Source organism: Leucoraja erinacea, chromosome 27, assembly GCF_028641065.1.
Source record: "Leucoraja erinacea ecotype New England chromosome 27, Leri_hhj_1, whole genome shotgun sequence".
Taxonomy (NCBI): Eukaryota; Metazoa; Chordata; class Chondrichthyes; order Rajiformes; family Rajidae; genus Leucoraja; species Leucoraja erinaceus.
Genome location: NC_073403.1, coordinates 28,311,971 through 28,384,059, shown reverse-complemented (window position 1 = coordinate 28,384,059; position 72,089 = coordinate 28,311,971). Strand labels below are relative to the sequence as shown.

General features: G+C 44.1%; 1 protein-coding gene across 1 annotated transcript; it reads left to right on the top strand.

Annotated features, from left to right (window-relative positions):
* The first annotated feature begins 34,732 nt into the window (after positions 1-34,732).
* Positions 34,733-40,136, top strand: fzd2 (frizzled class receptor 2). The gene has a single exon (XM_055657350.1). The coding sequence runs from the start codon at positions 35,135-35,137 to the stop codon at positions 36,797-36,799; it is 1,665 nt and encodes a 554-aa protein (XP_055513325.1). The 5' UTR covers positions 34,733-35,134; the 3' UTR covers positions 36,800-40,136.
* Positions 40,137-72,089: the final 31,953 nt, after the last annotated feature.

Sequence of the window (72,089 nt, the reverse complement as noted above, 5' to 3'; positions counted from 1 at the left end):
TCTCCAAAGGCCTTATGGTAGCTTGTGGCCTCTAGCTCAATTTTAAAAATGTTGCTTTAACCAAACACAAGACGACTCAAAAATAGACAGGTAATTGAGTTAGTTGTCTTCCTATGTCATGTACAATACCAAGGCAAGGGGATCATTGTTACCCATTGATCTATTAGACAACAACACAACTGTTCTCTTGCAAGTTGTTTCCCCACCCCCGTTACTGTAGGGATCTTTGCTGGCATTTTGTAGATTCAGTTGATGTTGTAGTCAGGTTACATGGTTTGTTATCCTATAACACAGTGTTAGCAGAGAAGCCTTTTAAGTGACAAATTTAATTGACCACAGATGATGAGATGCTGCAAAAACATCCTAAGTTACAGCTGTGCTTCATTATGCTTGTAAATCAAAGCTCTCTTCGCAAGACAGACCATAATAAACAAATATTGAATAGAAGAACTAACCAGAACACAATCCCCCGAAAATTAACCAACGTAGACCCTAGTCTGAAGAAGGGTCTCGACCCGAAACGTCACCCATTCCTTCGCTCCAGAGATGCTGCCTGTCCCACTGAGTTACTCCAGCCTTTTGTGTCTATCTTCAACATAGGACCAAGGAGGATGATGATACATGATGATGAAACATTATTGTCACATGTACCTATGTTTTGTACACAACCCGGTAAAATCCAATTACCGATCTCACCTAAGCAGTTCACAAGAGTCACCATGTTTTGTTACAAAAGTCGACAAAGTTACAAAAGTTCACTGAAAAGTTTAGTTTAGTTAAGAGATACAGCGCGGAAACAGGCCCTTCAGCCCATCGAGTTGTCACCGACCAACAATCCCTGCACATCAACACTATCCTGCACGCTAGGGACAATTTACATTCATACCAAGCCAATTAACCTACAAACCTATATGTGTGTATATATACAGTATTTATTTATTTATGTGTTAATATATATATATTCTATGGTATAAGGACATAGAAACATAGAAACATAGAAATTAGGTGCAGGAGTAGGCCATTCGGCCCTTCGAGCCTGCACCGCCATTCAATATGATCATGGCTGATCATCCAACTCAGTATCCCGTACCTGCCTTCTCTCCATATCCCCTGATCCCCTTAGCCACAAGGGCCACATCTAACTCCCTCTTAAATATAGCTAGACACACTGTTCTGTTCTGTATTTATTCATGCCTACAATATTCTGTTGTGCTGAAGCAAAGCAAGAATTTCATTGTTCTATCTGGGACACATAACGATAAACTCTTTCGAACTCTTGATATGTCTTTGTTGTGTGGGAGGGAATCGGAGATCCCGGAGAAAACCCACACAGGTCATGGGGAGAACGTACAAACTCCGTGCAGACATCACCCGTAGTCAGGATCGAACCTGCGTCTCTGGCACCACCGTGCTATCCTATTCCTATCTACTGTTATAATTCTTTATGTAATCATAGTCAAATAATAAAAATGACCAATCTGACTGTACATGCTACTTGCTTTAGTTAGCAGTTGAAGTAATCCAAACATAAAACGATTCCAATCTACATCAGAGCTGCTCAGTCCAGTTTCTCAGAGCCTTCTGTCCTGGTCACTCACTGTAATCAGCAGAATTGGTGCCATATAAATTAGTTACTGCATTGATTAACATGGGCTGACAGCTTAATTATAGCCTTAAAGGATAACATTCATCCTTAAAGGACACCCATGAGAAAGAGCCGTCGTCTACGAGATTAACCAATAAATTTGATTAATTAGAAAGAAATTAGAAGGTGTTTTATGTTCTTTAGTTTAGTTTGGATTAGTTTAGAGATACAGCACGGAAACAGGCCTATCGGCCCACCGAGTCTGTGCCGACCAGTAATCCCCGCTCACTAACACTATCCAACACATACTGGGGCAAAATGTACAATTTTACCGAAGCCAATTATCCTACAAATACTTGCATCTTTAGAGTGTGGAAGAAAACTGGAGCACCCGGAGAAAACCCACGTAGTTCACAGTGAGAGCGTACAATCTCTGAACAGACAGCGCCCACGGTCAGGATCGATCCTGAGACTCTGGCACTGTAAGGCAACAACTCTACTGCTTTGCCACCGTGCCGCCCCTGTTTAGATTTACGAAGGATATGTTGTTTTACTTGTGCTTATAGCTCACTTCAAACATTCTGTGTTCACACATGTGTGTCATCTTAGCAAAGCGACATCTTCCATATGTTCTATACAATTAACCATATAACCATATAACAATTACAGCACGGAAACAGGCCATCTCGGCCCTACAAGTCCATGCCGAACAAATTTTGTTCCCCATTAGTCCCACCTGCCTGCACTCGTACCATAACCCTCCATTCCCTTCTCATCCATATGCCTATCCAATTTATTTTTAAATTATACCAATGAACCTGCCTCCACCACTTCATCTCCCTCATATTACCCCTAAACTTCTGTCCCTTAATTCTGAAGTCATGTCCTCTTGTTTGAATCTTCCCTATTCTCAAAGGGAAAAGCTTGTCCACATCTATCTCAGTCTAAATGTGATAATTCACATTTTCAATGCTGCTTTCTTTGTCACATATACAACTGCACAGTGGAATTCCTTTTGCATATATTATACATGCTGGTGCTGCCATTTTTGGTGCCGTTATTCAAAGTCCAAAGTCTGGTCGGCTCGCTGTATGCGCTCGATGTACTGGAGCAGTTCCCGCGAACCAACATCCCTCTCCTCTCCTCTCCTCTCATCGCCCGGCCATCATTGTGGCCCGGGGGTGCCTCCTGCATCCGACCTTGAAGGCGCTGGAGGCATTTCCCCACTGTTTTCCACAATTCAACTGTATGATCTGTCACCTCATGCTTTCTGCTCTTGGCATGGTAATTTGTTTGTCACAGGTACTGAGGTACAGTGAAACTCATCATTGTACACAGTTCAGTACAAGTAACACTGTACATAGGCACTTACATACATCTTAGATAAGCATCAGAGATACAGTGCAGATGGACAGCAACAATACACTGAGACAGTATACAGAGTCATAGAAACATAGAAAATAGGTGCAGGAGTAGGCCATTCGGCCCTTCGAGCCATGTCATAGCTGATCAACTAAAATCAGTACCCAGTTCCTGCTTTCTCCCCATATCCCTTGATTCCATTAGCCCTAAGAACAATATCTAACTCTCTCTTGAACACATCCAGTGAATTGTCCTCCACTGCCTTCTGTGGCAGAGAATTCCACAGATTCACAACTCTCTGGGTGTAAAGGTTTTTCCTCATCTCAGTCCTAAATGGCCTACCAGTCACCAGATTGGCGCCATTTTCAAGCCCCAGTTGTTGTAAGTGAAGGGTTCTTGACTTGACCACGAAGGCCTGTTGTCCTGGCGGCATTGGAGGGTCGGCCTGGCCAAGCGCAGCTGTTGGTGTCCTCCACCGCTGCTCCACCATTGTAGGTCTCGTCCGGTCCTCCAACAACAGTTTCAAAGTATTCAAAGTATTCAAAGGTTTTTATTAGTCACATTCACATACACCCAGGTGTAGTGAAGTGAAATGCGTTTTGCCATTTTGCAGCACACAAAAAAAAATACAGACATAACACCAATGAGAGTCTTAAACACATAGAACATCCCCCCACAATGGCTCCCACCATGAGGGAAGGCACAAAGTCCAGTCCCCAACCCCAGTTCACCCATAGTCGGGCCTATTGAGACCTCCACAGTTGCCTCTACGGAGGCCCGATGTTCCTGGCCGTTCTCGCCGGGTGATGTTGCTCCGGCGTCGGGAGAGTCCTCACAGCGGCCTGGGAACCCTGGAACGGCTGCCTCCGTACTGGAGGCCGCGGCTTCCGAAGCCAACAAGACCATGCCGGATGGAGCTCCACAACTGGCGATCTCATCGAGAGATCCCAGGCTCCCAGTGTAAAGTTTGGCGCCGCCGCCCGCAGCTGGCCGCTCCTCAGACCCGCTGCTCCGCGATGTTGTTCCCGGCGGTCTCAGCTCACCGGAGCTCCAGCGCGGCGACGCAGGCAAGGCATCGCCCGTTCCACGAAAGCGCTCCAGCGCTGTGCCGCCGCCGAAGCCGAGGTTCTGGGCGGTGCCCGACAGGAAACGCCGCTCCAGGCCCGCTGGTAGGCCGCGAGGACGGGTCGAAGCTGCAGCCCGGAGAAAAGCTGCCTCTCCGACCAGGTAGGGACCTAGAAAGGTAGTTTCCCCCTTCCCCCCCCACACAAAAAAGTCTAGACCTCCAAACAAAACACTTTAACTAACTAAAAATAAAAATAAGACGCTATTGCCTGTAATGTAATTTTTTAAGGGCTGTGGTGAGGCACAATTCTAACATGAAGTTGAATAAAGAGGCCCAGTGAAAACGTTCCTATCTCGCATGCATGGGGAATAAGGGTGGAGGTTAATTAAATGTGCCAGCTTGTCAGGAGATAACTATGTTATCACATAATCAATACTACTAAAGGAACAAGGGAAATTAAATATAGTACTCTATAGCCCTCTCTAACGAGCTGACATTCTCGTATAGTCAAGGGAGAGGAATTCAGCAAATTGTAGCGGGAGAGAAAGCCTGGGATTCTCTTGGTGTTTGTTGCTCCAGTATTGATCCAGGAGAGCCCTCAGTGACACCCAGTTTTGGTCTGGGAGCTCACACAGCTAGAAACATAGAAACGTAGAAAATAGGTGCTGGAGTAGGCCATTTGGAACCGAGCCAGCACCGCCATTCAATATGATCAAGGCGGATAATCCAAAATCAGTACCCCGTTCCTGCTTTCTCCCCATATCCCTTGATTCCGTTAACCCCAAGAGCTATATCTAACTCTCTACATACAGTGATTTGGCCTCCACTGCATTCTGCTGTCCCAAGTTGGGCTTGAACCACCTTCATGCTGGTCTCCCTCAATGTTGTCCATGTTGGGCCAGAAGCTCTCTCAGCGACACCCCAGGTTGAACTGGGACTTCCCTCACAGTCTCCTCATATTGTGCTGAGCTCCCTCAGGGTCTGGTACTGGAAAGCTGTTGGCCACAAAATGCCAGATAACTGAGTTTTTACTTGACTTGGGTACTCGTTCCAAGAAATATGTTTCAAGGAGTAATGGGGCTGTCCCACTTTGGCGATTTTTTAGGCAACTACAGGTGACTAAATTGTCGCCACATGTTCGCCGGTGTTCGGCGGGAGTAGTCTCCACAGTCGCACAAAAGGTTGTAGCGTCTTTCTGGTCTCCACTAAATTTTCAGCATGTTGAAAAAAATGTTGGTGACAGTGGGTTTGACTTCTCCTGGCGAAGGTACTGTCGTAGATTGTCGCCAGGTTGACATAGGTTCTCGCCGGTTCTTTGGCGACCTGCTACGACTATGACAGTCGCCGGCAGCTGCCTAAAAAAATCGCCAAGTGAGACAGGCCCATCAGAGTGGTAGGAACACAGAGCGTTTTGGGAGGATTTTTGGAGTGTGAGCTTTAGACACACCCACTGTTGGATTTCTCTTTACAATCCGCCTGTTTAATTGAAAACTAGGCAGGTCATCAGTTGTGGAGCAGTATCCGACTCTAGGGCTGATGTCATACCTCACGGTTCACAAATACCATGCATTTCCAGGAACAGTGTCTTTGGTCATTACCAGCATTTCATTAAAAATCTTCATTCCCAAGATGTTTTACCTTACTCTCCTGTAGACTTTCGTCTTTAGAGATAGAGCGCGTAAACACCGAGTCAGCCTGACCAGTGTTCACCCCGTACACTAGCACTATCCTATACACTAGGGACAATTTAAATTTATTACCAAAGCCAATTAACCTACAAACATGCACGTCTTTGGACTGTGGGAGGAAACCGGAGCACCCGGAGAAAACCCACACAGATCACGGGGAGAATGAACAAACTCCATACAGACAGCACATGTAGTCGGGATTGAACTCGGGTCTCTGGCGTTGTGCGGCAGCAACTGTACCGCTGCGCCACTGTGCCGCCCCTAAATATACAGCTGGCAGTAGCGAAGTGATGAGTGCAATACAAAAACTGAAATAAGAGTAGGCCGATCAGTCTGCTGGGTCTGCATCATTCTATAAAATCCTGGCTGATCTTTCACCTGCATCAATCCCATACGTTAATTTTATTAATATCTAAAAATGTGCACGAGAACAGGTTTGGCGAGCACAATCTTCGAAGGGGTTGTCATCTGGAAGTTGGCTCCAGTGTGAGAAAGGCGTTTGACCGAGAAGCAAACTGAAGATAGAAACATAGAAACATAGAAAATAGGTGCAGGAAGAGGCCATTCGGCCCTTCGAGTCAGCACCGCCATTCATTGTGATCATGGCTGATCGTCCCCAATCAATAACCCGTGCCTGCCTTCTCCCCATATCCCTTGATTCCACTAGCCCCTAGAGCTCTATCTAACTCTCTCTTAAATCCATCCCAGTGATTTGGCCTCCACTGCCCTCTGCGGCAGGGAATTCCACAAATTCACAACTCTCGGGTGAAAACTCTCTGGGTGAAATGGCCTCCCCTTTATTCTAAGACCGTGGCTCCTGATTCTGGACTATCCCAACTTTGGGAACATTTTTCCTGCATCTAACATAGAGATGGGAATTTTAAAAGCGAGACTGTAGCATGCCGGACCATCTGAAGCTGATGCTGGTGATTAGGAAGCAGGCATGAGATTTGTAGATGGGCTAGCCTTGGCCTTATCATGGTCACCCCTGACCTTATCCATACCCAACATCAAAGTTAAGCCTAACCACATCCCTACTTATCTGCAGAGCCAGGCCCCACCTCATCCTTATCAACATCTACATTTCTGCATGTCCCATCATAAATCACTGCCCGCTGGTCAGGAACAGGAATTCTGCAGGATGTTATTTCACTGACCCAGCCAACAGCCTCAAACCAATTATCCTTTTCCTTTTTAATCAGTCTGCAGAAACCCAGAGGAAAACCAGGTTCTGTTGCTGTTCATGGAATCGTAGAATTGTAGAAATGTTTAGTACAGTTTAGAGATAGGTGGAAACAGGCCCTTCGGCCCACCGGGTCCATGCCGACCAACAATCACCCGTACACCAGTTCTATCCTCCACACTAGGGATGATTTACAGAAGCCAATTAATCTACAAACCTGCACGTCTTTATAATGTGAGAGGGAACCGGAGCACATGGAGAAACCCCACGCGGTCACTGGGAGAACGTACAAACTCTGTACATGGACTGCACCTGTAGACAGGATTGAACCTGGATCTCTAGCACTTTAAGGCAGCAGCTCGACTGCTGGGTCACCGTGCCGCCCTAATGTATGAAATAGAAGGAGGGTATTTGGCCCATCAGTCCATTTAGGGGGGGTGGGGGGGTGGTGGTGGGGGGGGGGTGGTGGGGGGGGTGGTGTGGGGGGGCGTGCGATGGTGTGGGGAGGTGGGGGGGTGGTGTGGTGGGGGGGGTGGGTGGGGTGGAATGGTGTTGGGTGGTGTGTGGTGGTGTGGGGGGGAGATGGGGAGGAACGGGGAGAGGGTAAAAGGGCGGGGTGTGTGTGGGGAGATGGGGGGGGGGGGGGGAAGGGCGGGGTGTGGGGGGGTTGGGACTCCACTTAGCGGCCACTGGCCACGGCAGCACACCTCCCGCACACAGTGACTTTCCCGACTCCACACAGTGACTTTCCCGACTCCACACAGCGACTTTCCCGACTGCACACAGCGACTTTCCCGACCCCCCTCTAGCGGACTCTATCAGCACTTGTGGACTCAGCCCTGCCTCCGGCATTTTTTATTCTCCAGTGGGTGCTAGAAAGGGCGTGGATAGGCCTACTACAATTGGTGGCATGGGAGGGCGTGGATAGGCCTACTTCAAATATACACTCAATGGGCCGAATGGCCTAAGTCTACTCCTATAACTTGTGAACATTTGGACAGGTGCATGGATAGCAAAGGTTTAGAGGGATAAGGGCCAAATATGGGCAGGTGGGACTAGTGTAGATAGAGCATCTTGGTCAGCATGGGCACGTTGGGCGGAAGGGAATCTTTCCGTATTGTATGATGATGGATCTATGAAGATACAATTTGGGCTTCTCTGGCCTTGGAGGCTATTACTATGTACAGAGTTTGTAAATTCTTCCCATGACCAGCAGGGATTTCTCTGGGAGCTCCGGTTTCCTCCCACACTCCAAAGACATGCAGGTTTGTAGGTTAATTGGCTGGTAAAGACAATTGTAAAAATTGTCCCATGTGTGTGTAGGATGGTGTTAGTGTTTGCTGGTTGACGCGGACTCATTGGAGGGCCTGTATCTGTGCAGTAGCTCTAAATTAAACCCTAATTCCCAACTACCGCAAATAATCATGCACCTGGTTGATCAAGAATCTATCTAACATGGCCTTAAAAATATCCCAAAAATCTGCTTCCAACATGCCTAGCTCTATCTTTGAGGAAGAGAATTCCCAAAGGTCATAGCCCTTTGACATTTCTGCCTTTAATGGATGACCTCTCATTTTAAAACCGTGACCCCTGGTTCTAGATTCTCCCACAAGGGAACATATCCTTTTAAAATCTTTTGTGTTGAGACCCTTCATGATATTACATGCTTCAATCAAGACCCCTCTCACTCAGGCTCTCGTAAAAGTGACAGGGATGGAAATAGATGAAGCATCTTTCATCAACTTCTGATCACAGGCCCCTTGATTCTCTTGATTCTCTTGACATGATGCCGGAGAACGAGACTACAAGAGAATGAGAGACTGAAATGCTGTATCAGGCCACATGAGTGGCAAGGGTGTGGGGTAAAATTGTGTAATTTGTGTAAACAGTATAGCCTCCGTTAATGCCGGACACATTTTTTTTGCATGGTTCCTGTATGGTACATTTTTTTCTTCAATAAAGTTTATTTTGATTAATTAAAAAAAGTTATAATGTTGTACAAAGGTTTACAAGGGAGAAAGGAACAGATAATATAACTAGTCAATGCCAAGCAACAGTGATGGGAAAATAGTGAGTAAAAACTCTTGAGGAAGAGAATCCTGATTTAGAAGTTTGTTGTTTAATTAAGGGTAGTTAGTGTGGCTTTGTTAAATGAATCACCGTCTCTGTCTCTCATCTATATCACTGTCTCTGTTCCTCGTTTCCCTTTCCTCTGACTCTCTGAAGTAGGGTCTCCACCCAAAACGTCACGTACTACCTTTCTCCAGAGATGCTGTCTGACCCACTGAGTTACTCCAGCTTTTTGTGTCTACCTTTTGTTAAAGGAATGTTGTGCCTGATTACTTGAGTGAAACATTTATTTTCTTAATTTTACCACAATCCTCCCATCAGTTATTTTAGTTTGGTTTAGAGATACAGTGCTGAAACAGGCCCTTCGGCCCATCAAATCTGAACCAAGCAGTGATCCCCGTACACTAGTACTATCCTACTCATGAGGGACAATTTACAGAAGCCAATTAACCTACAAGCCTGCACGTCTGGAGTGGGGGAGAAAACTGGAGCACCCGGAGGAAACACACGCGGTCATGTGGAGAACGTACAAACTCCGTACAGACAGCACCCGTAGTCAGGATTGAACCCCGGTCTTTGGCGCTGTAAGGCGCAAGTAATCAACAAGAAAGTTAGTGTCTGGATGGATCCAAAACAACCTCAGTGCAAGAAAGAAAAACTGATTATGAGTGAGAGGAAGTTTGTGCCCATTGTGGTGGCTCAGGGTTAAGTCACTTACCTTTTGTGGTATGTGTTAATGATTTGGTCTTGAAGTTAAGAGCCTGAATTAAAAAGTCTTTGGGAACGCAAAATTTGTCTCTGTGGTTGATAATGTTTCTGTGGGTTATTGATTGGGAACGAACAGCCATGATCGCAATGAATGGCGGTGCTGGCTCGAAGGGCCGAATGGCCTCCTCCTGCACCTATTTTCTATGTCTCTATGAGGAAGAAAATAGCGGATACAGTGAAAGTAATCATCTTCGGATTAGGTGGGCATGGAATTTGACGTGGAGTAGTGCGAGTGTGAAGTAATGGAATGTGAAATTAAAGCAAGACATTTTATGTACCATGTTATGTTAGATAGATTCTTGATCAACCAGGTGCATGATTATTTGCGGTTGTTGGGAATTAGGGTTTAATTTAGAGCTACTGCACAGATACAGGCCCTCCAACGAGTCTGCGTCAACCAGCAAACACTAACACCATCCTACACACACATGGGACAATTTTTACAATTGTCTTTACCGGCCAATTAACCTACAAACCTGCATGTCTTTGGAGTGTGGGAGGAAACCGGAGCTCCCAGAGAAATCCCTGCAGGTCATGGGAAGAATGTACAAAATCTGTACATAGTAATAGCCTCCAAGGCCAGAGAAGCCCAAATTGTATCTTCATAGACTCATCATCATACAATACGGAAAGATTCCCTTCCGCCCAACGTGCCCATGCTGACCAAGATGCTCTATCTACACTAGTCCCACCTGCCCATATTTGGCCCTTATCCCTCTGCTATCCATGCACCTGTCCAAATGTTCACAAGTTATAGGAGTAGACTTAGGCCATTCGGCCCATTGAGTCTACTGCACCATGCAATCATGGGTAATCTCTGCCTCCTAATACCATTTTCCTGCCTTCTCCCCATAACCCTTGACACCCGTTTTAATCATGATCTTGTCTATCTCTGCCTTAAAAATATCCACTGACTTGGCATCCACAACCCTCAGTGGCAAAGAGTTCCACAGATTAACTACCCTCTGACTAAAGAACCTTAGTACATGCCTCAGCTTGTTCCATATATCCACCATTTTCTGTCCACCCTTAATTTGTATGTGTATATTTGAAGTAGGCCTATCCAGCTACAAAGAAGATAGAACCTTCATATTTATCTGTCCTTGATGTTTTTTTCATACCCAGTATTTCATACGCTGCTCCATAACCTCAGTTTCTGCATTATCCCCACCTTCATAAGTGGATGAGAAAGTTGTGTAACATAGCCCTAGAGTGAACAGGTGATCAATGCATTGCTCTCGGTGGGCTGAAGGGTCTGTTTCCATTCTGTATCTTTTTATCAGTCATTCGATATGCAATATCAAGGAAAATGTTGTGTGCAAATGGTAAAGGGGTAAGTCCTAAAGGAGAGTGAACATGAAACCTGATTATTAAGGTAGAAGGTATGGGACATTGTTTATTTTTGCCTGCCTTCATAAAGTCCCATACCTTCCACATTAATAGTCAGGTGTGATGTTCACTCTCCATTAGGACTTACCCCTTTTCCTTATGCACACAACATTTTCCTTGATACAGCATGGAAACAGACCCTTCAGCCCACAGAGTGCACTGCAGCCATCAATCACTTATCTATGTTATACAACTTTGTCCACTCCCTACATACTCCTTACAAAGACTAATCAACCTACAAGCCCACAAGCCTTTGGGTTGTGGGAGGAAACCAGAGCATCTGAAGGAAAGCCACATGGTTACAGGGAGAACATGCAAACTCCACACATACAGCACCCAAGGTCGGGATAGAACCCATGTCTCTGGTGCCGTGAGGAAGTATCTCTTCCGGCTGTGCCACCATTAATTTCATGCATCCGTTTGTCTTAATTTCCTTATTTACCATAAATCACATTTCTCTCATAAGGCCACCAAATTCAATTTCATACCATTTCAAGCAGGGTGCAAGGCCACTAAAGACAGAGAGTCGTGACCTCTCCCTCCCTCTTCTTGCAGAGACTGAGCCACGCCCACACTTCCAGGTTTATAGCCCCTCCCACAAGAAGGGGCGTGGCCTTCATGGCATGATTGACAGGAGAGAGAATCTCAACATATTTTAAACACTAATAACTCTTTTATTTTTCATCGATGGGAAGAATCCTCGGCACCTGATAAGCGGAGGGGGACTCCGAGTAAGATGGCCAAAATTCACAGCTGTACGTGGTAGCGTTTTTTCCTAAAATCAATATACAGCGTAAACAGGAAGTGGTCAAGATTAGACTCCTAATAATATAGATGGCAAGGCAACTTTAGCATTCTCAAACCAACTTTTCAATTAGGCAAGGCAACTTTAGCATTCTCAAACCAACTTTTCAATTAGGCAAGGCAACTTTAATTAGGCAAGGCAACACAGCTTTAGCATTTCCAAACGAAAGGCAACACAGCTCTAGCATTTCCAAACCAAAGGCAACACAGCTTTAGCATTTCCAAACCAAAGGCAACACAGCTTTAACATTTCCAAACTACATTTTCAAATCACATTAAGGACACTGATAGGTCAGTAAAACCACTTACAGTTTAGTAGACATGTGTTCAGTGTTATTCACAGCTCAGACTGAGAGATGTGACCATCTCACTCCCCCATCTTGCAGAGACTGACTGAGGCACTCAACACTTCCAGGTTTTATAGTCCCTCCGGAAGGCGGCGTGTCCTTCAGGAGAGAGAATCTCAACATTTTTTAAACACTAATAACTCTTTTATTTTTGATCGATGGGAAAAATCCTCTCGTCCTGTGCAGCGGAGGGGGACTGAGTAAGATGGTAAAAAATCACAGCCTTAAGTAGCAGCGTTTTTTTCTAAAATCAATATACAGTACAACAGGAAGTGGTCAAGATCAGACTTTTAGTAATATAGATATATATCAGTCAGTACTACACCATGTGACTTTACACACCCAAGTCAAAATTAATGTCTAGTGTAAAAAACGAGAAAGAAATCAACATAATATCAGCCAACCCAGTTTATTATCCTTAAAGAAATATAAAAATAATACAATCCAGGAAGTAATGCCAATCCTATATTAAACAATGTTTTTGCCCCAACGGGAGCACTGTGTTTAGCTCAGGCCACGTTCATTTAGCTCTTCTTCATGGACATGTAGGGCATGTGCAAGGATGAACGATTTATATGCAGCTAAATGGCACCAATGCCATAACATACAAGCACAGTGTGAGTATGGCAGCTGCAATGTGAGCAGTTTATTTTGCATTAACCACCTGCTTCGTTACATGTGCCTTGTTTATACAATACAGAGATTGAGAGTTATACATAGCATACACATTTAACAAAATATTTATTTCATATTCAGCTGCTTTCAACTGGGCCTTTGTCCATGTAATTAGAGCCTTGGAGTGCTACACGATGTCTCCTCTTGTGCAATGGCCCAGTACATTCTCCATGGGTTGTGTTATTTTTATGCTTGAACTCCAAGGAATTACATTGTTCAGGCACCATCACCAAATTCAGCATGGAACAGTACCAACCTCTTCAACTTCTGTGGTTTATTACTTGCTTAAAGTTGGCAACAGCTACGACAAACTGACTTGACTGAAGCCTTTATTTAATGTAAAGATTTGAGGTTCTCTGTATTACTTGGGGCGGTACAGTGGCGCAGCAGTAGAGTTGCTGCCTTATAGCTGCCTTATAGACACGGGTTCGATCCTGTCTACCGACGCTTGTTTGTACAGAGTTTGTACATTCTACCCATGACTGTGTACGTTTTCTACAGGAGCTCTGGTCTCCTCCCACACTCTAAAGATGTACCGGTGTGTAGGTAATTGTAGGGCAGTGTTAGTGTGTGAGAATCGCTGGTCAACATAGACCTGTTGGGCCGAAGGGCCTGTTTCCACACAAACTTACACTGAGCAAAGCTTGAAAAAGTGTTGTACACCTTTTATTTGTGCCCTTCTCTTCCCTGTGCCCTACCTAGATGCTCACCAATTTCTCCCACTATTCCTCCCCAACCTCTCCCCACATTATTTTACCTATAACCCTTTCACTGGCTTCGAATTTTATGCCTCTTCTCTCCTTATCTCATGGCCTTCTGTCTTTCCATCTTGGGCCATTGTCCACCCTATCCGCCAATTAAACTGTCCCTCACTCGTATCCACCTAACACTTGTCTGGCATTGTCCCGCCCCCACCTGTCTTCCAGCTTTCTCCCTCCCACAACAAAACCTGAAAACCCGACCCGAAACGTCACCTATCCATGTTATCCAGAGATGCTGCCTGATACGCTAAGTTCCTCCAGCACTCTGTCTATTTTTATCACACACCCTTTAGTTTGTGGTGATGTTCAGGAATGTTTCCTGGCACTGTACACAGTCTCCACCACAAACTCTGTGGAAAACATGTAAAGGTGAAAAGGGTGAGGATTAAGTTGGTCTGTGACAGCCCATGATCCAAGGCATAGATAGGGTAGACAGCCAGAACCCTTTTTTCCCCCCAAAACTAGAGGGCATAGCAAGAAGCTTCGAGGGGGGAATGTTTAATGGATATGTGCAAGCAAGTTTTTTTAGGCATGACTAAACTAGATTAGTCTAAACTTGGCATCATGTTCGGCACAAACATTGTGAGCTGAAGGGCCCATTCCTGTGCTGTACTGTTCTGTGTTCTATTCCAGCTTTTCCCTCGTGCCAAATATAGATGAACTGGTTACTGTAAACTATCCTTTAGAATAGGTTGGTGACAGGAGAGTTGGATGGAGTTGATGGCTACAATGCTGAGAACTATATTCTGCAATCTTTATCTTTCCCTTTACTCTACCCATCGTACGAGTTTGGCTTGATTGTATTTATGTATAGTTTTGTCTGATCTGATTGGATAGCGTGCAAAATATAGCTTCTATCTGTACCCCAGTTCACATGACAATAATAAACCTAACCTGTCTGAGTGGAATTTGCACGTTCTCCCTGTAATTACGTGGGTTTGTTTCCTCTCGGTGCTCCCACATTCCAAAGACATGTGGGTTTGTTGGTTCATTGAGACTGCCAGAAGAAGGGTTTCAGCCCGAAACGTTGCCTATTTCCTTCACTCCATAGATGCTGCTGCACCCGCTGAGTTTCTCCAGCCTTTTTGTGTACCTTCAAAATGAAGTGAGTTTGACTTTGCATCAACAGTAAACTATGTGGCGTGCCTCAGGCACAGAATTACCCACTTTAAATCTAGATAACCAGTTAAAGACAACCTCGTCGATATGTTTGGTGGTGAATCTGTGGAATTCATTGCCACAGATGGCAGTGGAGGCCAAGTCATTGGCTATTTTTAAAGCGGAGATTTATAGGTTCTTGATTAGTAAGGGCGTCAAAGGTTACAGGAAGAAGGCAGGAGAATGGGGTCGAGAGGGAAAAATAGATCAGCCATGATCAAATGGCTGATGGCCTAATTGAGTCTGAAGAAGGGCTCTGACCCAAAACTTCACCTATTCCTTTTCTCCAGAGATGCTGTCTGACCCGCTGAGTTACTCCAGCTTTTTGTGTCTATCTTCAGTATAATTCTATTCCTATATCTTCTGATCTATGGGTCATGTTTCACATTCTTCATCTTTGCACTGACGGCACCATTAAAACTTGAAAATACACTTCTTAAAATGTTTTAAAATCTTAACAATATTAGCAATTTGAGTGCTAGAAAGTTGATTTCACCCTCAGTTGCTGTGCACACTCTCAGACTACAGTTAACACAACAGCAGTGCTGGCAACTTTAAATTGAAAGGCAATGACTAGCTGTGGCTGGAAAAACAAAATGTTGGAGGAATGCGTGGGTTTCCCCAAGGTGTTCCAGTTTCCTCCCACACTCCAAAGCCGTACAGGTTTGCTGGTTGATTGGCTATGGTAAAGTTGTAAATTGTCCCTAGCGTGTAGGATAGTGCTAGTGTGCGGGGTGATCGCTGGTCGGCCTGGACCTGGTGGGCAAAAGGCCCCGTTTCCACACTGCATCTCTAAAGTCTAAAATAACTCATCAGGAACTCATGTCTGTGGAGGGAATGGACAGGCGATATTTCCGTATGGGATCCTTCTTCAAACTCCATTTGTCCATTTCCCTCCACAGATGCCGCCTGACACCCTGAGTTCTTCCAGCATTTTGTTGTATTTTTAATTCAAGATTCCAGCATCTGCAGTTTCTTGTGTCTCTGGGCACTGAAATGCTTCTGGCCTGGTGGCATTAACATTGTCTACAAGTTGGAAAATTGTGGGTATCAACCCCTACGCAGGTATCATGCACTAGTGTGATAAGAATGGAAATTCACATTGTCATCGTTGCCACCTTTCAGAAGGGAAGTTAAATTAGATTTAAGGGGTCAATTCTATCCTCCCAGGAGAATTAGTTTTATTTCGTTTCGAGATACAGCTCGGAAACAGGGCTTTCGGTCCACCGAGTCTGCACCAACCAGCAATTCCCATACACTAGCACTATCCTACGCACACTAGGCACAATTTACAATTATACCAAGCCAATTAACCTACAAACCTGCATGCTTTTGGAGTGTGGGATGAAACCGAAGATCTCGGAGAAAATCCATGCAGATCACGGGGAGAATGTACAAACTCCATACAGACAGCAAACGTAGTCAGGATCGAACCAGGGTCTATGGCGCTGTAAGGCAGCATCTCCAGCGCTGTGCCACCGTGCCACCCAAATAATGTACAAGATCACATTGTATTTTTGGTCTAAATATTTAGCCAGCAACCAGTGGATCATCCTTTAATTCAACCAGCTGTGATTTATTAAACCCACCAGTTCACACCAATTGAACTGATTTCATAGTTCATTGCTTTAAGGTGAGAAGGGCAAAGTTTGAAGATGAGCGGATCAGGTTTATTTATTACGGAGAGAATGATCTGTGCCTGGAACGTGCTGTCAGGGGATGGTGGAGGAGGCAGATATGATACTGGCGTTTAAGAGGTTCTTGAGTAGGTACATATATGTGGAGGAATATGGATAACATGCAGGTAGACGAGATTAGTTTAACTTGGCATTGTGGAGATATGGGGATCTGCAGATACACACAAAAAGCTGGAATAACTCAGCAGGTCGGGCAGCATCTCTGGAGAAAAGGAATAGGTGATGTTTCAGATCGAGACCCTTCTTTAAATGTTGGTTTGAAAATATATACACAGCGTTTATAGGAATTGAGTATAGGAGCAAAGAGGTCCCCCTGCAGTTGTACAGGGCCCTAGTGAGACCACACCTGGAGTATTGTGTGCAGTTTTGGTCTCCAAATTTGAGGAAGGACATTCTTGTTATTGAGGGTGCGCAACGTAGGTTCACCAGGTTAATTCCCGGGATGGCGGGACTATCATATGCTGATAGATTGGAGCGAATGGGCTTGTATACACTGGGATTTAAAAGGATGTGAGTGTATCTTATTGAAACATATAAGATTATTAAGGGATTGGACATGCTAGAGGCAGGAAACATGTTCCCGATGTTGGGGGAGTTCAGAACCAGGTGCCACAGTTTAAGAATAAGGGGTAGGCCATTTAGAACGGAGATGAGGAAAATCCTTTTCACCCAGAGAGTTGTGAACAGATTTAAAATAGATCTAGTATCTTTGTTTGTGAATCTGTGGAATTCTCTGCCTCATAAGGCAGTGGAGGCCAATTCTCTGGATGCTTTCAAGAGAGAGTTAGATAGAGCTCTTAAAGTTAGCGGAGTCAAGGGATATGGGGAGAAGGAAGGAACAGGGTACTGATTGTGGATGATCAGCCATGATCACAGTGAATGGCAGTGCTGGCTCGAAGGGCCAAATGGCCTATTCCTGCACCTATTGTCTATTGTGCCTTGAATTAGCATCATGTTCAACACAGACATTGTGGGCCGAAGGGCCTGAACAGTGCTTTACTGCTCCACCTTCACTATGTTTATAGGCTTTTAAGCAATTTAATGTACCCCAAAGATGGGGAAGGTGCTATTTAAATATCCAACCTACCCTCCCCCTCAAATACACTAACAACATCCTGTACCAACTGACTTTGTAGAGAAAGTATATTAACAAGGTTGGCAAGCGACAGACTAAACATGGCTATTTCGTTTGGAGAAACACTGGTCAGGATTTTGCTTTTAAAAATCGGTAAAACGACACGGCTTTCTTGACCCTTTAAAATTAAAACGTTTTTTTTTCTCTGATGTCGTATCAGAAGTGCATCGTCCGGAAATGAGAGGGGACAGGACCTTTGTATCACTGGCAAAGATCACGGGGGAGGGAAGGAGGAGGAAAGAAAAAAACCTTCATATATTTCTTGCAAGAGATTCCGACTGACGGATCGAGTTTCCCCCACGTTTATTTCCTCTGCACTCCTTGAGTTTTGTGCAGAGAGAGGGAGAGGAGGCTCGATGGTTTCAATTACCTTTAACAAAGAAGCGTCCGGACCTGCGCTCGCAACTCCTAGCAGTCTTGGAGGGAAGAAATTAGCCCAGCAAATAGCCTAGAGTGCAGAAATGTCTGCTCTTTACTTTATTAATCTGTTTCAAACCACAAAGTAGCGAATAAAAATCAGCGTGCGCCCAGTAGGACCGTGCGTCAAGTGTTAAACTCTCATCCACTTAGGAGGCAAGAGTGCACTTTGAATGGCTTTAAAAAAAAGATAAAATATCTTATTCAGTTCAAGTAAAACAAGTATGTGAATTTCACGTCGATTATTAAACCACTTCCCACCAACTCTCAGAAATAAAACTTTTTACGCCAGAAATTGTCTGACAACAATTTTGCAATTTGTTGCGTCAATTTCTTGCATGAAATGTTTTTTTCCCTGAGACTCGATGGTTAATAATTGACGTGAAATTAACATACTTGTGAATTCCAGAAGTAATTAATTCCAATCAAAGATTTTGCACGGGTAATGTGTATAAAGCATTGGATTAAATTGCAGGAGTGATTGCAGTTTGCTTTCGCGGTTTTCATCGCACCGAAGTCTGTGCAGTTTCTCGGGGTCGGGTTTGAAATATATTTCATGCATGATTTTTTTAAAATATATATTTAACCACCATGTTCGTTCGAGTTACTCACACACCAGACGTCCTTTACCTTTTGAAATAAAACTATAAACTTCCAATAACAACGACCTGTGAAAGTATTATAACACGTTTAAGGTGTGAACAAAGGGGGGGAGGGAAATAACTCATAATGGATCTCCTTGTTCCTGTAAGTGCAATTAAGAGGCGCCAACTGACGTTTCCTTGTGAAAAAGATCGACTTAATTGTCTTCATTATTCGGGCCGCCGGCCGGTTAGTTAAAAGTAACGCGAGGTACATTGATTATAATTAAGGTCGATTATTACCAATAAAGTCATTGCTCAGACCTCCCACATATTTACCGAGAAATGTTATGTTTAAATTGGCGAGGGAAAAAAACTTTGATTGTAGACCAATCCCATTACAAACCAATCAAGGGATCTATATTGGACAGATTTAGGAATGTCTTGCCCCAACGAACTGGGAAATAGCTGACTTAATGCAGATAAACCCAGTTAACGTCCAGGAGCAGTATTAGGGCACTGCACTACAAATATCACCCACTCCCCCCATAGTCTACAGAAGCACATGAGCTTACTGTGCAGGAGTTCCCTGTCATAAGCGGATGAAGTGTGGCTTCATACGCTGTTTTGTAACACCCGGGGTTATTATCAATAAATTGTTGCAGGAAGCTAGTGTGCCATTTACAGGAAGTCTATGGTATACGCAATATATTACCGCCTTAGGTTATTGTCGTGACATGCGAAGTCAAATCTGTGGGTATCAGGCAGTGTGCGAAGACTGCACAGAAGTCATTCATTCCTCGCTTTCAAACCATTCATTAAACCATTGTTAAATGTCCATATCAGCGTCTCCCACTTTATTTACCGTCCCTACAGCGGGCTCCTGTAGGATAACGTGTGTCTGTGTATTTTACAGGGCGTATTTTGTTTTGCAGAGAACTGAAATTGAACTGAGTAGGAAGGAACTGCAGATGTTGGTTTGAACCAAAGATAGACACAAAGTGCTGGAGTAACTCAGCTGGACCGGCAGCATCTCTGGAGAGACGTTTCGGGTGGAGATCTCTCTTCAAACTCAACTTGAACTGGTGGACTACTGATTTTGACATGTTTTCTTACACTAATGCAGTGTTGTATTTGTAGCATACTTTAAGCTCAGCAAAGCACTTTGCTTTAAGAAAACAACTTTTAAAATATTGTTAAAATACAAAGTGTTGGAGTAACTCAGCGGGTCAGGCAGCATCTTTAGAGAACAAGGATAGGTGAAAATAGACAATAGGTGCAGGAGTAGGCCATTCGGCCCTTCGAGCGTGACGTTTTGGGTGGAGGCCCTTATTCAGTCTAATTGAAGTAGAGGGGAATAAGCCTGGTGAGTGATGGGTGGATTCGGGTGAGTGATGGTGGAGGTTGATTTGCAGATGGGTGAGCAGAGGCTACAGATGAAAAGGCGAGAAAGGGGTGTTGTATAAAGAGAGGAGGTGGAAAGCCAGAGGGATGGATATATGTGGACGTAAAGGGAGAGAGGAATGGAGGGAAGGGGAGAAGAAGGGAGAGGGCAGGATGGTGGGAGAAATGGGTTGAACAGGGGTGCGGGAGGAGCACAGGAAACAGAGAGCAAAAAAGAGGGGGCTGTTACCGACAATTGGAGCATTTAATGTCCATATGTTGGGTTGTAAGCCAAACAAGCTGAAAATGCGATGGTGCCAACTACATCCACTTCCGGCCAATTGCCCTAACAGAAGGCTGTAGGCTAGTCAGGGACTTGACTTGGGAACTCAGTTGGCTGAGGTAAATGGTGAGAACTCAGATTAGATAAATATGGTCGGCAATGGATAAGTTTCATAAATTCATAAGTGATAGGAGCAGCATCGGACCATTTGGTCCATCAAGTCTACTCTGGCATTCAACCATGGCTGATCTATCTCTCTCTCCTAGCCCCATTCTCCTGCCTTCTCCCCATAGTCCCTGATACCCCTACTAATCAAGAATCTATCTCTCTATCTATCTATCTCTGCCTTAAATATATCAGTTGGCCTCCACAGCCTTCTGTAGGAATAAATTCCGCAGATTTACCACCATCTGACCACATTTTTATTCTTCTTATTTCCTTACTAAAGGAATGTCCTTTAATTCTGAGGCTATGACCTCTGGTCCTAGACTCACCCACTAATAGAAACATCACCTCCACATCCACTCTAACCAGGCCTTTCACTATTTGGTAAGTTTCAATGAAGGCCCCCCTCATCCTTCTTTCATTTTGATGTTGAGAATTGAAGAATTCAATGTTTCCCATTCCACATTCCAGTTTGAACGTCACTGTCATCTATTGCACATTATCGATTTAGTTGCAATTCATTAAAGAAAACACTAAAAAATGTTCAGTTTTTCTATTTTCTTAATATATGAAAATACTTGATTTTGCTAAAAACCACTAATTGAAATAAAACTAAATTAAATCAAAAATAAAAATGAAAAAAGTAAATCAATATAATTAACCTTCTTATAAATAATGATTGCAAATGCTGTCAGAGATTGAGAGGACATTTTTGAAACATAATTACATGTATTATGAGGATATGGTGGATTATAAAAAGTAATTCGTATGTAAAGTTTTGATTAAAGGCACAAAGAAGGCACAAGAAACTGCAGATGCTGGAACCTCTAGTAAACAGCAAACTGCTTGAGGAACTCAACAGGTCAGGCAGCATCTGTGGAGAGAGAATTGGGTCAGGTAGAAAGGGGTTAGTCCCTACCCAAAACATCGTTTGCCCACTTAAGTCTGAAGAAGAGTCCCAACCTGAAAAATCATCCATCATCCACCTTTGCCTCCACAGATGCTGTCTGATCCATTGACTTTATCCAGCAGTTTGTTTTTTAGAAGGGAAACAGCCAGATTTTTTCTCCTGCCCGACTTGCAGAATTTTCCAGCTTTTATTTCAGATTTTCACCCTCTCTTGAAACAACGCCGGGATTTTCACTGGGTAACAAGGAGAAATGTACTATACATAAAAATAAACAGTATTGTATATTGGACATAATGGGAAAATGGCTTTATAACAAAGCAGAGTTTATATCGGGGTCTGAAGAAGGGTTCTGACCCGAAACATCACCTATTCCTTTTCTCCAGATATGCTGCTTTATATGAGTCACTCCAGCATTTTGTGTCGATCTACATTTTTTACTATTTGCTTTTAATGTATCAAAAGCAGTGATTTAAAATGTATAACGCATATGCCAATGACTCATGACCAAACTGCAAAGCAGAAACTTGCTGTGGGACGTTATACTCACGTGGCCTTGCATTCCAATGCTGGCAGTGGATGTGTAAGTGCCTCTATATATACAGCTGCTGACAAAAATAACTAAGCTATGGACAAAAAGGCTATCATTAGCCAGGATCTTATTAGAGCCTGACTAAATGCATTAAGAAGCCATCTATCAGTGACAACAGGGCATGCCGCCCTTCACCGTCCCACAGTACAACTGTGGCTGTGCTTCAAAAATCCTTCATTGGCTCCATGGACTTTAAACTGTCTTAGAATTCAAAGCAACAATATACGAATGCATTTTGTTTGTTTTAATTTCCTGCGAATAATAAATTCATACATCTGCATAATCTTCAAATCATGTTCAGCTGTCCCCTTACTTTGCTAAATACAGAGAAGAGACTCAAATTACTGCAATAATTTCATTGCAGGAATGTTGTGAGCAACGCACGATCGTTTTGCATCTCGCTACAGAACCCGTTAAGTTCATCAGAAAATTAAAAGAATGTTACAAGACTTTTGTTCCTAACTTAATGTCACCAAACTTGGCATTCTCAGTGCAGCAGCATGGGGCTAAGGATACACAATAACCAGACTGTGAATCATTGTGCCTTGGTCACTCATTGACCGAGGTTACACCACACCACCAGCCTGAAACCGCAAGCTAAATGCTGTGGGATACAGCTGGGAAGATTCGAGCTAGTTATATTCTTCCTGTCCGTAAATATCCTATACTTGTGCGTCATCTGCTCCTTTAGCTATTTTGGTTGAGAACAAAATTTCACTAATGCTGGAAACACAAAATTCAAAACAGAAAATGCAGAGAGAAAAAGAAATGACTGCCTTAACTCAAATCTTTCCATTTAATTGGTTGGTCAGGAAAAGTTATTTGATTACAACTGTAAAGACAAACAAACAACTCCAGGACTGGTCGAGCTTTATGTCCAAATTCAGGTAAATCTTACTGTATAACTTGAATAACATACAGTCATAACATGCTAACCCCACTCAAGAGGCTTGTGTTTTACTAGATAGGCGACTCAACACTAATCCTTATCAACGCATTATTGTGATCTTCCTCACTAATGTATTAGTTATTGCACCAAATGTAAATTAATGAAACCAGCTGAATCTCCAGGACGTTTGGATTTGGACAGATTAGGGGTGGCACGGGTTCGATCTGAATTATGTGAGATGTCCGTGTAGCATTTGTATGTTCTCTCCTATGACTGCGTGGGTTTACTCCGGGTGCTCCAGTTTCCTCCCACACTCCAAAGACATACAGATTTGTAGGCTTCGGTAAAAATTGTAAATTGTCACTCGTGTGTAGGATAGTGCGAGTGTATAGGATCGCTGGTCAGCGCAGACTCAAGGCTGAAGGGCTTGTTTAGTTTCTGCGCTGTATCACTAAACTAAACTAAACTAAACTAAAATTATTTGCTTACTTTTAACCCTGTAATGATAATAATTCTAATTTGCACACAATTTGCATTAGTTTACCAATCAGTATATTGGTTTGGAAGATTAATATATTAGCAATGACCTGCTGCATTAAACTCAATCATGTTGTCAGGGTGTCGTCATGTGGACAGCCCCAATAACCCCATCCAACTTCTCCGTTCACTTCATTTGAACCCCCAGTCAATATCCATCCATTCTTTCACCAAACTTTAGTTAGTTCTGCTAATCTCATTAATCTGTCTTCCTATAGTGGCTGTCCCACTTGGGCGACCTAATCCGCGAGTTCTGGCGAGTTTTCCCTCGACTCATACTCGCAGCATGGTGGACACGAGGTCCTAAGAGGTCTTTGTAACTCTCCTTCGTGCTCGAGAGTAGTCCCCGTGTACTCGAGGCCTCAGCTAGGTCGCAGAGTATTTTTCAACGTTGAAAGATGCCCGCGAGTAAAAAAAGTTTGCCATGGAAAAATTTGATACTTTTTTTACTCGTAGGTTTAGTCGTAGTAGGTCGGCATGTTAGTCATAGGTAATCGAGGGTAGTCGAAGGTAGTTGTAGATAGTCTTCAACATAGTCGAAGGGAGGTTGAAGGAGATTGAAGGAGGTCGTCTTCACTCTCCACTATTCAGTGTCCAATTTTCCCGAAGTTAGTCATAGCTAGTCGAAGCTAGTCTTCAACATAGTTGAAGGAGGTCGAAGGAGGTCTTCTACATAGTCGAAGGAGGTCTTCAACATGACATTTTTCCAAACTCTCCTAAACTCTTCTAAACTCGACAATTAGGTTGCCGCAGTGGGACAGCCCCTTATGATTGTGTGAGCGCACCTGAGACATGTGATGTTGATATAATGGTTACAGTTGAACATGCTCAACCCTTCCAATAAAACAATCCATGAAATGCATTTTTAAGAATGAAAATGAATGTACATTACTAAAGCAATTTTCATAACATCTAAGATAGACACAAAAAGCTGGAGTAACTCAGCGGGACAGGCAGCATCTCTGGAGAAAAGGAACGGGTGATGTTTCGGGTCGAGATCCTTCTTCCCAACATCTAACTGTGTTATTCATAGAGCATGGAATGCAGCACAAGAACAGAACAGGCCCAATATCAGTGCTGAACATAATGCAGAGACCACCTCTTATCTGTCTGCACATAATCCATACCTTTAATGCACATCCATGTACCTATCCAAAAGTCTCTTCAATGCCACTGTTATATCTGCCTCCGCCACACTAGTTATATATAGTTAATTGAGGGGTCAAGGCCCCGACCACGGGTGAACAAAGGAGGAAGATGACTGAATTTTATTGCCTTCCATCTCAGTGAGGAAAGTGGATGTTTATGTTAAATTTTATTTTATGTCGCTGAGTGTATTGTTGTTTTTTTACTTAGTATGGCGGTATGCTAACTCAAATTTCAGTGTACCTTAATTGGTACATGTGACAATTAAATTGAATCTTGAATCTTTGTGCTTTGCAAATAATGAGACAATGAACCTGCATTTATTTTGCACATTTTGCAAAATCAAGAATATGCAATGACTACCCAATCTAAAGAGTACTTTTGAGGTACGATGAACATGTGACAAAGGTAAATAAGGTGACCAAATTGCAAATGACTGCATAGATGACAGGAAATTCATTGACTGAGGGTGAAATATTGGCCTGGACAATGGGGGAATCTTGCTCTTCTTGAAAATAGTTTAATTTAGTTTAGTTTATTGTCACGTGTACTGAGGTACAGTGAAGAGAATTAGTTGCGTGCTAATCAGTCAGCGGAAAGATAATACATAATTACAATCGAGCCACCCACAGTGTATAGATTCAGGATAAAAGGAATAATGTGAATAACATTTAGTGCAAAGTAAAGTCCGATCAAAGATAGTCCAAGGCTATCCAATGATGTAGGTATTAGCTCAGCACAGCTCTCTAGATGTTTGAAAGATGGTTCAGTTGCCTGCTAACCGCTGGGAAGAAACTGTCCCTTAATCTGGAGGGGGACAGTCCATGTCATTATTTATTTCCATCCAAGAGGATAAATTTGATACCAAAGACACAGCACATACAAAAAGCAGCACTTCCCACAGTTTACCCTTGTTACACTGAAAGTGGACACACAAGGAACTGCTGATGTCAGTATCACAAAATGCTGGAGTAATTCAGTGGGTCAAGCAATATCACTGGAGGGAATGGACAGACAACGTTTCTGATTGGGACTCTTCTTTGGATAAACAGTCTGTATGTGTGGCTGAAGAAGGGTCCCAACCTGAAAAGTCGCTTGTCCACTGTCTCCAGAGATGCTGCCTGACCCGCTGAGTTCCTCCAGTGCTTTGTGCTTCACACATTTCACCGAAGGTGCCAGTTAAGATTTTGTCCATGTGCAACAGTGGAGCTCAAATCCATCAGCTTGAGAATGACTCAATAAATGAAAGTGCTGTCTTTCAAAACCCTAATTTCCTCAAGTATTCCTCACAGGGCCTACAAATGTGTTTATATTTTTCCATTCCCTTGAAGATGCCATCTCATGTCGGGGTGCCATTCACATTACTCAATGCTCATATCCAAATGCGGATGTATCACTGGTTTTAGTTTTCACTTGATACCCCAAATGCATTGAAATTTGGACCAGCTAAAAACCAACCAACAAATCACAGATTCTTTAACTGAAACATGACTGTGTCAATGCCAAATGGCCCAATGTGTTCCATAATTGATCCTGAGGCAGGGTTGAATTACTGATGTTTTTACATTGTGTTTTAGATTCATTTAGTCTGTGGAAACAGGCCCTTCGGCCCAACTTGTCCACACCGGCCAACATGTCCCAGCTCCACTAGTCCCACCTGCCTGCGCTTGGTCCATATCCCTCCAAACCTGTCCGATCCATGTACCTGTCTAATTGTTTCTTAAATTTTGAATATAAGTCCAAGCCTCAACTACCTCCTCTGGCAGCTTGTTCCATACACCCACCACCCTTTGTGTGAAAAAGTTGCCCCTCGGATTCCTATTAAATCTTTTCCCCTTCACCTGGAACTTATGCCCTCTGGTCCTGGATTCCCCTACTCTGGGCAAGAGATTCTGTGCATCTACCCGATCTATTCCTCTCATGATTATATACACCTCTACTGTATAAGATCACTTTATAGTTTATTGTTTTTGCAACCATAAAGGCAAACAGGCAAGTCTTGGATCCATGTAAATTTATGTTCAAATTCAGATAAATCTCAGTGTTTAATTTGAAAGTACAGGCAGTCATAACACTCCACCCAATCAAGAGGTTTGTGTTTAACTGGAGTGGTCACAATGTGCTTCATTAAAACATTTTGTTAACATGAGGTTGTTATTTTCCTCATTAAGATTTTGGTTATTACACTGAAATGTAGGTCAGTAAAACCATCACACCAGCTGAATCTCTAAAACTTTGTTCACACTAACATTTTGGCTTCAGACTGATTGTTTGCTTAGATTTTAGTCCTGTGATGATATTGATACCTATTTCAACGTACTGCAAATTTAAGATTGTTTTGAACTTTTAAGTATAGACACAGCAAACTGATTCAGTGTTAAATGGTGTTGACTTGTCTTTTATTTTATAAACTTCAATCTATTCCCATTGGCCTTGTCCAGCCTTTGAAAGCAAGATACTCAGGCAAGTAAAAACACCTGATGCAAATCTCCTGGAGGCTTAAATTAAAAACCAGAGACTGACTTGGACAGATACTTTAATACCCTGTGAGAATGAACCTACTCCAGGGAAACTCCCTGTTAAAACACTGGGGCACTGCATTCTGTCCAGTTCACTCTGACCTGAGTTGAATCCAATCTCAGATGGGTATCACAATGCTACATGAAACAAAGCCCACCAGATGTAGCTTTCATACTGTTATGGCTTGGCTGTCAACGCAGTGTAAGACGACGGTTATGCTATATTTTGTGACTGGTGCTGCACTGACATCTGCTGAAATCCAATCCCAAAAGTATAATGTTACTACAATGAACTGGACAGCAGGAGCAACCCATGAAGCCATTCATCTGGGGTAATTTTCTGAACATATTGTCAGACTCTGGATTCTGTTCCCCACAAGATGTGAAGCAAAGGTCTGTGATGTATTTTCATTTAGTTTGGTTTAGAGATACAGTGCGGAAACTGGCCCTTCTGCTCATCGAGTCCGCGCCGACCACAGATCCCCCCACATTAACACTATCCTGGACACACTACGGATAATTTACATTTATACCAAGCTATTAGCCTACAAAGTTGTATGTCTTTGGGATGTGAGAGAAAGCCAGAACTCCTGGGAAAAACCCACGCAGGTCATGGGAAGAATGTATAAACTCCTTACAGACAAGAACCAGGAGTCAGGATCAAATAAAGGAGTAGAGTATTTTCTAAATGGGGTGCAAATCCAGAAATCAGAGGTGCAAAGGGACTTGGTAGTGCTGGTGCGGGATTCCCAAAACGTTAATCTGCAAGTCGAATCGGTAGTAAAGAAAGCAAACTCAATGCAAGCATTTATTTCAAGAGGGCTTGTACGCGTGCAATTTTGGGCACCGTGTCTGAGGAAGGATGTGCTGGCTCTGGAGATGGTTCAGCGGAGGTTTATATGAATGATCCCAGGAATGAGTAGGTTAACCTATGATGAGAATTTGCTGGCACTGGGCCTGTACTCGCTGGAGTTTAAAAGAATGAGCGGGGACCTCATCGGAACATACAAAATAGCGAAAGGCTTGGATAGAGTGGATGTGGAGAGAATGTTTCCATTAGTGGAAGAGTCTACAACTAGAGGTCATTGCCTCAGAATTAAAGGACGTTCTTTTAGGAAGGAGGCGAGGTGAAATTTCTTTGGTCAGAGGGTGGTGAATCTGTGGAATTCTTTGCCACAGAAGGCTCTAGAGGCAGTGGATCTTTTTAAGGCAGAGATAGATAGATTCTTGATTAATTCAGGTGTCAGAGGTTATGGGGCGAAGGCAGGAGAATGGGGTTAGGAGGGAGAGATAGATCAGCCATGATTGAATGGCTGAGGAGACTTGATGGGCCGAATGACCTAATTCTACTCCCATTCTTCATGACATGAACTTATGAACCCGGGTCTCTGGCACTGTAAGGCAGCAACTCTATCATGCTGTCATCTTGTGGTTGGGGGGTGATCCATACATATATCTAACTCTCAGACAAATATTCACAGTTATTTTAATGGAGCCTTCTTAGGATATTTTTTGGAGTCTTCTTAAGATGTCCATTTTATAGATGTGGTAGCAATTACAAACAAAGAAAGGGACTTGTTAGCAGTTTGAATTTCATCACTTATTAAAGAAAAGTTGCTTGATGTTTTAGCATCAACAAGTTTAGTTTAGTTTATTATTGTCAGGGATACTGAGGTACAGTGAAGAGCTTTTGTTTGTGTGCTATCCAGTCAAAGAAAACACTACACATAGTCAGAGTCAGAGTCAGAGTCAATTTAATTGTCATAGTTTATGACATAGTTAGAGTATAAATGTATAAAGTATATACATATAATGTATAAAGTATATATACATATAAAGTATAAAGCACGTATAAAGGTGCAACATTTAGTGCAGGATAAAGTCCGTTAATTTATGATTAAAAATAGTTCAATGGTCTCCAATGAGTTAGATAGGAGGTTAGGACCACACAAAGTCAACAAATCTGTGCCACATCAATGTACACCAGGTAGGGGAAAAAATGACCTTCCAATTTAAGGAGACACTTGAACTTGCATTATGTATATTTTTGAGTTTCCGTCCATAGTGTGTGCTAACTTTATTGAGCCAAGTTTCTAGTTGTGCTTAGAGCAGTAGCGGAAATGGATTGGGAAGCAGAAGCCCTGAACCAGATTCCTAACCAATATAACACTTGACCGTGGGCTCTCAGCAATTAAATGGTCCCAGAGCATTCAATGGCAAGACCATGCAATAGATGTGTAAGAAAGAAGTTGATCCTGGTTTACATTGAAAATGCTGGAGTAACTCAGCAGGTCAGGCAGCATCTCTGGAGAAAAGGAATAGGGGTCTCGACCTGAAACGTCACCTAAACCTATTCTCCATAGATGCTGCCTGATCTGCTTTTACTCCAGCATTTTGTGTCTATCTTCCATGTAGTTAGGCAAGATGTTAAATGATCTGTGAGGTTCATCCCACCCAGCAGGCAGTTTATACTTGGAGGAAATAAGAAGGAGAATGGGCCAAATGTTTGCTATTCCAAAAACATTCCAACCATTGACAGGGCAATCCAAAAAACCAGGAGGTGGTTTGCAAGTTTACCCATTGCCACAATGCCATGTGTATAACTGAAGTATTTAGTTGGGGGGGGAGATTGCAACCTTCACGTGGTCCGCCCTGTTTCGACAAATGCAATCAACCTGGCGTGCACAATCAAGTAAGATCAAATAGAACAAGTTGTCCTACAACTTTAGGCTGTGCACGACATACGCAAGAAGAAGCAGAAGTATTTAGTTGTGATCAAAGTATTGTGCGAACTCTGCCCTTGTGTCCTGTTTACGATGAATACAAGTGATGATCCTCAGCCAACAATATTGTCCATTTCACATGCCTGAGCAAACCCAGTGTTTATAGAGGACCACACAAGGAACCACCAGTGTTCTTTAGGTTCTGCATAAACTGAATTGGATTACAAGTACTACATACAAATTGTGGTGTTGCCATACATTGCCACGCTGGCAAACACATGCACCTATCCTCCTATGGTATCAGCAAATGCTTTAAGAGCTATGTTCAACAGTTTATTTGCCACGTCAAGGAAGTTGTTCAGGAGATTAATGCTGCTGAAGATCCTTGCCTTGCACTGCCTGCCTTGTACCCAGCTCCTGCCAGGATGATGAGACTGGCAATGATCTGTGACTGCTAGGCGACTAGGACTAGTAAATGTTTCACAGACATTCATCTTGCCAGCAGCTTGGAAATCAAACTTGGCCCTGGAAGTAAAAGATCGATGCCAGGAAAGCTAATACCAAGGAGCAGCAAACCAGCTGGGTACAGGGAGGTGATAGAGTGGGAGAGCTGGCATGGTGGCACAGCAGTAGAATTGCTGCCTTACAGCACCAGAGAGCTGGTTTGATCCTGATCTCGGGTGCAGTCTGTACAGAGTTTGAACATTCTCCCTGTGAACGCATGGGTGCTTCGGTTTCCTCCCACACTCCGAAGACGTACAAGTTTTTAGGTTAATTGGCTTCTGTGAATTGTCCCTGGTGTGTACGATGGAATTAGTGCACAGGTCAGCATGGACTTGGTGGGCCAAGGGGCCTGTTTTCACGCTGTCACTCTATACTAAGCAGGCATGGTGGCACAGGATGCCTCACAGGGACCTGGGTTTAATTCTGACTTGCAATCGCTGAATATATAAAATGTATCCATTCTCTCTATGACTGTGTGGATTTCCTCAGATGCTCCAATGTCCTCTCACACCCTAAAGATGTGTGAGTTGGTGGGTTCATTAACCACTGTAAATTGCCCTGATTTTGGATAGGAAATGTTCAGAGGGAATGTGGAGGAGTGAACTGCAGATGCTGGTTTACCCCAAAGATAGACACAAAATGCTGGAGTAACTCAGAGGGACAGGTAGCATCTTGGGAGAAAAATAATATGCAACGTTTTGGGTTGGAACCCTTTCTCAGGGGGATATGGGAAAAACACAGGCAGGTGGGACTAGAGTAGATGGGATATTGGCAAGTCAGCCAGCATCGGCAAGTTGGACTGAGGGCCTGTTTCCATGCTGTGTGACTATGATTGTGTAAGTAATTTAGTAGAATGTGGATGGGGGTTTAGGGTTCATGAAATGTGGGGGTTAATGCAATCCAATTCATGTAGAATTATTATACATAGATGCTTAATTGGTGGTGAAGACTTGATGGGCAGAATGGCCTGTCAGAAGAGCCATACTGTATGAATCTATATCCCTATCAGTGACTGTAAAGTGGTATCCCTCTGTGAAAGGGCTGGTGAGATTACAAGGACGGTTCCTTTTGAAGTGGGTTTTTGTAAGTTGGATTTGTAAGGAAGTAAGTTTGAAGTTTCCTTCAATTGACAGAACTGGGAATCCTGCAGTGACATTGGTGGGAGTTTTGGGCACATTTCTTGGGATCTGTGGTCAGTGCAGGGAGGAAAATGTTGCTGTGAAAGGAAGACTGAATTCAAAAGGGAAAAAAGAAAGGGCAGTCTATTTTTGTAGGGGGTGTCATTAATGGTCACAGAACCAAGATGGGTATTTGAAGTTAATTTGCAGAACAGTCATGATTTAATTGAAAGCTGAATGGCTCATTTCTGCATCTTTACTCCAGGGCTGGGGGTGGAGAGGGAAAGAGTGCCTCTGTGAAAGGATTTGAATAACTGTTCAGGCATTGAGCCTTGGAGAGAGGGATGATTTAGTTGGCTTGTTGAATATGGATTAACTCCAAATGTAATTCTTTTTCAAAACATGTTTTATTAATCTGTCAATTGCAAAGCTAAAAAAAAAAATCAACCAGAGAGGATCACTTCAAATATAAACATCCAACATTTGAGAAGTCCATGGACCTGTAACTGAGAAAATGATTGTCCCACGAGGGGAGATGGCCTCAGGGCTCGAAACAACTGCCTGGAATTCTAAACTCTCTCACCCTCCCTCTCCCGGAGAAGTGGATGTAAAATAGCTCTCTCATTCTCCTAGTTTGGCATAAACTATGTGCTCGGCTTCCAGAAGGATCTAGAATCAATCATTCTGAATAACTGTGCCGAGGAAGAAAAGCACGAAACCCTGACTGCTGAAGTTCTGAAATAAAAACAGAAGATGATGGACGAGGGCGGCATACCAGGGTCTGACAGCAAACAGATGATCAGTTTCTCAGTCGGGATTCATCTGCGGAATTCTGGCACCGTCCCGGGGAAAACACTAGACTGTGGCCCAGAGTAGCACCCAACCTGCCTCTCCGCCATTGCCCGAGAGAACGCAAACATAGAAAAAATAGGTGCAGGAGGAGGCCATTTGACAATTCGAGTCAGCACCGCTATTCCATATGATGTTCAAGAAGGAACTGCAGATGCTGGAGAATCGAAGGTAGACAAAATTGCTGGAGAAACTCAGCGGGGACTCCATATGATCATGGGTGATCATCTAAAATCTGTATCCTGTTTCTTTTTTTCCCCATATCCCTTGATTCCTTTAACCCAAAGAGCTAAATCTAATTCTCTCTTGAAATCATCCAGTGAATTGGCCTCCATGCCTTCTATGGCAGTGAATTCCACAGATCCACATCTCTCTGGGTGAAAAAAAAAATCCTCATCTCTGGTCTACCCCTTATTCTTGACCCCTGCTTCTAGACTCCCCCAACATTGGGAACATGTTTCCTGCATCTAGTTTGTCCAATCCTTTAAGAATTTTATATGGTTCTATAAGATCACCTCTCATCCTTCTAAATTCCAGTGAATACAAGCCCAGTCGATCCATTCTTTCATCATATGTCAATCCCACCATCCCAGGAATTAACCTGGTGAACCTACGCTGCACTCCCTCAATACTAAGAATGTCCTTCCTCGAATTAGGAGACCAAAATTGCACAGAATACTCCAGGTGTGGTCTCAACACCAGGTGCAGTCTCAGGAAAGTCCTGACAGCCCACACCACTTTTTCAGCAGAATGGGAGCAGTCCCCAGTTGCAAGAACATTTATTGTGTTCCTTCTCTCCAGAGATGCTGCCTGTCCCGCAGAGTTACTCCAGCTTTTGTGTCTACCTTCAGAAGAATCTGGGTGTTTTCCCCCCAGCCTTTGTCAGTTTAGTTTAACGATACAGTGCGGAAACAGGCCCTTCAGCCCACCCAGTCTGTGCTGACCAGCATTGATCATTTGTATTTATGAGGAAGATGAATTTCTAAATATATTGCTTAAGTTAATACAAATGTGACTGGTTTCAGTTTAGTGGTACAGCATGGAAACAGGCCGTGCGGCCCAAAGAGTCTACAGCCATCAAGAATCACCTGTTCACAGTAGTTCTATCTATCCTGCACCCTGTGGATAATTTACAGAAGCCTGTTAACCTACGGACGTGTATATCTTTGGAGTGTTGAAGGAAACCGGAGCATCCGGAGAAAACCCACGCGGTCACAGGGAGAAGGTACAAGCTCCTACAGGCAGCACCCGTAGTCTGGATCGAACCCCGGTCTCTGGCGCTGTAAAAGGCAGCAACTCTACCGCTGTGCCATTGTGATTGCTGATCAGGAACTGGTATGAAATATTTCAGTGCTAAAAATTCCAGACCTACATGCATATGTTTGATATAAATCAGACACACACACAAGTAATGTGTCTCGATTTATAGGTTGCAGTTCCAGTGATTGAAGTCCCATCTAAACATTCCTCTGGGCCTGCCAAGGATATAACACGGAGGCATCCTTATTTACCCGCGACTGAAGATTCCACATCATGTGTAACTTGCAAAGTCTACCACTGTACTTGATTAGTCGGGTAATACCCTGACTGATATTAGAATTGATCATAACAAAGTATCACTTCTGAAAATAATCTATTTTATTTCATTTGTTTTAAACGTAACACAAACAAAGTAAAATAGTGTACAATGTTAGGAGATCTCTTAACTCAAACCTGTCCCGCTGAGTTACCCCAGCATTTTGGGTGGATATCTTTGGTGTAAACTAGCGTCTGCAGTTCCTTCCTGCACCATATTCTTCTGCTGTTTGAGCTCCCTTGTCTGACAAATGTGTTTCTATCCGAGCCTCTTCAAATGAGCCACTCACCGAAATTTGCCTGCTTTACCCGTTTAATTAGCTCCCCATAAGCGCTGAGTTTTTCTACCATATTCTCACCTCTTACTAGAACTCGATATTCTGGGATTCACCGTTCTCTACTTTTGGACTCACACTGGAAGACAAAAAAATACTTCTCTATCCTAACTTTCCAAATTCCTTTTCCCACTGTGCGTCTGCCGCAAACGAGAAACGTTGGAGATAAATATTAAGGAAAGTAAAAAAAACCGAGCAGAGCGTGGCAGACATGCAGCGCCCTCTTTCCACGAAACAGTAGTTTGAAAACCCATCGATTCGCTCTAACGTGCGATTAAAATCTCTGCCGAGTTGGGGAAAGCGGACGGTGCAGACTCCGTTGTGAAATCTAATTTCTTTGGATGTTGAAGATGGTGGGGATTTTTTTTTCGCCGTGAGTTTTGCTCGGCTTGGGTAAAGTACAACTAGAATGGAAGTGAGTGTTGTCAGAGGTAGCCTCATTCAACAGAGGCAGCGCTCGGAGTGAAGGCGGTGGAGTTTTGGCATCTAATTACTGCGATCATTATGTTGCGGTTAGCCAATCGTGCCTTTAGGGCTGGTCGTCAATTAATACGCGGATTGGCTCTGCTGTCGGTGGGTTGGGACGGTGGGTCTGTTTCAAGGCTGGTTCGCCTCCGCCAGCGCTGAGCGCCTCTCCTCCCCTCCCACAGCGGGCCCCTTGAAACAGCGTAATTGAGATGATGTTAGTTGCACAAAGAAATAGTCAGGCAGTCGTTTAACGGGCACGCAGCGAGCGAGTTGGGCTCACGAAAGGAGCGCTGTGAAACTGCGTGGTTCTTTGCGGCTAAGTTTCATTTCTACCTCCCCAACCCCCCCTCCAGTCCTTTTACGAGTTTCTTCTGCGAACCTAAGAAATGTCGCTGCATTGATTGTGTTGCTTTTCGCCCGTAATCACAAGACTTTGAAGATTTTTTTTTTCGAGGATGCATTTCAACGTGTTTCTGAGCGGACTGATCACACTCTCGCTGTTCGATTCCAACTTCCTGAGAGCCCAGGGCCAATTTCAGGGAGAAAGAGGGATCTCCATCCCGGACCACGGCTTCTGCCAACCCATCTCCATCCCGCTGTGCACGGACATCGCCTACAATCAGACCATCATGCCCAATTTACTGGGCCACACCAACCAAGAGGACGCGGGGCTGGAGGTCCACCAGTTCTACCCGCTGGTGAAAGTGCAGTGTTCGCCCGAGCTGAAATTCTTTCTGTGCTCCATGTACGCCCCGGTGTGCACGGTCTTGGAGCAGGCGATCCCCCCGTGTCGCTCGATCTGCGAGCGGGCGAGACAGGGCTGCGAAGCGCTGATGAACAAGTTCGGTTTCCAGTGGCCGGAGAGGTTGCGTTGCGAAAACTTCCCCGTGCACGGCACGGAGCAACTGTGCGTGGGTCAGAACCGCTCGGAGGAAGGTAACCCCACCACCGTCCCCACCGCCCCGGGCAGCGACCTGGCTACTCCTAACCCGCCCCGCTACAAGCACGACCAGCCCTTCAACTGCCCCAGAGCGCTGAAAGTCCCCTCGTATCTCAGCTACAAGTTCCTGGACGAGAAAGACTGCGCGGCGCCTTGCGAACCTTCCAAGAGTAACGGCTACATGTTCTTCAACGACGAGGAGATTAAGTTCGCCCGCATTTGGATCCTGATCTGGTCGTCTCTCTGCTGCGCCTCCACGTTGTTCACCGTGACCACCTACCTGGTGGACATGCAGAGGTTCCGCTACCCCGAGCGGCCCATCATCTTCCTCTCGGGCTGCTACACCATGGTCTCCATCGCCTACATCGCCGGCTTCATCCTGGAGGACAAAGTTGTGTGCAACGAGCGGTTCGCCGAGGACACCTACAAGACGGTGGTGCAAGGGACTAAGAAGGAAGGGTGCACCATCCTCTTCATGATGCTCTACTTCTTCAGCATGGCCAGCTCCATCTGGTGGGTCATCCTGTCCCTCACTTGGTTTCTAGCGGCCGGCATGAAATGGGGCCACGAAGCCATCGAGGCCAACTCTCAATACTTCCATTTGGCCGCCTGGGCGGTGCCGGCCGTCAAGACCATCACCATCCTGGCCATGGGGCAGATCGACGGGGACCTCTTGAGCGGGGTCTGCTTCGTCGGCCTCAACAGCATCGACCCGCTGCGGGGATTCGTGTTGGCGCCTCTCTTTGTCTACCTCTTCATCGGCACCTCCTTCCTACTCGCCGGCTTCGTCTCCCTCTTCCGAATCCGGACCATCATGAAACACGACGGCACCAAGACGGAGAAGCTGGAGAAACTGATGGTGCGGATCGGCGTGTTCAGCGTGCTGTACACCGTGCCCGCCACCATTGTCATCGCTTGCTACTTCTACGAACAAGCCTTCAGAGAGCAGTGGGAAAAAAGCTGGATTAGCCAGACTTGCAAAAGTTACGCCATCCCCTGCCCCATCCACTACTACCCCAGGATGACTCCAGATTTCACTGTGTACATGATCAAGTACCTCATGACTCTGATCGTGGGCATCACGTCTGGCTTTTGGATCTGGTCCGGAAAGACTTTACATTCCTGGCGCAAGTTTTACACCAGACTCACCAACAGCAAACACGGGGAGACGACCGTGTGAGAGAGAAAGAGAGGGGCACAAAAGTTAACACGGGACTCTTTGTGTTTTATTATTATTATTTTTTTGTTAATTGGTTTTACTTAACGTTTGCATTAGGATAACTTCCCAAGGTGTAATAAAAACTGTAAATAGCATTTGTAAAAAAATTCTTAATTATATATTTGTATTTAAAAAAAACAAAACGATCCTACTTGAGATTTTTTTTTATATATATATATATTTTTGGTACCAGTCTTCGCTAACTTGCCAGTGGATTTCCGATCTTAAAAAAAAACAGCTAGAAAACTGATCTGGGTGGCTCAATGGGGCATTTGAGTCGATTCCATTAAAGCATCGACTCTCTTAATCGGTTCTTCTTTCTCCCTCCCCTTCCTGCTGGGGTGATGTAGAAATCACGGCGTTGCCACATTTGCAGAGGTCCTATATAAATAAAACTCCTCTCTTTCCACTGCCCGCCCCCCCTCCCTTCTCCCAACGCTCTTTACACTCGGAATCCAACAAACCTTGTGACCGAATCTCCCTATCCCCGACCGTAGGGGACTTGCAACAAAACCTTTTCCCCCCCCAATGTTATCTGTGAATCGCGAGCTTTAAATTTCGCCTTATGGAAACGTACTTTTGATTACAAGTTTTGATGCAGCCCCAAGTCATTATATAGTCTCATTCTTGAAACTTTTTTCTTGCAAAAAATAAAAAAAAAAACAGTGGATACGTGCAGTTTATAACTCGGCACAGATGCTGATTCGATCGAATGAACACCGAGTGTTTTTTTAACCGCTGTTCTGGCTGCGTTTTTTCACAGCTGTCTATTCGGCCACATCTTTACACGGTTATTGTTCTAGATTTGACTTTTTTCTTTATGTTTTGGCTTCTTAACCTTGTTTTCTGCAACATCAGAAGTTGGGTGCTCCTGAGTTTGGAAGAGTTTTTTTTTGGATGAGAGGAGTGGTTGCGGTTGGTGGGGTGGGGGGGGATCCGATCTCTGACCCCCACCTCCTGCCGAGCTCTTGAAAGTTCTCTCTTTCTTCCCCCTCCCCGTTATACAATGGGCCGGCCCCTCGGTGCCTCTCCGTTCGCCCTGTGCGTTGTACGTGAAACGTCTACCGCCTGCCTTTTCATTCCTAGCCTTCGGTCAGCGTTGCTTAAAGCCCGCTTGGGGACTCAACGGCCTCGCTTTTTTCACCTTTCTTTACAGTAATCAAGGGGGAAGGGGCAGAATTTTAAATATTCGCTTGTAAATTCTAGCCCCTTGCCCCACTGTTACAGAACAATCACTCCCTCCTCCAACTTCAGAATTGTCTTGTATTTGGCGGTGAAATTCGCCAACAGGATTGTCGCTATACGAGGCGGTGAATTATCTCCAATGGACCGTGCCAGCGCTCTGCTCTGTAAGTTAGGTCAATATTGTAGATCCTGGTGTGCCCCAGTCTGGAATGGGCCAGTGTGTCTCCGGCTTCCTGCAGGGCTAGCTGACCTCGGCATGTTGCAATCTGCATCTGTTTACAGCTCTCTTTATTTACCGTTACGCCACCAAAATACCACAAGTAGAACTCTGCATACTGACCAGGCCCCACATCTTGTGCCCACCACACTTTATAGCGCCCCATATCCCAGGAAAAGTGCCGAGTTCGCCATCAATCCTTGGGCTCCAAGTCTGGCAGCATTGCAGGAATGGAATGTTGGCTCTGGCGTTCCTGAGTTGTATCCGTCACATTTTGATATTTTGACAAACGCTTGTGATACTGGGGGAAGAAGGTAGCTGCTTTTGAGTGTATGTGTATATATATTTTTTCTCTTTGTATCTTGTCACACTTCAGAGTGGCCTATCTGCCAAAAGATGCAAGAGTTTAGGAATTCCATTGGTTTTTCCAAGGGAAAATGAGGATTTCCCACATGAAGATTGAATGTACCTGATTGTTCACCATCTATCAAAACTTGGGCATATTTTCCAGAGTGGAATGAACAGAATAATCCCAAGCATCAAGCTGTACATATTTCTGTTAATGTAATTAGTACTTGTACTATAAAATGATTAAATAGTGCAGACCACAGCCTATCAAATACTGCAAGATTCTCTTAGATTGGAGTACATAATATGGATGGTTGGCTTAGACTGATGTAGAGATATATCTATAGTTTTTGTAAGCTGGTAGATGTAGGCTTGGAACTCCATCCATTTTCTTGCCTGGTACGCAGGTTGAGTTAAGATTGCTAACTTTTTATATTTCCTTTAAGATTGTAAATAGATATATTGTAATAGCAGAGCCCTTTCTTCAAATGTTTAAATTGATTTTTATATTCTGAATGTTGTTTGCTAATCGGACTGGAATGTGAACAATTCTGGGAGAATACATGGAGGAGAAAGTTGGGGGTGAACTGTGTGACATAATTTTCTGTGGCCTTCCTATAATTTAATCAAGAATGCCACGACATTATGTAAAATGTATACTTATCCATCATTTGTAATTGCAACCCCATTGGTTATTTTTAAAGTCCGTTTAAGTCGCTTTCTAGGACACATGTTATTTTTTCAGACCGTAGCCATACTCCATTACGTTCATTATTGAACTTAATCTTTTATAACTTTTGTTTATCTCCTTCCACCCCCCCTTGAGTTCTTTACCCGATCAGATATGGCCTTAGTCACTCTTTAAGAATGGGTAACTTATTTTTGTGTATTTGGTTACTGTTGCAGTGGTTTTCATATTGTAGCAAGAGTTATATTTCTGAACCACTTACATAAAAAGAGTGCACACTTTCACTTTGGATTCCAGACACAAATGTGGTGTGTTTAACCCATCCTGTTCCATCTCCTGCATTCTAAGATGGGACTGTTATAAATGCCTCACAGAAAGTGGCCCATGTAATGGTGGTGTGGTGTACTTGGGGTAGTGGTAGCTCCCAGTGAACGCACCTGAATGTATTTTGTGGTACATCTTTCTGAAATTTTGGAACAGAATGGTTTACTTCCAAGAGTTCAGACAGCCGCCCTATAACTAAGCTCTTTAAACCAAACTTGGGATGCTTATTTCATTTAACTTTTTTAAAGGTTGTCCATTATTGGTTTAAGAAATAGACCTGTTAATTGCTCTGCATTTTGTAATTTGAAACAATTCTTTATTCTGAAAGTGAGTTAATATTGTGTGCACCCAAATTTCATCTCTGTGCACTTCCCTTTCAAATATTTACAGAATGTTCACAATGTTCTGGTCAACCACATCCCAAAGGTGTAATTTCAGTGCTATCACCAGTGCTGTATAGTTTCTCAGTAAAGACTGAACTGAAGGATCAGGCGCTCAAATGTATTCAAATAAATTAAAAATTTTGTTTTTTGCCAGCTGTGATTTTATACCTTGCATAATGTGCTCACACAGTGTCCAGGAGTTGTTCACAGCTGCCTTGATAAACTACTTTTGGACAGCACAGGTCGATTGTATACTTAAGCATCAGCAAACATTCTATACAAATAATGACATTATTATTGTAATAAGATGAACAGGGCTGTAAAGGGTGCTTTTACTTTATATAAAGTGTTGATTAGTGGGTGGAGTGCTTGAAGCTGGTTCTTAATCAATAACACAAGGCCTTTTTAATTCCCAGCTAAACAGTAAGATACAATTGTATTTTAGCTGAAAAAGCTGTAACTCTGATACTGCTGTTTGCTGTAGGTACTCCAGGATTGTGATTTTGACAATCCTAAAGATTTGCGCACAGTTTTGGATTGGAGGCAAGAGACAAATATTGTCAACTGAGCCAAGTAGGCACAACACAGAATGCTTGATGGCTTCCAGACAGTGATTATCATAGTTTCACAGAACAGACCATTTGGCCCCTTGTTCCTAGTACCTTGAAAGAGCTACCAAATAATTCAACCCCTTCCCTGGATCTTCCCCTGTAACCTTCAAATTGGACATCCATATTGAAGTTGGATCTGCTTTCACTATACTTGCAGTTTTTTTGCCTTCAATTGTAACCAAAAGAGTATTTAAAGTATTTTCTTATTCCCTTTCCTAAAAAGACAGCAATCTGAGGATGCAGACTTGTCTAATTGAATCATGTGCATTAATGGGGAGCACAATGTGATCTATTGTACAATTCCTGTTGTGTTATTGTGAAACTCACCACCCTGGAGAGATAGAGAAGGGGCAGCAATGAATTGGATGCTGGAGAAAGGAATGAGTTGAAGTACAATGTAGATCTCAACATTTATATAAAAATTATTGTTTTTAAAGTAAAGAAATTGGGTGAAAAATCAGAAAGTAAACCTATAGAAGTGGCCCCACTCCCTCCCATGCCTACAATTGACTCCAATTATTCAGGAAATTCCTACTTGCAGCATCAAAACAGCCCTGTAAACACCGTACTCATAGATAACATAATAAATAAACTATAAAAAAATAAGTTCAAACTTATTACTGCAAAATGACCATAGTGCAACCAAAACAGTTCCTTTTTGTTAGTGTTTGTAGTGTTCAATGGGCTGATGGTTGTTGGGAAGAAGGTGTTCTTGAACCTGGAGGTCATGTTTTTTACACCCTTAGCACCTTCCCGATGGCAGGACTGAAATGTGGGGCCAGGGTGGTCGGGGTCCTTGATGATGATGGCTGCCTTTCTGAGGCAGTGCCTCCTAGATATCCCTTCGATGGAGGGATTTTTAAAATGTTTGTTCAGACGTCAATTGACTTCAGAGGTTTCTGTAATTTGAAAAATCCAATTTCTTGTCAGTGTTTCACAGGTTTGTAATATCTGAAAGATTATTCTCAAACCAATTTTTATGCTCTTTGGCTGAATGCAAAAATGTGCAGTACATCAAAAGGCACAAAACCTTGCAATCTGGCTGCTTTGAAGAGAGATTTCATAAAAGTTAGTGGTCAACAAATGAAGAAACAGTAAAAACAAGATGCCAAGTTGGAAAAGTAACAAACATTTCCTGAGCTTGGTAATGCACCAAATGGGTACTTGTTTTTTTGTGTCTGGCACCTCTTCAAGGTTTAAATTATTTAACTCTGTAAAATGGTATAAATCAGATTATTGAATGTGTTAAGTTTTTCATTTGTTTAACAAAATTAAGGCCCAAATTACACTGAGAATGAAGCTTCCTAAATCCTTACAAATTTCTATACACTAAGTATAGATTTTGTCCATTCTCCTCTCCCTTCCCCCCACCCCCACTCCTTTGTTTTAACAGCAAACTGAAGTCTATGCACGGCATCTAAAATTGAGTTTTGGTCTAAGTTCCTATTGAAAGATTTTAGATTTGTCTTTTTTCCGAAGGCTGCCAACATTAAATTCGCCACTTGTGAACTGAGGTTTATTAAGGAGATTTTGTTTTGTTTTGGAATTGTAAACATTATTTTTGTAATTAATACAATCAATACTGACCTTTAATAAGAGTACACAAAACCTATAGTTTAGGGTGCAATGCTTGAATTCAAAGTTTGCTGAAGCTATCAATTTAGTATAAAATAATGCTCTGATTTCCATTGGCAGACATATACTTAAGAAAAGAAGTTGGACACAAAGCTGAAGTAACTCAGCGGGTCAGACAGCATCTCTGGAGAAAAGGAATAGGGGACATTTTGGGGCGAGACCCTTCTTCAGACTCCAGCCTTTTGTGTCTATCGTTGGTTTAAACAAGCATCTACAGTTCCTTCCTAAATTTAGCAAATCTTCCATCTGGGAACAAAATACTGCTGTCATCCATTTTCATAAATCCGCATATGAAAATGTTTACGCTGTAGCAGGGAAAATAAATCTCATTTAATTGGAAAGTTCACAACCCTATTTCTCACCAAAAATTGATTAGAAATTTAAGGCCGCTACTAATCCTGTGGTCCCAATGCAGCTAAATGCTTTGTGAGATCCTGGTTGCTAGTATATAAATTATACCTCATTGCCTGGATATAATGACAACTTGGTCTGTTTTAACAAACAATCTGAACTGTTAACTCTTGAAGTGAGTTATTTGATTACCTAGTTAATTGGCTGCTGCACATTTTCATATGGTCTGTTTTTCAAGGATGTACAAGACAAAGGGGGTTTAATCTAATGGTGTTTATGTACTGTAAATCCACATCCCATTCTTCATCCAACCGCATTTCATTCCTGCCACTGCTCTTTACCTTGGTGCTTTCCATTAGAACGCATTGCTTCCCTTACAGCGAGCAGTTCCAATTTATAATCTAACTCCGGGCATCTGGGCTCACTCTTCCCTTAAAATACATGGGTGTGAAGCGAGCACAGTTCCAAGCTGATTATGGAAGGGTGCTGTGGCTAGTTTGCAAACCCCGAGATTAGAAAGGGAAATAACCGAGACTGACCCCTTCTCTCTCCTGTGGTCCCTCGCTTGTGTATAACGTGTGCATGTGGACACTGGGCAGAGTTGCACAATGTTCCCCCACTCACATTGATAGTCTTTGCTGAATGTCTGTGTCTTGCCGTGTATGGGAGAGAGGCTGTTGAGTGAGAGGGTGTCCGATACCCAGGATAAAGTTATGTGGCGTGAGTCAGTTACTGAATGGAAAGAAAAATATATATATCCGCGGGGAAGGAAGACTATTGCATCATGTAGCTGCCAGTCAAGTCCAGCGTTTAACTAACGCAGGGGAGAGCACGGAACACTGTCTGAATATGAAGTCATGGGCCTCATCTCGGCTCCAGCAAGACGTTTAAAGTTCACCACATAAAACCCGCTGCGGTTTGGGAGGATTTGTATGCCTGTGCATGAAGCTGAAAGCTACTGCACGCTCTCTGTTGGGCCGCAGTTGACACAGGATGCGATCGCACTAGATAGCGCACGTTAAATCAAAGCGCGCCACTTCAAGGCAATGTTGGCCACTAGACCTGGCAAACTACCTGAAATTGGAGTGCAACTCTAAAAGACACCAACATTAAAACTGATTTTTTTTTTTTTTTGCATTAATATATGTGCATTTTTTAAACCAGTGTCTTAACTATTATGCCTTGGTCTTTTTCTGCTTGGAGTTCAGCCATATAAGTAAGTATAAATTATTAAATCAAGCAATCGTGTCAGCATCAACATAAATGCGTCTCAGAACGAACGCTTGCGGGTGCAATTATCACACTTAAAAGCTTTTAGCTCATCTTTTAAATCCGAAACAACTTTTTTTGAGGTGATATTCTACACTATGCCATTCTAATGGTATCTCCCCTTTTTAAAATGGGATCCAGATAGATAGTGATCGTGGAACATGTGCCACGGACTCTGTGTAGAGAAGACAGACACAAAATGCTGGAGTAACTCAGCGGGACAGGCAGCATCTCTGGAGGGAAGGAATGGGTGACTTTGCAGAAGAAGGGTCTCGACCTGAAACGCCACCCATTCCTTCTATCCAGATTTGCTGCCTGTCCCGCTGAGTTACTCCAGAACTTTGTGTCTATCTTCGGTGTAGACTAGCATCTGCAGTTATTTCCTACACATCTGTGCATGGAAGTTTATTTGCGGCCAGCCCTCATGAATAGTGTCTTATGACACTAAGTCCAAGTGAATGTTTTTGCCATTGAGATGATTTATTTATGTTGCTGGCTGCCCGTGTGTCGATTCACGGCTGCATTCCGACACCTGAGATCCGTAATTGATTTAAAAAAAAAAAAACCCGATGAGTTTGGTCGAGGTTTGCACTGTAGTAAAACAACCCCCTCCCCCATCCCGTTGTCAAACGCTTGGTGTGGGAGTTACACGAGATGCCAATGGGTGGCGGTATAATGGGGCTTCATTCGCCAAAATGCTTCTTAACGTAGAATTATTTTTTAATCCCGCCCTATAATTGATCAAACATACTAGAGAAACTGAGAGACCTCTGTGATCAAGGTAGCGGCCATTGCATAGTATGCTAAGCTTACAGAAGCTCATTGAAACTTACAGAATAATGAAAGGCATAGATAGGATGTTTCCACTGGTGGGAGAGTCTAGGACCAGAGGTCATAGCCTCAGAATTAAAGACACTCTTTTAGAAAGGAGGTGAGGAAGAACTTCTTTAGGCAGAGGGTAGTTTATTTGTGGAATTCATTGCCACAGGGGGCTGTAGAGGCCAAGTCAGTGGATATTTTTAAGGCAAAAATAGCCAATTTCTTGATTAGAATGGGTGTCTGGGATTTATGTGGAGAAGGCAGGAAAATGGGATTTGGAGCCAGAGATCAGCCATGATTGATTGGCGGGGTGAACTCGATGGACCGAATGGCCTAATTCTACTATAATTGTGAAGCCAAGCTTTATTTTATACATATATAGGGACCAGCCTTTCATTGTATCATCAATTCAATACATTCTCTCATTGATCAATCCCCCTTATTATTCCTCGTAGCACTGCAGGTAGAGCCGCTGCCTCACAGCACCAAAGTGCTGGGTTCGATCCTGACCTTGGGTACTGTCTGTGTGGAATTTGCACGTTCTGTCAACCACCATCTGCCGTTTCTTCCTGCACTCACTGTGACCGCCTGGGTTTTCTCCTGGTGCTCCGGATTCCTGCCACATCCCAAAGGCATGCATGTTTGTACAGTTTTATTGGCTTCTGCAAATTGCCCTAAACTTGCAGGGAGTGGACGAGAAAATGGGATAAGAACAATGGTCGGCATGGACTCGGGGGGCCGAAGGGCCATTTTCTATGCTGTATCTTGAAAACCAAACTGCTCAAATGAAGTATTAGAGAGGGTGTTACACAGTTGGATGGGTTTGGACCCAAGACTAATCCTTACCTCAATGCTTTAGCATAGGGCTCCTGAGTGTAAATGCACTCCTTACAAGTTGGACTGCACCAGTTGGCAGCATCTACTTGCACTGCAAAACCAACAAGACGTTGGCAGACCAATGTACAGACCAATATTAATGATCTGGATGAGGGAATTGAAGGCAATATCTCCAAGTTTGCGGATGACACTAAGCTGGGGGGCAGTGTTAGCTGTGAGGAGGATGCTAGGAGACTGCAGGGTGACTTGGATAGGCTGGGTGAGTGGGCAAATGTTTGGCAGATGCAGTATAATGTGGATAAATGTGAGGTTATCCATTTTGGTGGCAAACACAGGAAAGCAGACTATTATCTAAATGGTGGCCGATTGGGAAAGGGGGAGATGCAGCGAGACCTGGGTGTCATGGTACACCAGTCATTGAAGGTAGGCATGCAGGTGCAGCAGGCAGTAAAGAAAGCGAATGGTATGTTAGCTTTCATTGCAAAAGGATTTGAGTATAGGAGCAGAGAGGTTCTACTGCAGTTGTACAGGGTCTTGGTGAGACCACACCTGGAGTATTGCGTACAGTTTTGGTCTCCAAATCTGAGGAAGGACATTATTGCCATAGAGGGAGTGCAGAGACGGTTCACCAGACTGATTCCTGGGATGTCAGGACTGTCTTATAAAGAAAGACTGGATAGACTTGGTTTATACTCTCTAGAATTTAGAAGATTGAGAGGGGATCTTATAGAAACTTAAAAAATTCTTAAGGGGTTGGACAGGCTAGATGCAGGAAGATTGTTCCCGATGTTAGGGAAGTCCAGGACAAGGGGTCACAGCTTAAGGATAAAGGGGAAATCCTTTAAAACCGAGATGAGAAGAACTTTTTTCACGCAGAGAGTGGTGAATCTCTGGAACTCTCTGCCACAGAGGGTAGTTGAGGCCACTTCATTGGCTATATTTAAGAGGGAGTTAGATGTGGCCCTTGTGGCTAAGGGGATCAGGGGGTATGGAGAGAAGGCAGGTACGGGATACTGAGTTGGATGATCAGCCATGATCATATTGAATGGCGGTGCAGGCTCGAAGGGCCGAATGGCCTACTCCTGCACCTAATTTCTATGTTTCTATGTTTGTAGCCAGTCACTCACCTTCCAGCTGCAGTTGATCTTCATGTCATTGTTTGCTACTGTGAACAGTCCGTAGATCATATAGTCCTGCATTGGGCAACATAGTGATGCAGTGGGTAGTTTACTGTAGTTTATTGCCACAGACCAAGAATGCTTGGGGCAGAGCTGCTGCCACAGCACCAGAGACCCGGGTTCGATCCTGACTCCGGGTGCTGTCCATGTGTAGTTTGCACGTTCACCCTGTGACCACGTGGTTTCCTCTGGATGTCCCGGTTTCCTCCCACATCCCAAAGATGCATGGAGTTTGTAGGTTAAACATGTAAAATTATAAAAGGACTGGACAAGCTAGATGCAGGAAAGATATTCCCATTGTTGGGTGAGTCCAGAACCAGGGACCACAGTCTTAGAATAAAGAGGAGGTCATTTAAGACTGAGGTGAGAAAAAAACTTTCTCACCCAGAGAGTTGTGAATTTATGGAATTCCCTGCCACAGAGGGCAGTGGAGGCCAAGTCACTGGATGGATTTAAGAGAGAGTTAGATAGAGCTCTAGGGACTAGTGGAGTCAAGGGATATGGGGAGAAGGCAGGCACGGGTTATTGATAGGGGACGATCAGCTACGATCACAATGAATGGCGGCGCTGGCTCCTCCTCCTGCACCTATTTACTATGTTTTTATGTTTCTATGTTAACTGGCTCTCTGTAAAATTCCCCTGGTTTGCAGGGAGTGGATGCAAAAGTGGGATAACATAGAACTAGTGTGAATGGATGATCGATGGTCAGCATGAACTTGGCAGGCCGAAGGGCCTGTTTCCATGGTGTATCTTTTAGTCAATTAAAACAATTTTTTCCCAAGACTCTCCCTTTGAGAAACAATTAATTAGTTGCAACTGCTATCAATGGAGCAATTGCAACATGAAATATTAATACCATTATTCATCTATTCCACATACAGCATCCCAAACATAATACCTTGAGCGAAAAATCTGTAAGGTGTTTTGTCTGTGTGTTTAGCCGTTAAATGCAAGCAGGTTTAGTCTATTTCGCTGAACACCTCCGCTCAGTGCGCCTAAACCTTCCTGAACTCCTGGTTGCTCAGCACTTTAACTCCCCTTCCCATTCCCACACTGACCTTTCTGTCCTGGACAATGGACACTGAAGATCTCAGAGAAAACTAACAAGGCCACGGGGAGAACGTACAAACTCTGAACAGACAGTTCCTGTAGTCAGAATTGAACCTGTGTCTCTACCGCTGCACCACCCCTTATAACTAAACAGAACTATTTGGTATTCTAGGATTTGAACACATGCCCCTCAGGTTGTTAATCTAATACCATAACCATTAAGCCACCAGACGCCAGTGTTTCCTCTAATCATTGGAAAGGATCTATTTTATGCCCAACTGTTTCTTGTCTATCATTTGTGTGAATCTCCTCTAATCGTAACCAAGAACACATGAACAAAGAGGGAGCAACGTGACCTTAATATGTACCTTTGTAAATTTGTCAATGGCAAAAACGTGACTCTTTGTACACTTAGTGTATGGTCTGCAAAAACAATGGATTTCACTGTACCTAGGTACGTGATAAAGCATCATTGGATAATGCGGAGTAAACAACTCCTCTCTTAAGGAGAGGTAGGAATAGGGACCTGAATATTCTTTTTCTCTGATCTTTATGTGCAAAAATATCTTGAAAATGGGAGGTCTTGAGAGGATAGGGCTTTGTTAGCTGAGGCATAGGATGTATCACAGCAAGGCGATTCCATTCAACCGATACAAATGTATGCATAGGCATGAAATGAACTGTAGACTCTAAATGTTGCCTCTAAACCTAAATAGAGTCAAGAACAAGTTCCAGGTGTAAATATCACCAACAATTTTTCCTGGACCAACTACTTTGAAGCTATTGTAAAAAAAACACACCAACAGCTCAACATCCTTGGAAAACTAAGGAAATCAGTTGATCTCCAATGACTCTTGGAAAGGATACATCACAGCTTGGGTTTCATCACAGCTTGGTTTGGCAACAGCTCTGCCCAACTATATGAGAAATATGCAAAGAGTTTTGTATGTAGTCCAGTCCGTCACACAGATCAGCCTGTGTCCATCACATTGACTCCATCTAAACGTCACACTGCCTCGAGAAAGCAGCCAGCATAATCAAGAACCTTTTTCACCCTAGTCAACCACTCCTGTTGGGAAGAACATATAATGCTTGAAAGCGTTTAGCACCAGATTTAGGAAGAACTCCTTCCCTGAACGGAATGGTCCTTCAATAAGTTAGGATGTGGTCCTGATCTTCCAACCTACCGCACGGTAGACCGTGGGCTTTTTTCTGTAACAAAGGCTATAATGCTGTAACACTATATTCCGCACTCTGGTATTTTTCTCATCGCAGTACCTGTAGCACTTGTGTAATGACTTGATTGTACTCGTGTGTAATAAGAAGCGACTGGGCCGCACAAAAAACAAAGCTTCTCATTGTATTTCCATACACAAAACATAATAATAAATCAACAAATCTAAACCAATACATGTCCCAAAGAGGGTGTATAAGGGATTTACTATAACTGTTCGAATAGTTTCGATGAATAGTTTTAGGTACAAGTGGAGATTGGAGACTTTGGGGGTATTCTCCTTAGGGCAAAGAAGGTTGAGAAAAGATTAGATAATAGCAGAATTATAGTAGCTGAAAAAAGCTGTTCCCACTATCAGATTATTCAAAGACTACAGAACAGCAGTTTAACGTGAAGGATGAGAGATGCAGAGAAGATGTGAGTAAAACTTTATGCTGAGCGTTTGTGAGTGGGAACTCACTTCAGCAACTGCTGGAAGAAGGATGGTGGGCCTTTTAATATGCAGTTGGATAGGCAGGAGGGAAAATATAATTCACAGACCTCTGGAGGAAATATGGAGAGAATGGGATTTGCTGGAAGACCCACGAGGGACATGATGGCCAAAGGCTATCTTCCGTGCAGTAATGATTCTGTAATCCCCAGTCCCCCAGTTTGCCCTCAGCATTGACTTGTTCATTGGAAACAATCACACAGAAACCAAACATTGTCATATTTCATTCCACAGGCCCATTATAGTTTGACCTAACAATGGATTTTTCATTCTTTAATGCTACATTCTTGCCATTCTCCTCACCGTTAATATCATAGTGGATGCATATCTTATTTCTAGCTCCCCACTTTGTTCAATTTCATTTATTGTCATGTGTACCGAGGTACAGTGAAAAGCTTTTGTTGCGTGCTAACCAGTCAGTGGAAAGACAATATGTAATTACAATCGAGCCATTTACAGTGCATAGATACATGATTGGGGAATAACGTTGAGTGCAAGGTAACATCCGATCGAAGATTGATTCTCTTTCTTATTGCCAAACAATCTCAACTAATAATAATCTTTTTTAAACATTGAACCCATGCATTTTGGGGAAAAGAAGTGAAGATTCCTCATGCCCTCTGGCTGATGAATTGTATGGTTTTCTGACATTTCCTTTCCCTGCTCTAAATGTTAGGCCGCATCCCTTATTGAACTCCCACTAGAGAATAAAGTTTCTACCGATAAAGTGTTTTAACTTAAAACATGTCAACTCTTTAAGTTTCTGTATTTGAATGTACCTGTACTTAGTTCTGATCTCTGAATATAACCTAACTTGACACTAGGGACAATTTACACTTATACCAAGTATACACACCAAATCCATTTAACTTACAAACCTGTACGTCTTTGGAGTGTGGGAGGAAATCGAGGATTTTGGAGTAATGGGGAGAACATACAAACTTCGTGCAGACAGCATCCGTAGTCGGGATCGAACCTGGACTCTGGAACTGCAAACACTGTAAGACAGCAACTCCACTGCTGTGCCACCGTGCCACCCATTCAGTAAGCATGGCATTGCCTTCGCTGTCATGGATGGATCCCTCACCCATACCACCTGTGCCCCAAAGTTCTCCTCTTGCTCCCCCTCCCCCCAGAAGGAATAAGGATGGAGTTCCCCTCATCCTCACCTTTCACTCTCCCTGCTTTCACATCCAACACATTGTTCTCCGACATTCTCTCACCTCCAACGTGATTCCACCACAAGTCACATCTTCCCATCACCAATCCTGTCCACATCCCTTCCGCAGAGGCCCCTCCCTCTACAACGCCTTGCTTCACGCATCCCTTCCCACTCAAACAACCCCCTCCACAAGTGCTTTCCCCTGCAACCGCCTGTCCCTATATCTTCTCCCTCATATCCACTCAAGGACCCAGCAGTCCTTCAAGGTGGGGCAGACGTTTACGTGCACCTCCACGAACCTCAACTACTGTACTCAGTGTTCCTGACGTGGGCTCCTGTATATTGGCGAGACTCAATGTAAACTAGGCGACTGTTTTGCCGAACACTTGCGCTTGATCCTACAGTGTCTTCCAGTTGCTAACCATTTTCCACTGGTTTCACAATTCGCAACACTTCTATCTTTATCTCACACCTTTTGTCTTTTCTTCTCTCATCTTTGTCCAACCATCTGCCTATCAAAATCCCCCATCACTGTATCTACCCTTTATCCTGCCCCTTCTTTCTTTCAGTATTCTCCCCCCCCCTCCCTCCCACCCATCTAGAAACCATAATCAGAATGAAGAAAGGTCCAAACCTAAAACATCATGTATTCACATTCTCCAGAGATGCCTCCTGACCCTGTGAGTTTCTTTGTGTCTTTTTTAAAAATCAACAAGCATCTGCTGTTCCTTGTATCTATAAGCCTTTTAGCGTTGGTTTATTTTGTTGAATCCAATGTCAGAAGCCAATATAGTCCTCCTCCAGTGCAGTGGCCTGATCTAGATCCAATACACCAGGTAAGATCTAACTGGAGCTCCCTACAGCTCACTTCCACTGCATCTATCATTGCCTCACATGAAATTAAAGCACAAATCTCCTCCGTTGCTCTCCTTGCAGCAAATAAACTTATAAATTATATTTGTACCTGTCCTCTGATTTTTGCATATGAACCCACAAATCCTTGTTCTTCCAAAGTCCCTTGCATTTCAATATTTAGTAAAAGTTAATACACCTTCCTTCACAGAAATGTATAAAAGTATATAAGAAACAAAGTGATTCCATGGGGGTATTCAACTCATCATTGCTCCACCATTCATCACTGTGATGCCTCATAATTCACTAAGACCCTGTCCCCGGTATTGCCCCATGTTCCTTGGCCCTCTGTCGTTAAGGAATCATTCTACCAGCTCGATTATCTGTAATGACTTGGCCGCCACTGCTCTCTGATAGGGAATTCAGCAGGTTCACCATCTTGTGGGTCTTGGTCTTAAAAAACTTATTCTATATCCTGGATTCTACAGCCTTTGGTAAAATCATCCATCTATCCCTTGTCAATTCCTTTAAAAAAAATGTATAGCCTTCTTGGGATCTTCTCTCATTCTTCTATATTCCTAACTGGTTCACTCTTATTACATATTAATTCTGACATCCATGTAGCAACCTAGGAAACGTAGCATTTCTTCCTAGAAGAGCATCTCTACTCAGAGAATGGGTGGCACGGTGCCCAGCGGTAGAGTTGCGGCCTTACGGCGCCAGAGATCTGGGTATAATCCTGACTACGGGCGCTGTCTATACGGAGTTTGTACGTTCTCCCCGTGACCGCTGCGGTAGAGTTGCTGCCTTACAGCACCAGAGACCCGGGTTCGATCCTGACTACGGGCGCTGTCTATACGGAGTTTGTACGTTCTCCCCGTGACCGCAGCGGTAGAGTTGCTGCCTTACGGCACCAGAGACCCGGGTTCGATCCTGACTATGTAGTTTGTATGTTCTCCCCATAACCTGTGTGGGTTTTAGAAACATAGAAACATAGAAAATAGGTGCAGGAGGAGGCCATTCGGCCCTTCGAGCCAGCACCGCTATTCATTGTGATCATGGCTGATCGTCCCCAATCAATTTTCTCCGGTTGTTCCGGTTTCCTCCCACACTTCTAGGTTAATTGGCTTTGGTAAAATTGTAAATTGTCCCTAGTGTGTAGGATAGTGTTAGTGTCCGGGGTGATCGCTGGTCGGCGCGGACCCGGTGGGCTGAAGGTCCTGTTTCCACGCTGTATCTCTAAACCCTTAAAGTTGTTCAAAATTACACAGGAAACCCAAAGTAAGGATCTCAACAAGACATTGCTCTTCTTGGCAAATCCTCATGCAGTGAAGGGCAACATACCACTTGCCTTCTTAATTGCTTGCTAAACCTGAATGTTTGTCTTTGGCAACTGGCATACAAGGATACCTGGGTCATGTTACAGTTTCACTTTTCCCAATCTATCATCAATAATCTGTCCTTCTGGTTTTAGAACCAAAGTAAATGGCCTCCAAATTAGATTGCATCTGCCCTGCATTTGCTCACTCAGCCAAGTGGTAAACTTCACAGTGGAGCCTCTGTGTATACCCCTCACAGGCCACACACCACTTACCATCTCCATCACGATCAACAGCATGGTAGCGCAGCGGTAGAGTTGCTGCCTTACGGCACTAGAGACCCAGGTTCAATCTTGACTATGTAATTTTATGTTCTCCCGGTAACCTGCTGGGTTATCTTCAGCATGCCCAGTTTCCTACCACACTCAAAAGACGTACAGGTTGTGTTTTGATATCTGTCTGCTTATAAAACAAGTAAACTAGTGCATAATGTACAGAGAAAGATGGCTGCACACACACTCATGTTGGAATCAAAAACAGGAACGATTTATTTCCCAGTCAAAGGTCACTGACTGATTTGCTGAGCCTGTGCGAGAATGAGCACAGTTCATATGCATAAATTACAGCGATATTGTCACAGGTTTGTAGGTTAATTGGCAGGTAAAAATTGTAAATTGTCCCCATTGTGTGCAGGCCGATCGCTGGTCGGCTATGACTCGGTGGGCGAAAGGGCCTATTTCCCCAAACTAAACTAAACTAAATCTGCATGCTTAGAGATGTTCCATTTTAAAAAAAAGTGCTGGAGTAACTTTTCTCGAGAACATGAATAGGTTTGAGTTTAGTTTATTGTCATGAGTACTGAGGTACAGTGAAAAGCTTTCATTGCATGTTAACCAGTCAGCGTAAAGACAATACATGATTACAATCGAGCCATCCACAATGTACAGATACATGATAAATGGATTAACGAGAATAATATTTAGTCCAAGATAAAGTCCTGTAAAGTCCAATGTTTCAGGTCAAGGCCCATATGTGTTTTTTTGGTAAAACTACAAAACTTCCCCTCTTTCATCATAGATGAGGCCCTCACTAGGGTCTACTCGATATTCCACCGCTCCAGCCTCGCTCCTTCTCCCTAAGTTATGTCTTATTTTCTTCATGTCTGCCTTCTTTGTAGACTTGATTTTCTGCCAGAAGGTGGGAATTGTAAGTCATTTCTTTATTTTAAAATATCTTTTCTTTTCCACTTACATCATTTGTAAATTTCCCAGTCTATCTCTGCCAACATGTGCCTCATAGCCTGGTAATATCCTTTGTTCAGATGTAGGCTTGTAGTTTTAGATTCTGTCATTCACTCTCCACCCTAATGAAGGATTCTGCCATGTTACAGTAGTTGTTCACTGAAGAGCTACTCACAGCACAATGGTTAATTGTTCCTTTCTTGTTTGACAGTTTTTCAGTCTGAGATAACCTATTTTCTAGATAGACTCAAAATGTAACTCAACGGGACAGGCAGCACATCTGGAGAAAAAGAATAGGTGATTTTTCATGTCAGAACTCTTCTTCAGACTGATAGTAGGGGTAGGGGGAGGAAATAAACTGGAGGCATGAAAAGGCCAGAGCATATTAACGCACGCCACAGATGACCATAGGAAGGGTGGAGTCCATAATGGTTCATTGTTGGCTGGGGAAGATGTGGTTGTTTTCTCAATGCATCGGTTTAAAAAATATATCACATATATATTCACATAATTATTGCCAATGTTAGTTTGCACAATTAGAAGCAAAGACAATGACAGGCCCTTCAGCTCACAATGTCCATGCCAAACGTTGTCAGGTTAATCTAATCTCTTCCGGCTGTGTATGATCCCTCCATTCCTTGCATATCCACATGCTTATCTAAAAGCCTCTATTCAATGTGTCTTCACTACCACCTCCTGAGAACACGTTCCACACACTCACTACTCTCTGTCCTGCACATCTGTTTTAAATATTGTCCCTTTCACGCTTACAGCTATGCCCTCTAGTCTTTGACGTTTCCACTCTGGGGAAAATGTTCTGACTGTGTGTCTATGCTTCTCCCAATTTTATATGTTTCTATCAGCTCTCCTCTCATCTCTGACACTCCAGAGAAAACAATCCAATTTTGTCTAGACTTTCCTGATGGCAAATACCCTCTAATCCAGGCAGCCTTGTGGCAAACCTCTCCTGCACCCTCTCCAAAGCCTCCACATCCTTCCTGTAACGGGGCTGCATCATGACTTCCTGACTCAATGGCCCAACCAATGAAGACAAGCATATCATACACCTAATTTACCACTATCGACTTGTGTTGCCATTTTTAGGGAGTTATGGATTTGGGCACCAAGATCCTACTGTACCTTAATGCTGTTGATGCCCCATTAACTGTACCCTTACATTCAATCTCCCAAAATGCATCACCTTATACTTGGTCAAATTAAACTCTGCCTGCCATTTCTCCACCCATTTCTTTAGCTGATCTGTATACACTGACAGTCTTCCTGACTCGCCAACCCCAAATTTTAGTGTAATTTGCACTTCCTCAATAGAAGATATATATATATATATATATATATATATACACACATATATATATATATATATACACACTAGACCAAGTGCAGACCCGTTGGGTCTGTTCCCCCAATGTGCGGTTGTGGGGGGGAAGGGTGGCGGGGAGGTGTCATGCCGCGTCACACCCACACTACACTATCCCCCCCCCCACACTCACGCTAATGGAGGGGAGGAGGGGGGAGAGAGAGAGAGAGAGAGGGGGAGAGGAGAGGTGAGATGAGGGGCGGGGGAGAGGTGGGGAGCAGGGAGGGGGAGGGAGGGTGGAGGGAAGGGGGCAGGGGTGTGTGGAGGGGAGGGGGGTTTAGGAGAGGGATGGTGTGGGAGGGGATGGAGGGGAGGAGGGGGGAAGGGGGGAGAAAAAGGGGAGAGAGAGAGAGGGGGAGAGGAGAGGGGGGAGTGGAGAGGGGGAGAGGGGGGAGAGGGGGGGGAGTGGAGAGGGGGGAAGAGGAGGGAGAGGGGGGGGGGGGGGGAGAGAGGGAGGAGGAGAGGGAGGGGGGGGGGCAGAGAGAGTGCCTTTTTTACTTCAACCCAAACCCAAACAACCATTTGCAGGCAGTGCTTTTTTTTACCTCTAACCATATTTTCATTTTCAAACCAAATTAAGGGTACTCACAGTGCTGTAGACATTTGTCAATGTCATTCAGAGCTCTGATTGAGGCACACCACTTGCAGAGACTGATTGAGGCACACCACTTGCAGAGACTGATTGAGGCACACCACTTCCTGGTTTTACAGTCCCTCCCCCTCCCTCCAGCATGGGGCAGCAGAGAGAATGGGGAATTTTGTAAAAACATTAATATCTCTGTCAATTTTCATCGACGGGAAAAATCCTCGGCCCACATGCGGCGGAGGGGGGCTCTGAGCGAGGTGGCCAAAAATTACGGCCGTAGGTGGTGGCGTACTCGCGGAAATCGCAGCACAGAAAGCCAAACCCAGTCAAGAACAGACTTTTAGTAATACAGATATATATCACAAACAACAGATGCCTCAACACAGATCCCTGTAGAATACCACTGGTCACAGTTCTCCAAACAGAACACCAGCCTTCTAACACTACCTCCTGTGTCTATGAGTAAGCTAGGTCTGAATCCAAGTGAAAATGTTACAGTGGATCCCATGCATCTTAATCTTCTGGATCAGTCTACCATTGGGATTTATCAATTGCTTTACTAAAATCCACATAGAACACCATCCACTGCCTTACCTTCATCAATCACCAGTGTCACCTCCTTAAAACAACTCAAGATGGAGCTGCATTAAAACATGACCTGCTGTGGAATAAGATGTGTCTTGTCCTTCATGGGATGGGAAGGACATGGAGTTCAGTGTGGGGAATAGTGATTCACACAGCCGAATCACACACTCTATTGTCCTCCATGTCTTTCTACTAAGTTTGTACACATGCACAATACACGTTTAATACCTCCTCTCCATTCTCCGATTCCCTCCTTTATCCTTGAGCAGTCCTACCTTCTCTCTGACCCTCTTGTTTTCAATGTACATATAAAAAGCCCTGGGATTTCATTTAATCCAACTCATCAGTGACATTTCATGGTCCCTTTTCTCCCTTCTAATTGTGCACTTTGGTGCTTTCCTGCTTGTTGCACATTCTTCATAGGTCCAGTCTAGTTTCATCTTTCTAAATCTTACATGGGCTTCCATTTCTTTTTTTTTAACCAAATTAACAACCTCGTTAGTTGGCCAAGGTTCCCCTATCTTGCCGTCCTTATCCCTCCACTTTACGGGAACATGCCTGAACTCTGATCTGCTGGACTGTAAATGATTCCCTGATGTCAAATGTAAACTTATCCAATAACAGCTGCTCCCAATATAAACACAAAACGCTGGAGTAACTCAACGGATCAGGCAGCATCTCTGGAGAAAAAGAATAGGTGACATTTCAAGTCAAAACCCTCCATCAGACTGAGTTCGACCCAAAAAGTCACCTATTCCTTTTCTCCAGAGATGCTGCCGAACGTGCTGAGTTACTCCAGCATTTAGTGTCGGACTCTCAGTCTGAAGAAGGGTCTCGTCCCAAAACGTCATCTATTTCTTTTTGCCAGAGATGTTGCCTGACCCATTGAGTTAGTCCAGCATTTTGTGTCTATCTTCGGTGTAAAGCAGCATCTGCAATCCCTTCCTACGCATTCTTCCTGTTCCCAATTTACTCTCCTGAGTTCCTGCCTAGTAATGCTGTAATCTGCCTTATCCCATTTTACTATCTTCCTCCAAGGTCCAGCCTTATCTTTATTTATTACTATCTTAAAACCTAAGAGGCTGTTCCTAAAATACTCTTCCACTGAAACACCAGTCAGATGGCCAGCCTCATCTTCCATTACAAATTCTGTCCCGTCTAAGTAATTTCCACTGAGTTTTTTGCATTGATGTTATGTCAATGGTGAAGAAGTTAAAGGTGCACACTCTGACAACCCTGTTGGTTTTGCATCTTTCCCTAATCTGTCTACAATCTGTCAATTTACATATAGATTAAAAATAGCCATGATTACCATCGTATTATTCTTGCATGGGCTTTCATTTCCTGATAATTCCATTCCCCTGGATTATTTCGATGGAGTGGGGTCTGGACATAAGCCCCACAAACATTTTCTTCCACTTGGTGTTTCCTAGCTTGCAAATTATGGCTTTCGGAGCCACACTCCATCCATAAAATCATAAGACCATATGTCCTGGGAGCACAATTAGGCTACTCGGCCCACCAAGTCTACTCCGCCATTCAAACATGGCTGATCTATCTCTCCCACCTAACCTAATTCTCCTGCCTTCTCCCCATAACCTCTGACACCTATACAATCCTTAATGTTAACTGTCCACAATGTTGCATTAATTTCCGCCTTTTTATAACAAAATCACACCACGATATTTTTCTTTTTTAACTTGAATTTCTGAAATTTCAAATATCCTTGGATAGACAAAATGCTGGAATAACGCTGCAAGATGGGCAGCATTCCTGGAGAGAAGGAATGGGTGACACGTCGGATTGAGACCTTTCTTCAGATTTCAAACCAGCATCTGCAGTTCTTTCCCACAAATATTCTTGGATGTTCAGATGCTCTGCAGCCAAATCTCTGTAAAAGTAATATACTTATTTGTGACTAGACTAAGTGGGACACATTGAGTCCCAGTCACATGGGAGGCCTGGTTCCCCCAACCCATTCCCCAACGCAATATTCCACCACTCACCACAGCACCTAACTGTCAGGCACGGCTCATTTCTTCTCATCCCCCAGCACTGTAGGAGTGGGTGGAGGGTGGTGTGAGGGGAGGGGTTGAGTGGTTGAGTGGGGGGGGGGGGGGGGGGGGGGAGTGTGGGGACGATGGGGAGTTGTGGGGGGAGGGCTTGTGGGGGGGGGGGGTTGGGGAAAGGGGTTGTGGAGTGAGGGGGGTGTGTGGGGGGGAGTTCCGGGGGGGGAGGGGTGTGCGGTTGGGGGGGGTTGTAGGGGCAAGGGAGGGTAGTGGAGGGGAGGGGTGTTTGGGGGGGGGGGGAGGGGTTGTGGGGGGGGGAGGGGTGTGTGGGCAGGGGGTAGGGTGTGTGGATGTGGGGGGTTGTTGGGCAAGGGGGGTTGTGTGGGGGGGGAGGGGAAGGGGGGGTGGGGGGAAAGGTGGTGGACAGGGTGTGTGGGGGGGGGGGAGGGGTGTGGGGGGGGGGGGGGGTTGTTGGGCAAGGGGGGTTGTGGGGGAGGGGTGGGGGGGAGTAGTGGGGGGAAGGGTGTGTGGGCAGGGGGGGAGGGGTGTGTGTGTGGGGTGGGGGGGTTGGTGGGGGCTGGAGAATACACAGCGAGTGATGTGGACTCGCAGTGGGCACTGGTCGCTGGACGTTCTCCTCCGTTGGGATCAGTCTCCATTTTCCGTGCTACTCCGGGCTGGGTTGGGTTGGGTCGCTTCCGGTCCCTCTGCAAATTGTGTCTGTTTGGAGACCTCCGCCAGCCATCCAAAGCCTCCCTCAGCTCCAGTAAAGACGCAATGGCGCAGGAAGGGGTGGACCGTCCCACGGAGTGACAGGAGAATAGACCAATCCACGCGGCTCCGATGGGCAGGAGAGTAGATTGATCTGCGCATGTGCGATTTTTAAACTTCGCAACTTTTACATTAGACCACCGATCGGAACGGAACGGCACAATCGCGGCAGAGGAGAATGGTGAGTAAGCTGGCAAAAATATCGTGGCGCTATCGCATACCGTTTTTGTGCAAATAGATTGACCGCGCAAACCGGAACATAACAATGTCAGAGTTTTAGTTATGTACTAGACTAAGTGGGACCCGTTAGGTCCCATGTTCACACAGGAGGGCTGGTCCCCAAACGACATGTTCCACCTCCCCACCAATTCCAATATTGGTGGCCAGTGGGGGTGCTTTCTGGAGTGCTGGTATGGGTTCTTGAGGTGGCAGCTCAGTCCCTCAAGCCTGATCTGCTGGCAGCTCACTCACGACTGGTGGGCTGGCAGTTGACTCATGACTATTCCTTGAAATTCCATTTCAAGCAGGTTGCAAGGCCACCAAATTAAAATCCATGTTCCTACCATTTCAAGCAGGGTGCAATGCCACCAAATTCAAGTTTAGTTTCTTACCACTATGAGCAGGGTGCAAGGCCATCAAATTCAAGTGCAGTTTCATACCACTTCAAGCAGGATGGAAGGCCGGCAAATTCAAGTGCAGTTTCATTCCACTTCAAGCAGGGTGCAAGGCCACCAAATTCAAGTGCAGCTTCACACCATTTCATGCAGGGTGAAATCACCATAAAACCACACAAAACACCAAACTCACAATTCAGTAGACATTCAGTGTGTTCAGCTGATTCACAGCTCACACAGAATCACGACCTCTCCCTCCCCATCATGCAGAGACTGAGCCACACCCACACTTCCGGGTTTTATAACCCCTCCCCCTCCCATCGGAAAATTTGTGGCTTTCATGGCGTGATTGACAGGAGAGAGATTCTCAGCATTTTATAAGCACTAATAACACTTTTATTTTTCATTCATGGGAAGAATTCTCTGCATCTGCTCTAAAATCAATATAGAGTGCAAACAGGAAGTAAGTGCATTTGCAGTAATGCCTTTTAACTTCAAGCCAAAGCACCCAAGCTACCATTTGCAGTAAGTAGTGCCTTTCAACTTCATGACCTCATTTGCAGTAGGTAGTGCCTTTCACCTTCAAGCCAAAGCACCCAAGCCACCATTTACAGTAAGTAGTGCCTTTCAACTTCAAGCAAAGCACCCACGCCTCCATTTGCAGCAAGTAGTGACTTTCAACTTCAAGCCAATGCACCCAAGCCACCATTTGCAGTAAGTAGAGCCTTTCAACTTCGCCAAAGCACCTAAACCACCATTTTCAGTAAGAATTGCCTTTCAACTTCAAGCCAAATCACCCAAGGCACAATTTGCAGTAAGTAGTGCCTTTCAACTTCAAGCCAAAGCACCCAAGCCACCCAAGCCACCATTTGCAGTAAGTAGTGCCTTTCAACTTCAAGCCAAAGCACCCAAGCCACCATTTGCAGTAAGTAGTGCCTTTCAACTTCAAGCCAAAGCACCCAAGCCACCATTTGCAGTAAGTAGTGCCTTTCAACTTCAAGCAAAGCTCCCAAGCCAACATTTGCAGTAAGTAGTGTCTTTCAACTTCATGCCACCATTTGCAGTAAGTAGTTCCTTTCACATTCAAGTCAAAGCACCCAAGCCACCATTTGCAGTAAGTAGTGACTTTTAACTTCAAGCCAAAGCACCCAAGCCACCATTTGCAGTAAGTAGTGTCTTTCAACTTCAAGCCAATGCACCCAAGCCACCATTTGCAGTAAGTAGTGCCTTTCAACTTCAAGCCAAAGCACCCAAGCCACCATTTGCAGTAAGTAGTGCCTTTCAACTTCAAGCAAAGCACCCAAGCCAACATTTGCAGTAAGTAGTGTCTTTCAACTTCATGCCACCATTTGCAGTAAGTAGTTCCTTTCACCTTCAAGCCAAAGCACCCAAGCCACCATTTGCAGTAAGAAGTGCCTTTCAACTTCACGCCAAATCACCCAAGCTACCATTTGCAGTAAGTAGTGCCTTTCAACTTCAAGCCAATGCACCCAAGCCACCATTTGCAGGCAGTGCCTTTTGACTTCAAACAAACCATATTTTCATTTTCAAATCACATTAAGGGGACTCACAGTTGTGTAGACATTTGTTCAGTGTTATTCAGAGCTCAGAGAGACGTGACCCTTGGCATCATTCATCTTGCAGAGACTGAGTGAGGCACACCACTTTGTGGTTTTATAGTCCCCCCCCCCCCCCTCCAGCAGGGGCAGCAGAGAGAATGGTGAATTTTTTTAAAACATTAATATATCTCTGATTTCTCATCGCTGGGAAAAATCCTCCATACCCGTAAGGCGGAGGGGGGCTCTGAGCGATGTGGCCAAAAATGACGGCCGTAGTTGGTGGCGTTCTGTCGGAAATTGCAGCACAGTGGGCCAAAAGCGGTCAAGATTAGAGTTTTAGTAAGATAGATAGATAGATAGATAGATAGATAGATAGATAGATAGATAGATAGATAGATAGATAGATAGATAGATAGATAGATAGATAGATAGATAGATATTAATTAATTTATCCTTCTGCATATATTCTGCATGTTATACCACAATACCTTTAGATTTTTTTTCACACTCTCATCCTCCTTCTCAGTATTTTTTACTTTTTTTCTTCTTTTCCTCTATTATATTTCTCTCTTTGTTGTTTCCCCCTATCTTGGTTCATTCCCTTCCCCTTCCCCTTCCCCTTGCCTTTCTTGCTCAACCGACCATGGGCACATTAGTCCCACTTCTCCCAGAACTAGTTGCCATGTACCAGAAATCAGAAACTTCTTCCCCCTTACACTTCCTTTCCAGCTATGTACTCATCCAAAGATAGACACAAAAAGCTGGAGTAACAGCTCTGGAGAGAAGGAATGGGTGATGTTTTGGGTCGAGACACTTCTTCAGATGAGCCTAGACTTGTCTGAAGAAGGGTCGAGACCCGAAATGTCACCCATTCCTCTCCAGAGATGCTGCCTGACCCGCTGAGCTACTCCAGCGTTTTATGTCTATCTTCAGTTTAAACCAGCATCTGCAGTTCCTTCCTACACATGTACTCATTCAGTGTACCTTTCCGTTTCTAAACCTCTTACAACGTGGCACAGGTAGTATTCCTCTTGAGGTCCTACTTTATCTCCAAAGTCCCTGGAGTTAGTTTTTAATTCTTTGCCCCTTGTTTTTATTATTGTCATTGGTGCCAATGTGCAACATGGCAACAGGCTCCTCAGGCCCCATTTTAGAACGTACCACAGCCCCTCAGAGACATCCATGACCATTGCATCAGGGAGGCAGCATAGCCTTCTAGAGTCTTGTTGTGGTAACAGAAACCTCTCTCTTTTTGCCTTCTTAAAGAATTCCATTTCACTATGGCCCTCCCTCCCCTCCTGTGTAACAAAGGCAGCCATGGCCCCACAAACAAAGCAACCTGCTTCTCCCCGGGAATTCTACCCCCCTCAATCAGCATTCAAAGAAGAGGGGGATAGCCACAGAATATACCTGCACTACCTGCCTGGCATTAACAATGGATCTGTGGACTATTCAGTAAAAATCTTAATATCATAGACACAATCATATTCTGTGAGATCCTGTACAGTGTGTTGAGGGGTAACGTTCTTACACAAAGAGTGGTGGTGTATGGAGTGAGCTGCCAGAGGAGGTGGTTGAGGCAAATACTATCAACATGATTAAGAAACATTTAGGCAAGTACATGGATAGGACATGTTTCGAGGGATTTGGGCCAAATGTAGGCAAGTGGGACTAGTGTAGATGGGACATGTTGGTTGGTGTGGGCTAGTTGTGAAACTTGAGCAACTATTAATCGAACCAGCATTCTCCTGATTGTAATTACCATTCATTACATACTTGCAATGGTTATAATCTTGTTTTCTAGTCTTCATAATATTTATTGAGGAAAATACATAAATAGTGTTGGAGTACATTTTCACAGACAACTGCAAAGTGTGAACACTTAGGCTTTAGTAGAGTTACTCGTTACTTACTCTCACCTTTATTCTGCCTTTTGAGCACAAGTTCTAGGCTGGCACCTCAGTACAGTTCAGGGGAAATGCTATAATGTTAAAGGCATTGCCGTAGAGTCTGAGTCATAGAGTGATACAGCGTGGAAACAGGCCCTTCGGCCCAACTTGCCAACACCGGTCAACATGTGCCAGCTACACTAGTCCCACTTGCCTGCATATGGTCCATATCCCTCCAAACCTGCCCTATCCATGTAAACCATGCCTTTGCAATGAAACTTTAAAATAAGTTATCCTCTTGTTTAGGTCGATAAAAAAGATTCACAGGTATTAATTGAGCTTTTCAGCTCATATCTATCCTGCAATCTGGGCGGCACAGTGGCGTGGGGGTAGAGTTGCTGCCTTACAGACCAGGGTTCAATCCCGACTACGGGTGCTGCAAGTTCGGAGTTTGTATGTTTTTCCCGTGACCTGTGTGGGCTTTCTCCGTGATCTTGGGTTTCCTCCCATACTTCACTGACATACAGGTTTGTAGGTTAATTGGCTTTGTATAAATGTAAATTGTCCCTAGTGTGTGGGCCTGTTTCCGCGCTGTATCTCTAAACTAAACTAAAAATAATCGCCAAATGCGTTTAGTTAGTCAATTATTTCACTATTTTTGAACACAGCCTAAATTAATGGTGATTACTTTCAAACTCTTTATTGCCTGTAAGCGCATTGAGGTGACCTGAGGTCGTAACTGGCACTATATGTATTTAAATTATTGTATAAAAATATGTGTGATGTGAGTGGCATCTTTCCAAATCTTTAGTGCACTTTTAATATTTAAAATTCTTATTGGCGTTTAGCTTATCGGTTGAGTAGCAAACAAAAGGTGAATCCATTTTCTTTGCCTCAAAAAAAGATTTTCTCAATCCAAAACAAAATTGAGAACCTGCACACTGGAACGTTAAAAGGAGGAAGGATATGTCAACAAGAGGTCTTGAATGGTGATGACAATGATTACAAAACATCTTGTACTGACAAACTAAACATCAGATATAAAGTCTGATAAAATGCCAGAAGATTATTATGAAGCGAGGAGAATGTAAAGATCTCACTGTGCCAGGTGTGTATGAATGAAAGAATGGCAAGTAGGCCTCGGGTCCAAGATGAATCCATTTGTTTATTGAGATGATGACAAAGCTCCACAGTTAATGTTGGTGATATTTTGTAAATCCCGCACGCAGTTTACATTCCATCTCTTCATAGTTCAGAGTTTACTATAAAATTCTCCAGCAGTGCATATGTTTGGTGGTTTCAGTATCTACATTCAACAGAGCCTGGTTTCCTACACATCCCCGAACTGATACATTGACGTTACAGATAGCTTCCAGCCTTACACAACTGTGGCAAGTGGAACACATCTGCTTTGGAAAATGGAGTTGGCTTGGCTTGGGATAACTTTTGCAGGCAAAAGTTTAAAGAAACACTGCAAGTCTGAAAGTTCTTGCAAGAGACTTTTGTGTTATAATGATAAAAATCTTCATATTTAGTCACAAGATTTTTGCAAATTATCTTCAAGATTTAGAGATGGCCCGATATTAAAAAAATAATTAATTATCATGGAGAAATTTAAAGAGATCTCATACGTTGGACATATAGTGGCGGTGCTACCGAATCAGCTGCGGGTCGCCTGCAGTCTGTCTGTCTTTTTCTTTTTTTTTTTTTTCTTTTCTCTTGTTGGACGTATGTTTTAGTTTATTTTTAGTTGTGTATGTGTGAGAGGTGGGGGAAAGTTATTTTGGCCTCTTCCTTCGGGCGGGTATGCGACCTTTTTCTTTGTCGTATCTGCGTCTCCGTCTTCGTCTGCGCTGAGGCCTAATTGCGGAGCTGGCGGCCTCCAACTGGGACCAACCTCGAGGCTCCGGAGGCAGAGCCAGTACTCGACCTCGGAGCCTCGGAGGCTTCCGCCGCGGGCCCAGTGGACGACAACGTGGGAGCTCGCAGGTCCCAGGTTGGTACCTCTGGAGTTCCCACAACAACAGCTTCGTCCGTTGGACTGGAAGGTGGCGGCTTCTTCTGCCCCTGGCCGCGGAGTTTGAACCGGCCCGTTCGTGGTGCTCGGATTCGGCCGCGGGACTTACCATCACCCGGCGGGGGGCCCAACATCGAAAGCCTGGATCGCCTCAATGCAGAGGGAGAACAAGGAAGGAAGAGACAAGCACTTTAAGAATTTTGCCTTCCATCACAGTGAGGAGGTGGCTGGTAGACTCACTGTGGTGGATGTTAAACTGTGTTCATTTTGTGTTCTGTTATTTTATTCTCTGTCATGAATGCAAGGTTAGTAATTTCGGTCAAACCAAAAGTTTGAAAGACAATATAGGATACTTTATACTTTATACTTTAGCTATGCCTCAATGGTAACTTGTCAAAGAGTGTAGAAACCGGCCCTGTGGCCCAACTTGCCCACACCAAAGACATGTCCCACCTACACTATTCCCACCTGCCTGAGTTTGGCCCATATCCCTCTAAACCTTTCCTCGCTGAATAGTCACCCTAGTCATCCTGGTGCCGGAGAAAAGCAAGACCTCATGCCTAAACGACTACTGCCAGTGGCCTTAACATCCACCATCATGAAATGTTTTGATGGGCTAGTTATGGAAAGCATTAAACCCAGTCTACCAGTGTCCTTGACCCACTGCAATTTGCCAACCGCCACAACTGATCCACGGACAATGCCATTGCCCTTGTCCTACACTCATCCCTGGAACACCTGAATAAAAGAAACACCTAGGTCAGACTACAGCTCTGCCTTTAATACCATTCTACCATCCACGTTCATCACCGATCTCGTGGAAGTCGGCACTCATCTCTGCATCTGCATCCTCGACTTCCTGACCAACAGACCCCAATCAGCGAGGAGAGGGGACAAATCATCTTCCACGATAATCCTCATCACAGGTTCTCCGCAATGATGCGTTCTCAGCCCCATTCGTTACTCCTTGTAGACCCACGACTATGTGGCCATGTACAAACCTAATTCAATCTTCAAATTCACAGACGACACCACCATTGTGGGCCGGATATCAAATACTGATTGAGACAGAGTACAGGAAGGAGATCGAGAACCTCGTGTCCTGGTGACGGGACAACAACCTTTCAGTGTCAGCATGACAAAGGAGGCCGTGATTGACTTCAGGAAGTGAAGCGGTGCACATACCACAGTTTGCATTGACGGCACTGAAGTAGAGATGGTTGAAAACTTCAAATTCCTAGGAGTCAATATGACCAACAACTTCTCCTGGACCACCCATATTGATGCAATGACCACTAAAGCACACCAACGGGCAAAAGGTATAGAAGTGTGAAAACTCACTCCTCCAGATTCAGGGGCAGTTTCTTCCCAGCTGTTATCAGGCAACTGAATCATTCCACCTCAACCAGAGAGCAGTCCTGAATTACAATCTACCACATTGGTAATCCTCGGACTATCCTTGATTGAACTTTGCTGGCTTTACCTTGCACTAAACGTTATTCCCTTATCGTGTAGCTATACACTGTAATTGGCTCATTGTAATCGTGTATTGTATTTCCGCTGACTGGATAGCATGCAACATCAGTACACGTGGCAATGAACTAAACTGTAACTGCAGTCATGTACCTGTCTAAATGTTGCTTAAACGTTGCGATCGTATCTGCCTCAACTACCTCCTCTGGCAGCTCGTTCCATACACCCACCTCCCTTTGTGTAAAGAAATTGCCCATCAGGTTCCTACTAAATCTTTTCCCCATCACCTTAAACCTATGTCCCCTAGTTCTCAATGCCCCCTACAATGGGCAAGAGGTTCTGTGTATTTACCCAATCAATTAGTGGTGGCACAGTGGCACAGCAGTAGAGTTGCTGCCTTACAGTGCCAGAGATCTGGGTTCAATCCTCATTACGGCTGCTGTCTGTACGGAGTTTGTACGTTCTCCCCGTGGCCGTGTTAGTTTTCTCTGAGATCTTCAGTGTCCTCCCACACTCCAAATACGTACAGGTTTGTAGGTTAATTGGCTTGGTATCAATGTAGCAATTGTCCCTAGTGTGAGTAGAATAGTGATATCACGTGGGTATTGCTAGTCAGTATGGACTCAGTCGGCCAACGGGCCTGTGTCCATGCTGTATCTCTATACTAAATCTAAACTAATTCCTCTCATGATTTTATAGTCACCCCTTATGCTCCTGCGCTCCAAGGAATTAAGTCCTAGCCTGCTCAACTTCTCCCTGTAGCTCAGTCCCTCAAGTCCTGGTAACATCCTCATAAATCTTCTCTGCACCCTTTCCAGCTTAACAACATCTTTCCTATAACATGGTGCCCAGAAATGATCACAATACTCTCAATTGTCCACTTACATTTCAGAAGGCTTTGGGTTTAAAAGTATAAATCCAGAGATTTGTGTGTAAGATTCTCTCACTCTATAAGATCTAGGCTGGCATTCCTAGGCAGATTACAGGGGCTATGTTGCCCTTAGGGTACCCGGACGTGACTCGAAGGATGAGAAGTCAAAAGCAAAGAAGTGGAAGGCAAATAACCGAATAGAAAAGAAGCCGAAACGCCAACTAACCGAAATGGCGGGTCGCCTAAATCCAAACTAACCAAGGTCTGAAGAATGGTCACGACCCAAAACGTCACCCATTCCTTCTCTCCAGAGATGCTGCCTGTTCCGGGGGGGGGAGGGGGAAGTGGGAGGAGATAAAATTGTTCGTGGCCATGCACACCAGGGAATTCACACCCGGCCCGCCAGGGAATTTATGTGTCCCCCCATGTTTTAAAAGCGATTTACTATGGCTGCCAATGTCCCAAGCCGTCTGTCCCCGCGGCCGGGGTGGGGGGTGAATCACCCGGTGTGGGTGTCGGGGGGCTGGTAAATCACCCCATGTATGGGCCGGGGTCCGGGGGTCATGGGGAGGGGGGGGGGGGTGAATCAACCCGTATGGGGGTTGGGGTCCGATGGCGGTGCATCATGATCAGTGACTCTGGGTGGGCGGAGGGACCAGCCCGTCCCACATCTCTGCTCCACCCGGCGCTCCCGACCCACAGCCCGTCACAGTGCGGCTGCACGGGGGAGACGAGGCGGAGGGCAGCCGTGGCCGTGGGAGAGTGGGGGCTGTCCCGAGGGATGCGCTCCTTCAGCCGCTTACAACTTGGTGCTCGGGTTCAGAGTGCCCAGTCACCTATGGCTTGTGTGGGAAAATGGCCCCCACCCTCCCGTCTCCACCGGCCAGTGATGTGATGGACGCGGGGGTCTGGACCAATCGCTGACAAGTCCTCCCCCCCCTCCGTCGACGTCATGTCCGTTATTTGACTTTTCGGCAGAGAGGCCAATCAGTTCTTTGGCTTGTAGGCGACGCATCCTTTCGGTTGGTTGGCTTTTAGGCATCCCGCACTTTCGGTTAGTTTGCATTTAGTTTCCCACCTTTAGGTTAGGTGGCATTTCGGCTTTGTTTCCGTTCGGTTATTTGGCTTACACTTCTTTACTTCGGCTTCTCTTCCTTGGGAATTCTGTTTTTCGGATGAGACCATGCCGTGATGTTGTTCGGTGGATGTGGAAGACTCCATGTCACAATTTCAAACAATTCCAGGAGACTCCAGGATCATCCAGTCATGATCTCTTTGCTCTCTGTAGGACCTTGCCCTGACCAAAGTGGCAATTAAAAGACTTTTGGATAGGTACATTGATCTGCAGGGAATGGAGAAATATGAAATATGTGCAGGTAGATAAGAGATGGTATTGGCTTGTTAGTGCAACTCAAAAAACATTGTTTTGCAGGCTAGGGCTATATTCCTTATCCTGGCACATATTGTCATACATGAGTACATCAAGTAGTCCAAAAGTGAATGGAACCAGAGTGTTGGGGGCAGCTGGGTGGAGGATAAGTGCGAGGCTTTTTCTCGAGCGGCTTACGCTGCTGAGGGTAAGTGTGAGGCTTTCACGAGAGGCTCAAGAGACTTGCTTTGTGGAGGGTGAGTGTGAAGCGTTGACCCAAGAGGCTTTGTTGAGAGTAAGTCTGGGGGTAGGTGTTTGGCTCCAGAGCCTTCAGTGAAGAGAGTGATAGTAGGATACAGTACAGTCTGTGTTTTTATCTTTTTCACAAAATCTTCTTTGGCCCAGTGCAGTAGAGATAGCAGCTGGGGCAGTGGTGTACTCCTCCTGCAGGAGGTGGGTTAGTTAGGGGTCCCTGTGGGAGATGTGCCTAACTGCAGCTCAGACAGTGTTAGGCACGGACGAATTGGGTCTAAGAGTTTGTTTCTGTGCTGTATGACATTACGACTAATAATTCTTCCATTTCCATATGGTCGAGGCTTCTCATAGTGGTTGCAGTTGCCCTTTTCACCATATGTTTCCTTCAAGGTGTTTCTTGTTCAAGCTGCATTGCAATTATAAATTAAAATTAGAGTCATAGAGTGATACAGTGTGGAAACAGGCCCTTCAGCCCAACTTGCTCACACCGGTCAACATGTCCCAACTTTTGCGGTTGCAGCTCCTAGACTATGGAACAGCATCCCTCTTCCCATCAGAACTGTCCCCTCCATCGACTCTTTTAAGTCTAGATTTAAAACTTATTTCTACTCTCAAGCCTTTCTTGAGGTCCTCTGAAGGAGCGCTGTATGTATGTATCTATGTATGTATTGTTGATCTATGTACCACTGTTTGTAGCATGTTAGCACCTGCACTAATGTAAAGCACTTTGGTCAATGAGAGTTGTTTTTAAATGTGCTATAGAAATAAAGTTGATTGACTTGACACTGGTCCCACGTGCCCGCGCTTGGTCCATATCCCTCCAAACCTGTCCTATCCATGTACCTGTCTGTTTCTTAAATGTTGGGATTGTCCCAGCCTCAACTACTTCCTCTGGCAGCTTGTTCCATACACCCACCACCCTTTGTGTGAAATAGTTACCCCTCAGATTCTCATTAAATCTTTTCCCCTTCACCTTGAACCTATGTCTTCTGGTCTTCGATTCCCCTACTCTGGGCAAGAGCCTCTGCGCATCCATTCCTCTCATGATTTATAAATTGTTTGAGTTCAGAGAGGAAATGATAATGTTTGCATTTATATAGGACCTTTAAAGAACACAGGATATCCGAAGACTTTACAGTTTAATTTAACTTTTCAACTGTGATAATGTGGGGAATTCAGCTGCTTAGCAAATCTCTAAAATCTGTCATAAATAAATAAGGGTGTTTTACTGATATTGTTTAGTGATGGATATATGGATGAGGACATTGAGAAATCCATTAGAGTGAGCAAATGGAGCGTTGGTGGAGTTATGGCACCTCTGTAACATTGCATTGAAAATCAACCAAAGTTACCTGTTCGTCTCTAGAGTGCATCTAAAACCAACAATCTTTGTTTCAGAGATTTCTACACTGAGGCACTTTCGATATTTTCACACCCTACTCTTATGCGTCGTCTTTTTATCTTCGATAACTGTTACCCATCCTGCTAACCTGATATTCATCTGTGCTCTCTCGAGTACTGGATCAAATTAGTTTTGATGTTCACGGCCCTAGATAGAACAGTACAGCACAAGAACAGGCCCTTTGGCCCACAGTGTCTGTGCCGAACATGATGCCAAGACCATCACTTATCCACCTGCACATAATCCATATCCCTCCCTTCACTGCATTTCTATGTGCCTATCCAAAAGCCTTTTAAATGCCACTATCATATCAGCCTCACCCCCCCCCCCCCCCCCCCCCCCCCCATCCCCCATCAGCGTATTACAGATGCTCACTATCCTCTGGGTAAAAAAAGACTCCTTTAAACTTTTCCCCTCTTACTTTAAAGCTATGCCCTCTAGTATTTGCTTTTCCCATTCTGGAGAAAAAGATTCTGACTGTCTACCACATCTATGCCTCTCATAATTTTACATACTTCCAACAGATCTCCCTGCAACCTCCAGCAATCCAGAGAAAACAATCCAAGTCTGCCTAACCTCTCCCTATGGCTAACACCACCTAATCCAGGCATTGTTCTGGTAAACCTCCTATGCACCCTTTCCAAAGCCTCCACATCCTTCCTGTATAGGGGCAACTAGAACTGCACACAATACTCCAAGTACAGTCTAACCAAAGTCCTATAAAGCTGCATCATGATGAATGAAAGAATGCCAAGACATAACCAACAAAGCCATACCTGTGTATGGCCCAAATTTGCAGCCAATTTGCAAATTCAATAAGGGATGGTTGGTAGGGGAAAGATGTACTGAAGTCTATTACTTCAGCATAGTGGGAGTACACTGTACTCAGTAATAACTGATGAGGTACTTGATGGTAACAGCAGGCTCACATGTGCAAAATGTTCAATTTGCCTTTTACACAATCATCACCTTTAGTAATTAAATCATAATTATGTGAAAAAGAGCAAGGACTAAACACATGTTTCTTCCTGGGGAGATGATTCACAACACCTTGAAGCACAACCAGTTGTACAGTCCAAATTAACATCTTGCTTGTTAATGCAAGTAATATATTACCATGTAAGAACATTGCCAGATTGGGTTGAACATAGAAAATTAAAAGAGACTACATATTAAAAGAATAAAGTAAGCCTTATCCTCAATGTGGCGCCATTATTCCTGCTCACAGAGAACTATCGCCATTAATTGATTCTTTACTTTAGACTTTAGGGATTCAGCTT

Coding starts and splice junctions, on each gene's coding strand:
- fzd2 (XM_055657350.1), top strand. CDS start 35,135: ATGCATTTCAACGTGTTTCTGAGCGGACTGATCACACTCTCGCTGTTC.